Consider the following 60,948-nt stretch of genomic DNA (forward strand, 5'->3'; position numbering starts at 1 on the left):
TTGACACTTTGATGAACACTTTAATAATATGTTTTGATATCTGTGAAATGGAATGTTGTATCGTGTTACTTTTGACTTCACCTGGCTTTCATATGTGAAAAAATGTGGGTTGTGGTTTCACAGGTTTGTGTAAAACATGGTGCATTTGTGCCCTAGTTGATCTGTGTGTGTGTGTGTGTGTGTGTGTGTGTGTGTGTGTGTGTGTGTGTGTGTGTGTGTGTGTGTGTGTGTGTGTGTGTGTGTGTGTGTGTGTGTGTGTGTGTGTGTGTGTGTGTGTGTGTGTGTGTGTGTGTGTGTGTGTGTGTGTGTGTGTGTGTGTGTGTGTGTGTTTTGCAGAGAAAATAACCACGTCAGGAAGTTGGGGATCACAGCCACATTGACAGGAAAACAGTTCAAAATAACACAAAGACGGATGCTAGTAACCACAGCGTAGCGAAGAACACTGGCCATAGTGTGAACAACATAATACACCTCATCTTAATTTATAGATTTCATCTTTGTCTAATCTAGCTAAGTAATACTTATGTAATCCTTGTGTACTACGTAATATTTTCTAGTTGGCTGTCTTTTTCTTATTTGGTTATCAAATGATACAAAAAAAAGTTATAAAAACCTGATGAACCATTACTCATAAAATACCATTACTGTAGTTAAACTGGAAGAATATAAATCCTTACAGTGTTTAACTTAATCGCAAACACTACTGCCTTGAAAAGGGTTTGACTGGTGGTGACAAAAACTGTAACTCTGCACTACCTCTGACAGGAATTACAAAGATCTGATGAAGAAAGTGGAGGTGGGATTTGCAGCACGGTCAATCTCTTCAGAAGTGTTTACAAACAGTCCTCCAAGTCACTTCACTTTCAAACACCAGAGTTAACAGATTGTCTTGGATAGCAGGTGAAACGCTAAAGTCTTACACAGGATCTTGTGAGTCTTTTGCGTATTTGTCATTCTGAATATACAATAATTTATCTTCAAAGCAAAACTCTCTAATATGCAGTCACTGTTGAAGAATACAGTTTTAGATGTTAATATACAGTGGGGAAAAAAAGTATTTAGTCAGCCACCAATTGTGCAAGTTCTCCCACTTAAAAAGATGAGAGAGGCCTGTAATTTTCATCATAGGTACACGTCAACTATGACAGACAAATTGAGATTTTTTTTCTCCAGAAAATCACATTGTAGGATTTTTTATGAATTTATTTGCAAATTATGGTGGAAAATAAGTATTTGGTCACCTACAAACAAGCAAGATTTCTGGCTCTCACAGACCTGTAACTTCTTCTTTAAGAGGCTCCTCTGTCCTCCACTCGTTACCTGTATTAATGGCACCTGTTTGAACTTGTTATCAGTATAAAAGACACCTGTCCACAACCTCAAACAGTCACACTCCAAACTCCACTATGGCCAAGACCAAAGAGCTGTCAAAGGACACCAGAAACAAAATTGTAGACCTGCACCAGGCTGGGAAGTCTGAATCTGCAATAGGTAAGCAGCTTGGTTTGAAGAAATCAACTGTGGGAGCAATGATTAGGAAATGGAAGACATACAAGACCACTGATAATCTCCCTCGATCTGGGGCTCCACGCAAGATCTCACCCCGTGGGGTCAAAATGATCACAAGAACGGTGAGCAAGAATCACAGAACCACACGGGGGGACCTAGTGAATGACCTATAGAGAGCTGGGACCAAAGTAACAAAGCCTACCATCAGTAACACACTACGCCGCCAGGGACTCAAATCCTGCAGTGGCAGACGTGTCCCCCTGCTTAAGCCAGTACATGTACAGGCCCGTCTGAAGTTTGCTAGAGTGCATTTGGATGATCCAGAAGAGGATTGGGAGAATGTCATATGGTCAGATGAAACCAAAATATAACTTTTTGGTAAAAACTCAACTCGTCGTGTTTGGAGGACAAAGAATGCTGAGTTGCATCCAAAGATCACCATACCTACTGTGAAGCATGGAGGTGGAAACATCATGCTTTGGGGCTGTTTTTCTGCAAAGGGACCAGGACAACTGATCCGTGTAAAGGAAAGAATGAATGGGGCCATGTATCGTGAGATTTTGAGTGAAAACCTCCTTCCATCAGCAAGGGCATTGAAGATGAAACGTGGCTGCGTCTTTCAGCATGACAATGATCCCAAACACACCGCCCGGGCAACGAAGGAGTGGCTTCGTAAGAAGCATTTCAAGGTCCTGGAATGGCCTAGCCAGTCTCCAGATCTCAACCCCATAGAAAATCTTTGGAGGGAGTTGAAAGTCTGTGTTGCCCAGCGACAGCCCCAAAACATCACTGCTCTAGAGGAGATCTGCATGGAGGAATGGGCCAAAATACCAGCAACAGTGTGTGAAAACCTTGTGAAGACTTACAGAAAACGTTTAACCTGTGTCATTGCCAACAAAGGGTATATAACAAAGTATTGAGAAACTTTTGTTATTGACCAAATACTTATTTTCCACCATAATTTGCAAATAAATTCATTAAAAATCCTACAATGTGATTTTCTGGATTTTCTTTTCTAATAGTTGACGTGTACCTATGATGAAAATTACAGGCCTCTCTCATCTTTTTAAGTGGGAGAACTTGCACAATTGGTGGCTGACTAAATAGTTTTTTTCCCCACTGTATGTATTGTTAACACATGTATTTCTTCAATATTTCTTAATTTATTTTTGTCCCTTGTGGACAAATCAAGTTTATTGAATTGAATTAGCTTTCACACAGTTTAAGCTCCAGCACACTAGAATTGTCACGTTCTTCATAAACTGTTCAATGGATCTACAACCAACATTTTGCTCAATAGACCATCTGGGTTATTCATCAGGGTTTCTCAAAAGTTTTTTTTTCTCAAACATTGTTTTTTTCTCAACAGGAGAAATGTCTACCAACATCTCTGTGGACACGGTGGATTTAAAAACCTCTGACACCAATCAGACGTGTGACTACTTTGTCTACCAGAGAGCTGCCGTGATCATCTTTCCAATCTTCTACTCTCTGGTGTTCCTCGTCAGTGTCTGTGGCAACAGTCTGGTCCTGTATGTGACATGTCAGAAGAAGCAGAAGGTGAACTCCACGTCTCTCTATATGGTCAACCTGGCTGTAGGCTTTGCTGATGTCCTCTTCACATTGGCGCTGCCAGGGAGAGTCACTACATCAGACAGTTTGACTGGCCCTTTGGGGATCTGCTCTGCAGGCTGGCTACTATGCTGTTCTTCTCTAACACATACGCAGGTAGGTGTGTGTGTGAATTGTATGTGAAAAACTGCTTAACACTAGAACCGCCTGGCCTTTCAGAATATAAGTACCCGCTAGAGAACATTGCCGGGCTTCACTTTAGCATATGCATCAGATTCATATCAACCTGCAAGGTGCACAAAGATGCTTGATAAATAATAAATAGTGCATAAACTATTGTAAAGTATTAATTGCATGAAGAAATATTAATGGACTTATATACTATTTTTTTTAAATAACAACAATAGTTATTTGTTTAGATAGAGTCAAGGATATGTTTTGTATAATTCTACAAAGTCCTAGAAAAAACGTTTCCCTTACAATAAATTCGATTAGTAATAGAATTACAGTAAATAAAACAGTCCTGTAACAGCTTATTTTTACAAAGTAAAACGTAAAAGAATGGTATCAACCTGCAAGGCGCACGTTCAAATTATAAAAATGATCGCCAATGCTGATAAATAGGCATAACACAAACTCATCATTACACTATTGCTGTTCTAAATTAAATCAACCTATTCACCCTCATCATTCAGTTAGGCCTAATTTAAATTTGATTGTGAAGTAACTCGCACAAGTATCGCCCATTCCACCCATTTGTCATTCATTCAGTGAGGAGAGACGCATTAGCACCTGGCAGGGTACCAACGTCCTACAGCATATTATCTTGGCGGATTAAGTTAGGAATAGGTGTGAAAAAGACAGGTAGAAAGGCTCTAAGTACTTTTCTGTTTGTGATTTAAAATTCTGACAAATGATCCAGGGCCCTACTCAAGCATCAGAAGAGTATGTAATCCCATTGTTATTTATTACTTCTAATACTACTATTACTAATTTATTGTATGAGTACAAAACATACATTCTAAAATATCTATTTGAGTAACTGAAGCTCAACATAAGTTAGCGCTAGCTTAGCTAGCTTAGCTTAGAGGCCCACGCGCAAATTGACTTACAATAGAACGCTATGTGTATTATTTCTTGTCACTGAATTATCACTTTAGTCAACATTCTCATAGTTCTAACTATTTATTTTATATATCTGACTGTTTTGAGTCAGATTTGACAATGAATGAATACAAGTGTGTTTTAGTCATGATTTTCTTTTCTCTTTTGTCTTGTTTGTACAGTGAAGATGATTATAGGGGTATGAGCCACAGCAAGAGCATCTGCCTCCTCAGCCACAGCTTCCCCTTCCTCAGGCAGAGCCTCCTCTTCCTCAGCCTGGCCGCTTGTCTAGACAACGCACTTCTGCTCCCCTCCCTCGGCCACGGTCTTCATCGGACACTGAGTCCCCTGTAAAGAGCCCTCAACCCAAAAGAAAAGGAAAAGCTTTCACAAAGTCAGCGCATCCAAGTCAGCGTGGTGGAGGTAGGCCTGCCACTCCAAGAGTCGGGGAGGAAGAAGAGGAAGATGAAGATAGGTGGCATAATAGAGAAGAGAAAAAAGGGTCTACATTTTGTGTGACAACCCACCCAAGGACACCATATCATTGTTTATAGTTTTGGGATGTGTGTAATTTTTGTATTTAAATATGTTGTTTATAGTTTCTAATAAATCTGCTCAGTTTGGAGTCAAACTTTCCCATTGTATGGTTTATTTGAATGGGAACACGTATAGAGGTCTGGGAGAACATGGGAAACAACATCAAAACAGTTGTATTTTGATGGAATGTACACATATAGTGATATGTTAGTGAAATTAAATGCCTTTTGCTGTCTGGTACCTGATAAAAGTCAAATGGCACTGATGGTGCCCAAATCTACCCAAATGTCTCCATTTGGTAATCCGCCTAAACATACTTCAACTAAAACCCCTACAACTTTGGTTTACTTTACTTTATTGACATCAAACTTCACATAAGTACTCATCAGATATTGGGCTATGGTCCCATGGTGTTTAGGGGCTGCAGCTGCATAAGTCCAATAAATTATTCCCTATAAAACCTGAAGTTACTTTCAGGTGGAATCAATACCTCCCAATGTATGCTGTGTTCTAGCTTCATGTAATCTGACACAGTAATACCCACATTAATTATTTCACTTCAAGATACATCTCAAATGTGTTACCTTTCTTTTGCTACCAAGATTATGTTGATACAGTGAGGGAAAAAAACCTCTAAACCTTAATGACTTGGAGAACATCTGCAAAGAGGAGTGGAACAAAATCCCTCCTGAGATGTGTGCAAACCTGGTGACCAACTACAAGAAACGTCTGACCTCTGTGATTGCCAACAAGGGTTTCAGGAGGGATTTTGTCCCACTCCTCTTTGCAGATCTTCTCCAAGTCATTAAGGTTTCGAGGCTGACGTTTGGCAACTCGAACCTTCAGCTCCCTCCACAGATTTTCTATGGGATTAAGGTCTGGAGACTGGCTAGGCCACTCCAGGACCTTAATGTGCTTCTTCTTCAGCCAATCCTTTGTTGCCTTGGCCGTGTGTTTTGGGTCATTGTCATGCTGGAATACCCATCCACGACCCATTTTCAATGCCCTGGCTGAGGGAAGGAGTTTCTCACCCAAGATTTGACGGTACATGGCCCCGTCCATCGTCCCTTTGATGCGGTGAAGTTGTCCTGTCCGCTTAGCAGAAAAACACCCCCAAAGCATAATGTTTCCACCTCCATGTTTGACAGTGGGGATGGTGTTCTTGGGTTCATAGGCAGCATTCCTCCTCCTCCAAACACTGCGAGTTGAGTTGATGCCAAAGAGCTCGATTTTGGTCTCATCTGACCACAACACTTTCACCCAGTTCTCCTCTGAATCATTCAGATGTTCATTGGCAAACTTCAGACGGGCCTGTATATGTTCTTTCTTGAGCAGGGGGATCTTGCGGGCGCTGCAGGATTTCAGTCCTTCACAGCGTAGTGTGTTACCAATTGTTTTCTTGGTGACTATGGTCCCAGCTGCCTTGAGATCATTGACAAGATCCTCCCGTGTAGTTCTGGGCTGATTCCTCACCGTTCTCATGATCATTGCAACTCCACGAGATGAGATCTTGCATGGACCCCCAGGCCGAGAGAGATTGACAGTTATTTTGTGTTTCTTCCATTTGCGAATAATCGTACCAACTGTTGTCACCTTCTCACCAAGCTGCTTGGCGATGGTCTTGTTGCCCATTCCAGCCTTGTGTAGGTCTACAATCTTGTCCCTGACATACTTGGAGAGCTTTTTGGTCTTGGCCATGGTGGAGAGTTTGGAATCTGATTGATTGATTGCTTCTGTGGACAGGTGTCTTTTATACGGGTAACAAACTGAGATTAGGAGGACTCCCTTTAAGAGTGTGCTCCTAATCTCAACTCGTTACCTGTATAAAAGACACCTGGAAGCCATAAATCTTTCTGATTGAGAGGGGGTCAAATACTTATTTCCCTCATTAAAATGCGAATCAATGTATAACATTTATTCTGTCTCTCACTGTTCATATAAACCTACCAATAAAATTATATTCTGATCTTTTCTTTGTCAGTGGGCAAACGTACAAAATCAGCAGGGGATGAAATACTTTTTTCCCTCACTGTACACCTTAGCCAAATACATTTAATCCTAGTAAAAATTCCCTGTCTTAGATCAGTTAGGATCACCACTTTATTTTAAGAATGTGAAATGTCAGAATAATAGTAGAGAGAATTATTTCTTTCAGCTTTAATTTCTTTCATCACATTCCCAGTGGGTCAGAAGTTGACATACACTCAATTAGTATTTGGTAGCATTGCCTTTAAATTGTTTAACTTGGGTCAAACGTTTCAGGTAGCCTTCCAAAAGCTTCCCACAATAAGTTGGGTGAATTTTGGCCCATTCCTCCTGATAGAGCTGGTGTAACTGAGTCAGGTTTGTAGGTCTCCTTGCTCGCACACGCTTTTTCAGTAGCGTTTTTCTCTTCCTTTCCCACCTTCTCTCTGAAATAGCCAACCCTCCTTCTACCCAAGCATTCATGCTATTGTTAGTCCAGTCCACTAGGGACCTGTTTTCATTATATTACGTTAGTAATCAATAACCTATGTGTGTGTGTTTGTATTGTGTTATTATTTAGTTAATTAGTAAATAAATAAATAAGCCAATTTGTGTATTGCTAATTCATCAATAAGGTTAGGGTTCTTGCAGGTTCAAAGATTATGCGACGTTCAGAATGAGACTGATAAGAGTTATCGATATATAACATATATATTCTAAGAGTTTAATTCGGGAGATGGTAACTCATTAAACAACTTCTTCCGTGGTCCCCCAAATTCCTAATGAGTTAATTGTTACATTATTAATTTAATCGAGTGACAATTAAACATAGTTAGGTGATTCGATAAATAACAGTCAATACATTAAAGTAAGTCACGTCACAACACTAATATGATTCCAGTGTGGAAAGGGGAGACTCTCACGAACATGATGGTGTTGCTCTATGACCCCCATAAGTGTCACAGGACTCGTCATACAAATGAATTGAAGTATGGAGGTAGTTTTGTGCCAACAAAAATAAGGGGTTAAAGACAGTATGTGTCCCAAAAATAAATAATATTTCCTGAGCTTTCTTATTACTCCTACATATAGGACAGACACTTCAAACCCTTATGATTAATTTTTTGACTGTCTTTTTTGCCATTTATGAATGTGCTATAGTAGTAAAGACCAAATTCAATTCAAAGTAAATTGCTAAATGAAATGATCCATCGTAAGACCATCTTAAAACAATTCCATATCTTACCTTAGTAGACCAATTTCCTGCAACACTTCAGCTTTTCAAAAGTATGTAACAAAGAACAAAGTGAATCGTATAAGATAAACACACCAAAACGGTTTGAAAGTAATAATCTTAACCATGGTTTTCTTAAAATGTCAGATTTTCCAGAGACTTGCTTAACATACTGCTAAACACACTGTTAAAATGCAGATAAACTGTAAACACACAAAGACATGAAAAGGAGGTAAAATGTAGATACTGAATGAAATGAAATTTCTTTTCCCCCTCACCACACGTACACACACATCTGGAGCGGGTGTGTGTGGGAGTTATGCAGATACACATCTCTCTCTTCACCTTCTCACCCACCTGCCCTACTTCCCCTCACACACACACTTTCCTGCTTACCTTGCGATGGTGTTACATTTCTCTACCTCCAGGAGGTGGTCTGTTTATAGTGCACTGCAACTCTCTTATAGCTCCATCTCTATATTTAGATGTAGAACATTGCCAGAGTGTGCAGAAACAGCGTTCCATTACTTTTCAGAGAAAATCATGGTAAGGAACACCCCACTGGGCACAGATGTCAATTCAACATCTATTCCACATTGGTTCAATGTAATTTCAATGAAATGACGTGGAAACAATGTTGATTCAGGCTGCAGTACTGTATGTTAAGTGTGTGGTTATTTTTGGAAGACATTGGTTGCGTTTCAAATGGCACCATATTCCCTATATAATGCACTACTTTGGACCAGGGCCGTTAGGGCTATGGACAAAAGTATTGCACTATTAAAAACAAAAAGGTGAGAAGTAGGCATTCGTCTGAAATAGGATATTTATATGAGCACAACAATGCCTACTCCACCCATGCTCTACCAAGGTTTTCCAGCATACAGCTTTGACCTACTATAGTAGCTATGTTGGTGTATTGTACTTCAAACAATGTGTATGCAGGTTGCTTAGGATTCAAACCTTCTCAAACAGCCCAATTCATACTCTTCAGTGGAATAATGGACTTTACAGTGTCCTGCTATTAAACTCCCTAGTTCTTGCCAATGACAATTTGCCCCAAACATAACTCTTTGCATTCAAGATGAAGCCCAAGATGGCGTAGCAGTGCGTTCGTGTATTCTGTAGTGTCCTCATGTATATAGACAGTTTTTTTAGTTTTTTTGTATTTTTCGTATATATTTCTCATATGCAACCCGCCTCACCCAATGAGGAATGGATTCTATTATTTCTTTATACCTTTTTATCTAGAACCTCCGGCTGAAACTAGCCAGCTAGCCAGCAAACTAGCTACTTGAAATTAACCAACGTTTGTGGTCTTCACCATTGTCCGTGGCCTGCACTACCTACCAGCCAGCTCAAGCCTGGACAATTATCGTCCAGTCTGCACAGCGCACTATCGACCCAGAGCATATCAGATTTTCTGCCGGAATCGCTAAATCACTGGACCTTAACACCGGATCATCGCAACTAGCTAGCTGCAACCGAATGGCTGTTGTTGTTGTTGGCTAATCACCACTGTCCCGAAGCAAGCACCAGTTAGCCTTGAGCTAGCCTCGAGCCAGGCCCATCTCCCGACTATCTACCTCTCTGTCAACCGGACGGGACCTCCTAGTGTTGACACGGAGCCCAGCCGATCAATCACGACTGGTCTGCCGATGTAATCGTCTGATGTGGTTTCAACGGGCTTCCCGTTGCGATGACCACGAGGATCCATCTGCTAGCCCTGGCCCGCTAGCACACGCAATCAACAACCATGCCTCCTGCTCGCCTGTGCCGTAACAGCCACCAAACTGCTCCCGGGCTCACCTATTGCTGTTCACGGGACCTTATGATCACTCAGCTACACAGCTGATGCCTGCTGCACTGTTCCTTTATATGGTACCCCATCCTGTCTATCTGTTTAGCCTCAGCCCAAACTTTCGTCGCCATTACCAACTGTTGTCTTAGCTCTCTCGAATAACACCTGTGATTGCTTTATGCCTCTCTTCCATGTCAATATGCCTTACCTATTGCTGTTTCGGTTAGTTCTTATTGTACTATTTCACTGTAGAGCCCCCAGTCCCGCTCAACCTGCCTCAGATTGCTCCTTTGTCCCACCCCACATACACGTGGACACCGGCTCAATTGGTGCCTCCAGTAATGCTATCTCTTTCATCGTTACCCAATGCTTAGGTTTACCACCACTGTACTCATATCCTTTCATATCCTTGTCTGTACATAATGCCCTGAATCTATTCTACAACGCCCAGAAAACTGCCCCTTTTATTCTCTGTACCCAACGCACTAGAAGACCAGTTCTTAAAGCCTTTAGCCGTATCCTTATTCTATTCCTCCTCTGTTCCTCCGGTGATGTAAAGGTTAACCCAGGCCCTGTAGCCCCCAGTATCACTCCTACTCCCCAGGCACTATCATTTGTTGACTTTAACTGTAAAAGCCTTGGTTTCTTGCATGTTAACATCAGAAGCCTCCTCCCTAAGTTTGAGTTATTCACTGCGTTAGCACACTCCGCCAACCCTGATGTTCTAGCAGTGTCTGAATCCTGGCTTAGGAAGGCCACCAAAAATTCAGAAATGTCCGTCCCCAACTACAACATTTTCCGTCTAGATAGACTGCCAAAGGAGGCAGAGTTGCAATCTACTGTAGAGCTCTATCATACTATCCAGGTCTGTGCCCAAACAGTTTGAGCTTCTACTTCTAAAATCCACCTTTCCAGAAATAAGTCTCTCACTGTTGCCGCTTGCTACAGACCCCCCTCAGACCCCAGCTGTGCCCTGGACACCATATGTGAATTGATTGCCCCCCATCTATCCTCAGAGTTCGTACTGCTTTGTGACCTAAACTGGGATATGCTTAACAGCCCGGCCGCCCTACAATCTAAACTAGATGCCCTCAATCTCACACAAATGATCAAGGAACCTACCAGGTACAACCCTAAATCCGTAAACATGGGCACCCTCATAGATATCATTCTGACTAATTTACCCTCTAAATACACCTCTGCTGTCTTCAACCAGGATCTCAGCGATCACTGCCTCATTGCCTGCATCCGTAATGGGTCCGCGGTCAAACGACCACCCCTCATCACTGTCAAACGCTCCCTAAAACACTTCAGCGAGCAGGCCTTTTGAATTGAACTTGCCCGGGTATCCTGGATGGAAATTGACCTCATTTCCTCAGTAGAGGATGCCAGGTTGTTCTTTAAAAGTGCTTTCCTCTCAATCTTAAATAAGCATGCCCCATTCAAAAAATGCAGAACTAAGAACAGATATAGCTCCTGGTTCACCCCAGACTTGACTGCCCTTGACCAGCACAAAAACATCCTGTGGCGTACTGCATTAGTATCGAACAGCCCCCGCGATATGCAACTTTTCAGGGAAGTCAGGAACCAATATACACAATCAGTTAGGAAAGCAAAGGCTAGCTTTTTCAAACAGAAATTTGCATCCTGTAGCACTAACTCCAAAAAGTTGTGGTACACTGTAAAGTCCATGGAGAATAAGAGCACCTCCTCCCAGCTGCCCACTGCACTGAGGCTAGGAAACACTGTCACCACCTATAAATCTACGATAATCGGGAATTTCAACAAGCATTTTGCTACGGCTGGCTACCCCTACCTCGGCCACCAGCTCTGCAACCTCTGCTGCAACTTGCCCATGCTCCTTCACCCAAATGCAGATAGCTGATGTTCTGAAAGAGCTGCAAAATCTGGACCTCTACAAATCAGCTCGGCTAGATAATCTGGACCCTCTCTTTCTAAAATTAACTGCCAAAATTGTCACAACCCCTATTACTAACCTGTTCAACCTCTCCTTCGTATCGTCTGAGATCCCCAGAGATTGGAAAGCTGCCGCGGTCATCCCCCTCTTCAAAGGGGGTGACACTCTAGATCCAAACTGTTACAGTCCTATATCCATCCTGCCCTGCCTTTTTAAAGTATTTGAAAGCCAAGTTAAAAAACAGATCACCGACCATTTCGAATCCCACCGTACCTTCTCCGCTATGCAATCCGGTTTCCGAGCTGGTCATGGGTGCACCTCAGCCACGTTCAAGGTCCTAAACCATATTATAACCGTGATCGATAAAAGACAGTCCTGTGCAGCCGTCTTCATCAACCTGGTCAAGGCTTTCGACTCTGTCAATCACCGCATTCTTATTGGCAGACTAAAAAGCCTTGGTTTCTCAAATGACTGCCTCGCCTGGTTCACCAACTACTTCTCAGATAGAGTTCAATGTGTCAAATCGGAGGGCCTGTTGTCTGGACCTCTGGCAGTCTCTATGGGGGTGCCACAGGTTTCTGTTCTCAGACCGACTCTATTCTCTGTGTATATCAATGACGTCGCTCTTGCTGCTGGTGACTCTCAGATCCACCTCTACGCAGACGACACCATTTTGTATACATCTGGCCCTTCATTTGACACTGTGTTAACAAACCTTCAAACGAGCTTCAATGCCATACAACACTCCTTCCATAGCCTCCAATTGCCCTTAAATGCTAGTAAAACTAAATGCATGCTCTTCAATCGAACGCTGCTTGCACCCGCCCGCCTGACTAGAATCACAACTCTCAGCGGGTCTGACTTAGAATATGTGGACAACTACAAATACCTAGGAGTCTGGTTAGACCCTAAACTCTCCTTCCAAAGTTAAATCTAGAATTGGCTTCTTATTTCGCAACAAAGCCTCCTTCACTCATGCTGCCAAACATGCCCTCCTAAAACGGACTATCCTACCGATCCTTGACTAGCCTCCAACACTCTACTCAGCAAATTGGATGTACAGTCGTGGTCAAAAGTTTTGAGAATGACACAAGTATTGGTCTTCACAAAGTTTGCTGCTTCAGTGTTTTTAGATAGTTTTGTCAGATGTTACTATGGTATACTGAAGTATAATTACAAGCATTCAATAAGTGTCAAAGGCTTTTATTGACAATTACATTAAGTTTATGCAAAGATTCAATATTTGCAGTGTTGACCCTTCTTTTTCAAGACCTCTGCAATCCGCCCTGGCATGCTGTCAATTAACTTCTGGGCCACATCCTGACTGATGGCAGCCCATTCTTGCATAGTTAATGATTGGAGTTTGTCAGAATTGGTGGGTTTTTGTTTGTCCACTCGCCTCTTGAGGATTGACCACAAGTTCTCAATGGGATTAAGGTCTGAGAGTTTCCTGGCCATGGACCCAACACTTCGATGTTTTGTTCCCAGAGCCACTTAGTTATCACTTTTGCCTTATGGCAAGGTGCTCCATCATTCTGGAAAAGGCATTGTTCATCACCAAACTGTTCTTGGATGGTTGGGAGAAGTTGCTCTCGGAGGATGTGTTGGTACCATTCTTTATTCATGGCTGTGTTCTTAGGCAGAATTGTTAGTGAGCCCACTCCTTGGCTGAGAAGCAACCCCACACATGAATTGTCTCAGGATGCTTTACTGTTGGCAGTACACAGGACTGATGGTAGCGCTCACCTTGCCTTCTCCGGACAAGCTTTTTCCCGGATGCCCCAAACAATCGGAAAGGGGATTCATCAGAGAAAATGACTTTACCCCAGTCCTCAGCTGTCACGATCGTTCATGAACGGGTCAGACCAAGGCGCAGCGTGATATGCATACATGTTTATTTGACTCGAATAAACAACTACAAAACAAGAAACGAAACGTGAAGTCCAAGGTACACAAACAACATACCCAACACGGAACAAGATCCCACAACCCACTAGTGCCAATAGGCTGCCTAAGTATGGTCCCCAATCAGAGACAACGAGCGACAGCTGCCTCTGATTGGGAACCACACAGGCCAACATAGATCTATACATACTAGAATGTACAACATAGACAAACACAGCAAGGAAAATACACACACTGACTCAACATATAAGCGTCCTCTGAGTCAGGGCGTGACAGTACTCCCCCAAAGGTGCAGACTCCGACCGCACAACATAAACATAACAGGGTAGGGGCCGGGTGGGCATTCCACCTCGGAGGCGGATCCGGCTCAGGGCGTGACGACCACTTACTCTCCGCCTCCCTGTTGCGCCCCTGGTCTGGTCTGGACCTCGGCGCGCTGCTTCCCCTCTCCTTCCTCCCACGAAGTACCAAGCCCTGTCTGGACCCTGGTGTGGGAGACCCCGAACCTGGAGAGGGGCTGACGTCTGGGTCTGGACTGGAGCCGCTGACCGGAGCTGGACCAGGCACCGGTGGAGCGGACTGCACAGGCTCCGGAGTGGAGCCGCTGACCGGATCTGGACTGGACCCCGGTGGTGGGACTGCTCTGGCTCCGGAGTGGAGCAGCTGACCGGAGCTGGATCAGGCACCGGTGGAGCGGATTGCTCTGGCTCCGGAGTGGAGCCGCTGACCGGAGCTGGACTGGACCCCGGTGAAGCGGATTACTCTGGCTCCGGAGTGGAGCAGCTGACCGGAGCTGAACTGGGCACCGGTGGAGCGGACTGCTCTGGCTCCGGAGGTCATCTATAAATCACTGCTAGGCAAATCCCCGCCTTATCTTAGCTCATTGGTCACCATAGCAACACCCACCCGTAGTATGCGCTCCAGCAGGTATATCTCTCTGGTCATCCCCAAAGCCAACACCTCCTTTGGCCGCCATTCCTTCCAGTTCTCTGCTGCCAATGACTGGAACGACCTGCAAAAATCTCTGAAGCTGGAGACTCTTATCTCCCTCACTAACTTTAAGCATCAGTTGTCAGAGCAGCTTACCGATCACTGCACCTGTACACAGCCCATCTGTAATTAGCCCACCCAACTACCTCATTCCCATATTGTTATTTATTTTGCTCATTTGCACCCCAGTATCTCTATTTGCACATCATCTTCTGCACATCTATCACTCCAGTGTTAATACTAAATTATAATTATTTTGCACTATGGCCTATTTATTGCCTTACCTCCATAACTTACTACATTTGCACACACTGTATATTGATTTTCTATTTTTCTATTGTGTTATTGACTGTACGTTTTTGTTTATCCCATATGTAACTCTGTGTTGTTGTTGTTTTTATCGCACTGCTTTGCTTTATCTTGGCCAGGTCGCAGTTGTAAATGAGAACTTGTTCTCACATGGCCTACTTGGTTAAATAAAGGTGAAATAAAAAAAAATAAAAGGACATTCATTTCTTTAACACATTTTTTTGCAGTTTTACTTTAGTGCCTTATTGCAAACAGCATGCATGTTTTGAAATATTAGTATTCTGTACAGGCTTCCTTCTTTTCACTCTGTCAATTAGGTTAGTATTGTGGAGTAACTACAATGTTGTTGATCCATCCTCAGGTTTCTCCTATCACAGCCATTAAACTATGGGGTATTGTGTGACAAAAAAATCTTGATGAATTTAATATATTTTAAATTCAGGCCGTAACACAACAAAATGTGGAAAATAATCAAGGGGTGTGAATACTTTCTGAAGGCACTGTATGGTGAGATGCCGAAGGAAGCTTTGAATAGGTCAGTAGCCTACAGAGTAATATGAAAAGAATGCAATTGCTGAATTTATGTAGATATTCTAACTGTTTTGATAACTTTCTAATTTAGTAACAGGTCCATGTATAATAAACAACCCTTTACATAATACCATAGAAACAGTGTTCTGCTAATATAGCAATGTGCACCTTTCATTGTCATTCCCAGTTGATACAGATACTGTGCCTATCAGCTTTTTGTCTGATGGTAATGGGGCTAAGTTGGCAAACATGTCAGAATGGTCACACCTTCCTGTGTGGTGTTCCCTGATCCTGGTGCAGAATATGCATGGTTTCTCCCTCCCCATATTGACTGATACCAATCAATAAAAAAATATAAAAAAAGGATAATACAAGTAAAAGTTGTGTCTAGTCAAATTTGAAAGCTGAATGCCAGGTCTCTCTCCATTCAAAGACATCAGTATCAAGCCCGTCTGTCAGTCTGGACTCCACATCCTCTTGCAAGTCTCCGTACATATTTCTGTGAACACATACACACAGTGACTGTTCTAAAACCAATGGTAGTTAGGATAGGTAATATCTGACACACAGAAAGGTACTATGTTGAAGTTTAAACAGGTCAGACATTTATGCTATACTGCATTATTAGTAATCACCTCATTGTGGATGTGTTGAGTGCTATGTCTCTCTGCATCTCATGCATCTGTGAACATATACACACGCTCACTGTTCTATTACCAATGGCAGTTAGGGATTGGTGATATTTGACACACAAACATATACTATGTTGAAGTTTGAACAGGTCAGACTAAACCTACCTAATTCTGTTCTCCCCACTGATGACCGTTGGTGAGCAGGCAAGACGTGAGGCTGGAGGTAAGGTCTTTGCCAGAGCCCCATTGATGGGCATAGCAGCGTAGATCAGCTTCTGGCACCTCATCAAAGATACCGGTCGGTCACACACAAACACAAACACAAACACACACACACAGCACTGATTACATGATCAATGCTGGTTATGATTAACCTGGTGGAAGAAACCTGATCGCTCCGTTCACCTTTCTATTTCACTTCAGATACAGTGGAGGCTGCTGAAGGGAGGACAGCTCATAATAATGGCTGGAACGGAGCGAATGGAATGACACATGGAAACCATGTGTTTGATGTATTTTCTACCATTCCACTATTCTGCTCCAGCCATTACCACGAGCCCGTCCTCCCCGATTAAGGTGCCACCAACCGCCTATGTTCAGATATCATAAAATATGAAGTGAAATAGAATGTTGAACACAGCAATCAAGCTCGTTCCAACAGGCTAGGTTATGCCCTGGACATTATATGCATCTAAGAAGTAGAAAATAAGCAACAAATAATGTCAGTTTAAATAAATTATTTTTCACAATTGGGTTATCAAGTAATGAAGTGGGTTAACGTATGTATTTGTAGAAATGATGAGCATGTGGAAGCTGTTGCCGCTGACAGGTGAAGGTTGCTGGCCGGATACATGCCAACATGTGGCTGACTGTTCCATTCATAGGAGTGCTCACAATGAGGGCATGTCTGCATGATGCTGCTGAGGGCCCCCTTGCTGGTCTTCTCTATGATGCATGTTCAGCTGCAAACTGGACTTCTCTTGAACAACTGCAGCAGGCAATCTTATGAGTTGGTGTTGACTGGGAGGGCCTGTGACAGGTTAATATAATGGACAGCCATGTGATAAATTGCATTTTGTTCTAAAGAAAGGACTAAGCTTTTTGCTAATGCACTTCACAACCAAAATGACTCTACTAGTTGTATCTACTTGGCTGGGGAATTAGCCTACTAGTTTATCAAGCCGGGTACTTTTTAATACAACTTTTCAAATATACATAACCAGATACACTGAACAAAAATATAAACGCAACGTAACAATTTAAACAATTTTACTGAGTTACAGTTCATATAAGGAAATCAGTCAATTGAAATACATTCATTAGGCCCCAATCTATGGATTTCACATGACTGGAAATACAAATATGCATCTGTTGGTCACAGATACCTTAAAAAAAAGGTAGGGGAGTAGATCAGAAAACCAGTCGGTATCTGGTGTCACAACCATTAGCCTCATGCAGCACGACACATCCCATCGCATAGAGTTGATCAGGCTGTTGATTGTGGTCTGTGGAATGTTGTCCCACTCCTATTCAATGATTGCTGGATATTGGCGAGAACTGGAACACAGTGTAGCACATGTCGATCCAGAGCATCCCAAACATGATCAATGGGTGACTGATGAGTATGCAGGCAATGGAAGAACTGGAACTTTTTCAGTTTCCAGGAATTGTGCACAGATCCTTGCGACATGAGGCCTTGCATTATTATGCTGAAACATGAGATGATGGCGGCGGATGAATGGATCTCGTCACGCTATCTCTGTGCATTCAAATTGCCATCAATAAAATGCAATTGTGTTTGTTGTCCGTAGCTTATGCCTGCCCACACCATAACCCCACCACCACCATGAGGCACTCTGTTCAAAACGTTGACATCAGCAAACCGCTCACCCACATGATGCCATACACGCTGTCTGCCATCTGCAGTTGAAACCGTGATTCATCGTGAACAGCACACTTCTCCAGCATGCCAGTGGCCATCAAAGGTGAGCATTTGCCCACTGAAGTTGGTTATGACGCCGAACTGCAGTCAGGTCAAGACCCTGGTGAGAATGACGAGCACACAGATGAGCTTCCCTGACACGGTTTCTGACAGTTCGTGCAGAAATTATTCAGTTGTGCAAACCCACAGTTTCATCGGCTGTCTGGGTGGCTGGTCTTAGACGATCCCGCAGGTGAAGAAGCCGGATGTGTAGGTCCTGGGCTGGCGTAGTTACACGTGGTCTGCGGTTGTGAGGCCAGTTGGACGTACTGCCAAAATTCTCTAAAACAACATTGGCAGAAAAATTAACATTAATTTCTCTGGCAACAGCTCTGGTGGACATTCCTGCAGTCTGCATGCCAACTGCACGCTCCCTCAAAACTTGAGACATGTATGGCATTGTGTTGTGTGACAAAACTGCCAATTTTACAGTGGCCTTTTATTGTCCCCAGCACAAGGTGCATCTGTGTAACAATCATGCTGTTTAATCAGCTTCTTGTTATGCCACACCTGTCAATTGGATGGATTATCTTGGCAATGGAGGAATGCTCACTAACTGGGTTGTAAACAAATGTGTGCAAAACATTTGAGAGAAATAAGCTTTTTGTGCGTATGTAAACTTTCTGGGATCTTTTATTTCAGCTCATGAAACATGGGACCAAATCAAATTTTGTTTGCCACATGCGTCGAATACAACAGGTGTAGACCTTACAGTGAAATGCTTACTTACAAGCCCTTAACCAACAATGCAGTTTTTAAGAAAATAAAAAAATGCAATGCAAATAGTCCAGGTAGCCATGATTAGCTGTTCAGGAGTCTTATGGCTTGGGGGTAGAAGCTGTTAAGAAGCCTTTTGGACCTAGACTTGGCGCTCCGGTACCGCTTGCCGTGCGGTAGCAGAGAGAACAGTCTATGACTAATGTGGCTGGATTCTTTGACAATTTTTAGGGCCTTCTTCTGACACTGCCTGGTATAGAGGTCCTGGATGGCAGGAAGCTTGGCCCCAGTGATGTACTGGGCCGTACGCACTGCCCTCTGTAGTGCCTTGCGGTCAGAGGCCGAGCAGTTGCCATACCAGGCAGTGATGCAACCGGTCAGGGTGCTCTTGATGGTGCAGCTGTTAAACTTTGTGAGGATCTGAGGACCCATGCCAAATCTTTTCAGTCTCCTGAGGGGGAATAGGCTTTGTCGTGCCCTCTTCACGACTGTCTTGGTGTGTTTGGACTATGATAGATTGTTGGTGATGTGGACACCAAGGAACTTGAAGCTATCAACCTGTTCCACTACAGCCCCGTCGATGAGAATGGGAACGTGCTCAGCCCTCTTATTTTTCCTGTAGTCCACCATCAGCTCCTTTGTCTTGATCACATTCAGGGAGAGGTTGTTATCCTGGCGCCACACGGCCAGGTCTCTGACCTCCTCCCTATAGGCTGTCTCATCGTTGACGGTGATCAAGCCTACCACTGTTGTGTCTTCAGCAAACTTAATGATAGTGTTGGAGTCGTACCTGGCCATGCAGTCAACACTTTACATGTTGCGTTAATATTTTTGTTCAGTATACAGTGGGGAAAAAAAGTATTTAGTCAGCCACCAATTGTGAAAGTTCTCCCACTTAAAAAGATGAGAGAGGCCTGTAATTTATAAAATATATTTTCATTTGTTTAACACTTTTTTGGTTACTACGTGATTCCATATGTGTTATTTCATAGTTTTGATGTCTTCACTATTATTCCACAATGTAGAAAATAGTAAAAATTAAGAAAAACCCTTGAATAGTAGGTGTGTCAAAACCTTTGACTGGTACTGTACATATTGAAATAAAAGTGCCATCTCAAATGTTCATCCACTTGTATCAATTTTGACTCTCCACTAAACCTTGTTATTACTCCCCCAGATCAAAATAGGCGACATGGCCCGATGGTGCTGCCAATGCTGCTCTCACCACCGATGTACCGAGTTGGGAGGAAGAATGTCCGCTCAACCATCCTCGAGGCCAGAAAGTCATTCAATGACTTGCAGCCTGTACGTATAGATGTGAAATATTAAGTATGTCTTAAACTGTAAACCACAGACAAAGTGGCAGAGATTCAACACCATGCAGATTAACATCCTGCACACAGCGATATACTTACAGTGGGGAAAAAAAGTATTTAGTCAGCCAGCAATTGTGCAAGTTCTCCCACTTAAAAAGATGAGAGAGGCCTGTAATTTTCATCATAGGTACACGTCAACTATGACAGACAAATTGAGGAAAAAAAATCCAGAAAATCACATTGTAGGATTTTTTATGAATTTATTTGCAAATTATGGTGGAAAATAAGTATTTGGTCACCTACAAACAAGCACGTTTTCTGGCTCTCACAGACCTGTAACTTCTTCTTTAAGAGGCTCCTCTGTCCTCCACTCGTTACCTGTATTAATGGCACCTGTTTGAACGGTATAAAAGACACCTGTCCACAACCTCAAACAGTCACACTCCAAACTCCACTATGGCCAAGACCAAAGAGCTGTCAAAGGACACCAGAAACAAAATTGTAGACCTGCACCAGGCTGGGAAGACTGAATCTGCAATAGGTAAGCAACTTGGTTTGAAGAAATCAACTGTGGGAGCAATTATTAGGAAATGGAAGACATACAAGACCACTGATAATCTCCCTCAATCTGGGGCTCCACGCAAGATCTCACCCCGTGGGGTCAAAATGATCACAAGAACGGTGAGCAAAAATCCCAGAACCACACGGGGGGACCTAGTGAATGACCTGCAGAGAGCTGGGATCAAAGTAACAAAGCCTACCATCAGTAACACACTACGCCGCCAGGGACTCAAATCCTGCAGTGCCAGACGTGTCCCCCTGCTTAAGCCAGTACATGTCCAGGCCCGTCTGAAGTTTGCTAGAGTGCATTTGGATGGTCCAGAAGAGGATTGGGAGAATGTCATATGGTCAGATGACACCAAAATATAACTTTTTGGTAAAAACGCAACTCGTCGTGTTTGGAGGACAAAGAATGCTGAGTTGCATCCAAAGAACACCATACCTACTGTGAAGCGTGAAAAACCTCCTTCCATCAGCAAGGGCATTGAAGATGAAACGTGGCTGGGTCTTTCAGCATGACAATGATCCCAAACACACCGCCCGGGCAACGAAGGAGTGGCTTCGTAAGAAGCATTTCAAGTTCCTGAGTGGCCTAGCCAGTCTCCAGATCTCAACCCCATAGAAAATCTTTGGAGGGAGTTGAAAGTCCGTGTTGCCCAGCGACAGCCCCAAAACATCATTGCTCTAGAGGAGATCTGCATGGAGGAATGGGCCAAAATACCAGCAACAGTGTGTGAAAACCTTGTGAAGACTTACAGAAAACATTTGACCTGTGTCATTGCCAACAAAGGGTATATAACAAAGTATTGAGAAACTTTTGTTATTGACCAAATACTTATTTTCCACCATAATTTGCAAATAAATTCATTAAAAATCCTACAATGTGATTTTCTGGATTTTTTTCCATCATTTTGTCTGTCATAGTTGACGTGTACCTATGATGAAAATTACAGGCCTCGCTCATCTTTTTAAGTGGGAGAACTTGCACAATTGGTGGCTGACTAAATACTTTTTTTCCCCACTGTACATAACCAGTAGTCTATGGTCTAGCTACTGGTATACTCACCACGACTTCACTCGGTACCAACAAACTCCAACCACCTATTTCGCATGATAGGGTCATTTGGCAGGGCATGCAAACCATAGTTGGTCAATCCATATAGTGCTTTTCAGTCTCAAATGGCCGTGATCCTTTGAACGTGTTGTGGGCGATGAAACAACCGAGCCCCATTCAATGAAAGGAAGCGAAGTGGGCGGAGGAGCAATTTGCACATGGATCTTGGAAAAGGGGCGCATGATTTGTTGACATAATTGTAATCCAAACACAACCTTAATTTACTCGTTGTGACGTACTTAGGTTCCAAACTCAGTTTTAGACATTTTGAAATTAGAATAAATGTTTCTGACTCATATCGATGCCACATAGGCTGTTTTCAAAGGGATTAGTTGGTTTTAGGGGCAGTTAGTCTTTAAAAGGTGCATTATACAACAGTTCCACATGCAAAGCCTGATTGTTTTTAAACAACCAAAAGTCTGTCATTGGCAGTGCTATTGTAACCTTTAATTCAGCCTCTGAAACAAGGTCTGGGCCTTAATGGCACAAGTGGTGTGCTTGCATAACTGCAAGGGTTGCTGGTTATACCCTGGCCTACTGGCTGTTGCCCCCTAATAGCTAAAATCAGTTTTGAACTAACTATTAAACTATGTGTACAATTTACCATGGATAGTCAGAAGTAATTGTCTGCAGTTTCAGAAGGTGAAAAGCTCAATTGATTGTGACAGTCTTACATTGTAAAACATGACTAAATTCCCATTGAAATTCTAAGTAAATAAAACTGTTTTAAGTAATTGACTTTAAAGGTCATATAACTCTGCCATAGAGAATACACAAAGATATCCTCATGTACACTAGAGTTGCTTCTTTCTTGTGTTTTTTACAGCTGGTTTCCAGCCTAAAGCGTTGCAGAGTTATACATTATACAGTGAGGGAAAAAAGTATTTGATCCCCTGCTGATTTTGTACGTTTGCCCACTGACAAAGACATGATCAGTCTATAATTTTAATGGTAGGTTTATTTGAACAGTGAGAGACTGAATAACAACAAAATAATCCAGAAAAACGCACGTCAAACATGTTACAAAATTGATTTCCATTTTAATAAGGGAAATAATTATTTGACCCCTCTGCAAAACATGACTTAGTACTTGGTGGCAAAACCCTTGTTGGCAATCACAGAGGTCAGACGTTTCTTGTAGTTGGCCACCAGGTTTGCGCACATCTCAGGAGGGATTTTGTTCCACTCCTCTTTGCAGATCTTCTCCAAGTCATTAAGGTTTCGAGGCTGACGTTTGGCAACTCGAACCTTCAGCTCCCTCCACAGATTTTCTATGGGATTAAGGTCTGGAGACTGCTTAGGCCACTCCAGGACCTTAATGTGCTTCTTCTTGAGCCACTCCTTTGTTGCCTTGGCTGTGTGTTTTGGGTCATTGTCATGCTGGAATACCCATCCACGACCCATTTTCAATGCCCTGGCTGAGGGAAGGAGGTTCTCAACCAAGATTTGACGGTACATGGCCCCGTCCATCATCCCTTTGATGCGGTGAAGTTGTCCTGTCCCCTTAGCAGAAAAACACCCCCAAAGCATAACGTTTCGACCTCCATGTTTGACGGTGGGAATGGTGTTCTTGGGGTCATAGGCAGCATTCCTCCTCCTCCAAACACGGCGAGTTGAGTTGATGCCAAAGAGCTCCATTTTGGTCTCATCTGACCACAACACTTTCACCCTGTTCTCCTCTGAATCATTCAGATGTTCATTGGCAAACTTCAGACGGGCCTGTATATGTGCTTTCTTGAGCAGGGGGACCTTGCGGGCGCTGCAGGATTTCAGTCCTTCACGGCGTAGTGTGTAACCAATTGTTTTCTTGGTGACTATGGTCCCAGCTGCCTTGAGATCATTGACAAGATCCTCCCGTGTCGTTCTGGGCTGATTCCTCACGTTCTCATGATCATTGCAACTCCACAAGGTGAGATCTTGCATGAAGCCCCAGGCCGAGGGAGATTGACAGTTATTTTGTGTTTCTTCCATTTGCGAATAATCGCACCAACTGTTGTCACCTTCTCACCAAGCTGCTTGCCGATGGTCTTGTAGCCAATTCCAGTCTTGTGTAGGTCTACAATCTTGTCCCTGACATCCTTGGAGAGCTCTTTGGTCTTGGCCATGGTGGAGAGTTTGGAATCTGATTGATTGATTGCTTCTGTGGACAGGTGTCTTTTATACAGGTAACAAACTGAGATTAGAAGCACTCCCTTTAAGAGTGTGCTCCTAATCTCAGCTTGTTACCTGTATAAAAGACACCTGGGAGCCAGAAATCTTTCTGATTGAGAGGGGTCAAAAACGTATTTCCCTAATTAAAATGCAAATCAATTTATAACATTTTTGACATGCGTTTTTCTGGATTTTTTTCTTGTTATTCTGTCTCTCACTGTTCAAATAAACCTACCATTAAAATTATAGACAGATCATTTCTTTGTCAGTGGGCAAACGTACAAAATCAGCAGGGGATCAAATACTTTTTTCCCTCACTGTATAAGGTCTTGAACCCTTTAAAAATAATTCACTAGTGACATGATTAATCATTTTGCTCACTATTTAATTTCCCTTAATTTAAATTGAGTAACACCAATTTCACTTTTATTTAGAAACACCAAATAATCAATGGAATTAATGGAAGCCTAGTGAAAGTCCACACATCCCCTCTTCACATTTAGATAGATACACTAGATGACCATTTCAGCCACAAGAGCATTAGTGAGGTAGGGTACTGATGTTGGGCGATTAGGCCTGGCTCGCAGTCTGCGTTCCAATTCATCCCAAAGGTGGCCGATGGGGTTGAGGTCAAGGCTCTGTGCAGGCCAGTCAAGTTCTTCCACACCGATCTCGACAAACTATTTCTGGATGGACCTTGCTTTGTGCACGGGGGAATTGTCATGCTGAAACAGGAAAGGGCCTTCCCCAAACTGTTGCCACAAAGTTGGAAGCACAGAATCATCTAGAATGTCATTGTATGCTGTAGCGTTAATATTTCCCTTCACTGGAATTAAGGGGCCTAGCCCGAACCATGAAAAACAGTCCCAGACCATTATTCCTCCTCCACCAAACATTACAGTTGGCACTATGCATTCGGGCAGGTAGCGTTCTCCTGTCATCCGCCAAACCCAGATTTGTCCGTCGGACTGCCAGATGGTGAAGCACGATTAATCACTCCAGAGAACGCGTTTCCACTGCACCAGAGTCCAATGGTGGCTAGCTTTACACCACTCCAGCCTACACTTGGCATTGCGCATGGTGATCTTAGGCTTGTGTGCGGCTGCTCAGCCATGGAAACACATTTCATGAAGCTCCCGACAAACAGTTCTTGTGTTGACTTTGCTTCCAGAGGCAGTTTGGAATTCGGTAGCGTGTGTTGCAACCGAGGACAGACGATTTTTACGCGCTATGTGCTTCAGCAATCGGCGGTCCCATTCTGTGAGCTTGTGTGGCCTACCTCTTCGCGGCTGAGCCGTTGTTGCTCCTAGACGTTTCTACTTCACAAACAGCAGTTGACTGGGGCAGCTCTAGCAGGTAAGAAATTTGACAAACTGACACGTTGGAAAAGTGGCATCCTATGATGGTGCCTTGTTGAATGTCACTGAGCTATTCAGTAAAGCAATTCTACTGCCAATGTTTGTCTATGGAGATTGCATGGCTGTATGCTCGATTTTATACACCTGTCAGCAACGGGTGTGGCTGAAATAGCCAAATTCACTAATTTGAAGGGGTGTCCACATACACTATACATACATAAGTATCTCTAAATCCCTAAAACATATCACTACAACTCTACTCAGTTTACTTGCCCTAATTGAGTTTCCTTGCCCTAACTCAATTTGCTTGTCCTAAGTACTTAAAAAATGTATACAAATAAAGTGTTGCAGTATAAAGGACTTGCATTATGTTTTATCATTGATAAATAACAGTTCAATATAAACAACAACATGTATGATGTGTAAATATTTCTCATATTAAAGTGTTTTTCATGGTTGCAAAGGCGAGGGATGCAATTCAAGAATGATCAATGTGTATGTATGCGTACCTTCTTGTTTGTGTGACTTATTCCACATTTTGTTGTGTTACAGCCTGAATTCACGATTGATTAAATGCATTTTTTTCCAGGTAAGTCTCTAAGAGCTTTCCACACCTGGATTGTGCAACATTTGCACATTATTCTTTTTTAAATTCTTCAAGCTTTGTCAAATTGGTTGTTGATCATTGCTAGAAAACCATTTTCAGGTCTTGCCATAGATTTTCAAGCAGATTTAAGTCAAAACTGAAACCCAGCCACTCAGGAACATTCATTGTATTCTTGGTAAGTGTCACGGTTCAGACAGACGACAAGAGGACCACAATTGCGTCACACCAGAAAGTTTATTTAAACTTAAGGGGAAAGGGATGTAGGGAGTGAGTGAAGGCTCCAGGGGGTTATCCCGTCCGATGTGCTGGGTCTGTGCCTCCCCCCAGTGGCAGCGATGCGTCCGATGACGCCGGTGGTTGGTGGTCCAGAAGTCCTGGGGGGGGGGAGGAAACACAGACACAACGGGGCGGAATGAAACCAGGCAGCAGTACAGTTCAAGGGAGATCCAAAATACGTAGTAGCAAGGCAGAAGGCTGGTCAGAGTTACCGGGATTGAAGAGTAGTCAGGAGTCGTAATGGCAGAAGCAGGTCTGGATCTCCTGAGGCAGAAGAGTATCCAAAAACCAGGCAGGTCCGGGGTCACAAAACCAGGGTGAGCCAGAAGCGCGAGCAAACAGGTTCCGGGTGTGAGCTTTGCAGACGATCTGACACAGGAGAGCTGAAAGACAGGGCTATAAATACTGGGAGAGGTTAGTGGGTAATGCAGCGCAGCTGGCAGAGTAATTAGAGCCGAGTAGAGCAGGGACAGGTGGAGCTAGTTAGGCTGAGTAGAGAGAGAGTGGTGAGCAGAGTGGAAACAACTTAAGGTGGTAACCCAGTGGAGTGAGAGGGCTCATGACAGAACCCCCCCAAGGGACGGCCCCAGAAGTCCCAAGAGCAACACCACGCCGGGCGGGAGGAGGGGAGCCGGAGGAGGGCTAGAACTCCTCCGAACGGTCCGAGCGAACGTCCTCATCCTCGGAGGAAGCCGGAGGGCCGTGGTCGGGAGATGGGACAGGTCCCGAGACAGGATCAGGCACAGGACAGGAAGCCGAGCGGGCAGGACGGTTAGAGACCCCTCTGGGGCGGCCCCTACGGATTGCAGGTTGATCAGGATGCCGTTGGTGAAAGCGGTGATGAGAGTCCTATCCACAATCCGACTAGCTGGCACCCAGGTCCTTTCCTCAGGTCCATAGCCCTCCCAGTCAATGAGGTACTGGAGACCCCTACCCCTCCGTCTGGACCGAAGCAGGCGGCGGACGGTGTAAACCAGACCACCATCGACGAGCCGTGGAGGAGGAGGACAAGGCGCAGCAGGGACCAGCGGACTCCTGGGCACAGGCAGGGGCTGCAGCAATCCCGGCTGGGGGCTGGCAGGACGACTTGTGTTGGTTGCAGATGGGGCAGGCTTGGACGAATTCCCGTACATCCTTCCTCAGAGAGGGCCACCAGAACCTCTGGGCGAGCAGGTTGTAAGTGCGGGTGGAGCCAGGGTGACAAGCTAGGCGGGAGTCATGTCCCCACTGAACGACCTGGGACCTCAGGTCTTGGGGACAAAAAGGCGGTCAGCTGGGCAAGTGCTGGGACCTGGCTGGTTACGGAGAGCCTCCAGCACCTGTTCCTCAACAGCCCAGGTCAGAGCTGCAACGATGCAGGGACTTGGCAGAATCGACACAGGGTCCTTGGAGGGGTCAGGAGCGGAGTTAGTAGGTACTGACCGAGGGGGGCAGTGCGGCGGCAAGCAGGCAGGTTCGGTGGCAGTCCTCTCCCCACTCCCTGATCACCCCGGTCACCCAGTCGAGCTGAGGGTTGTGCCGGGCGGAGCCATGGGTAACCCAGGATGAGGGGTTGGCCTGGAGAGGGGAGCAGGTGAAACTGGATAGTTTCTTGATGGTTTCCGGACAGACCCATCGAGACCGGGGCCGTGACATGAGTGACCGATCCGAGTAAGTGTCCGTCCAGTGCCCGGGCAGGAATAGGAGGTGTCAAACGGAGGTTCTCCAGTCCCAGTTGGCGTGCCAGCTTGATGTCCATTATGTTGGCTTCGGCGCCAGAATCCACCAGAGCAGCCAGGGTGTGAGTTGAGTCAGGGAGGCGGAGGTGAACTTGCAGCAGGGGTTTGCGGTCGGAGGACTGGATGGTCATTGAACTCAACCGGACTCCCCCTATGCCCGGTGAGCTTCGGCCCTTTAAAGGGCAGGTTACCACCCGATGTCCATCACCTCCACAATAGAGGCAGAGGTTTGAGGTGAAGCGTCGCTGGCGCTCTGCAGGAGTGAGAGAGGCTCGCCCAATCTCCATAGGCTCAGACTGATCAAGCTGAACTGGGTGAGTGGCAGTAGATGACAGGAGCCCAGTCGGATCTCTCCGAATGCCGGTAGTAGGTGGACCTTGGCGCCCCCTCTCACGACGACGGGTCTGTATCCCTCTGTCGATCCTGACAGTCAGTGCGATGGCTTCATCAAGAGTGGAAGGCAGTTCATGGGAGACCAACTCGTCCTTGATATAGTCAGCCAAACTATGGAAGAACGCGTCCACCAACGATGGTGTGTTCCAAGAACTTCGTCTAGCCAGGGTTCGGAAGTCGATGGAATGGTCTGCGACTGTACGTCTGCCTTGTCGAATACTGAACAGTTCACGAGACGCCTCTGCGGTTGGTGAATCCAGGTCAAACACCTTCAGCATCTCCTCGACAAACCGGTCGAAGGTTGCACATGCGGGGGGTTTGACGTTCGAACTCTGCTGTTCCCCAGAGTCGAGCTCGGCCCGTCAGGTGAGTGATGGCATACCCAACCTTAGCCCCCTCCGTGGCGAAGGTCCTTGGCTGCAAGGAGAACTGAAGTCGGCAGCTAGTCAGGAATGGCCGGACCTGGGTAGAATCGCCGTTGAACCGCTCGGGGTTTCCAATCTTGGGTTCGGAGCAGCGGCTGCAATGACCGGGGCAGGTAACTCGGGGGCAGGGCTGGTGGGCAGACTGGCTGGGGTCAGGTTGGTGAGGAGTTGAATGATCATGGCGAGTTGTTGTTGCTGCTGCTGGGACTGCTGCTGGTGCTGCTGGAACTGCTGATGCTGTTGGTAGCCGGCCTGAAGCAGAGAGGTGATGTCGCCGCTCATGCGGCCTAGCTCTCTCTCAGTGTGTTCCAGGCGTAGCATGGCAGTGGGTTGCTCAGGTTCTTCGGTTTCCATGTCGGGGGAAGTGTGCGCTGAGTCCATAATGGTCAGATCGTACTGTCACGGTTCAGACAGACGACAAGAGGACCACAATTGCGTCACACCAGAAAGTTTATTTAAACTTAAGGGGAAAGGGATGTAGGGAGTGAGTGAAGGCTCCAGGGGGTTATCCCGTCCGATGTGCTGGGTCTGTGCCTCCCCCCAGTGGCAGCGATGCGTCCGATGACGCCGGTGGTTGGTGGTCCAGAAGTCCTGGGGGGAGGAAACACAGACACAACGGGCGGAATGAAACCAGGCAGCAGTACAGTTCAAGGGAGATCCAAAATACGTAGTAGCAAGGCAGAAGGCTGGTCAGAGTTACCGGGATTGAAGAGTAGTCAGGAGTCGTAATGGCAGAAGCAGGTCTGGATCTCCTGAGGCAGAAGAGTATCCAAAAACCAGGCAGGTCCGGGGTCACAAAACCAGGGTGAGCCAGAAGCGCGAGCAAACAGGTTCCGGGTGTGAGCTTTGCAGACGATCTGACACAGGAGAGCTGAAAGACAGGGCTATAAATACTGGGAGAGGTTAGTGGGTAATGCAGCGCAGCTGGCAGAGTAATTAGAGCCGAGTAGAGCAGGGACAGGTGGAGCTAGTTAGGCTGAGTAGAGAGAGAGTGGTGAGCAGAGTGGAAACAACTTAAGGTGGTAACCCAGTGGAGTGAGAGGGCTCATGACAGTAAGCAACTCCAGTGTAGATTTGGCCTTGTGTTTTAGATTATTGTCCTGCTGAAAGGTAAATTAATCTCCCAGTGTCTGGTGGAAAGCAGACTGAACCAGGATTTCAAGCATACCCATAACATGATGCAGCCACCACTATGGTTGAAATATGGAGAGTGGTACTCAGTAATGTGTTATATTGGATTTGCCCCAAACATAACACTTTGTATTCAGGACCAAAAGATAATTGCCTTGCCACATTTTTTGCAGTATTACTTTAGTGTGTTGTTGCAAACAGGATGCATGTTTTGGAATATTTTGTATTCTGTACAGGCTTCCTTCTTTTCACTCTGTCAATTAGGTTAGTATTGTGGAGTAACTACAATGTTGTTGATCCATCCTCAGTTTTCTCCTATCACAGCCATTAAACTCTGTAACTGTTTTAAAGTCACCATTGGCCTAATGGTGAAATCCCTGAGCTTTTACCTTCCTCTCCGGCAACTGAGTTAGGAAGGACGCCTGTATCTTTGTAGTGACTGGGTGTATTGATACAACATCGAAAGTGTAATTAATAACTTCACCATGCTCAAACGGATATTCAAAGTCTGCTTTTTTTTTTACTCATCTACCAACAGGTGCCCTTCTTTACAAGGCATTGGAAAACCTCTGTGGTCTTTGTGGTTGAATCTTTGTTTGAAAATCACTACTCGACTGAGGGTTAAGCACATTTTTACTCCTGAACTTATTTAGGCTTGCCAAAACAAAGGGGTTGAATACTTAATGATTCAAGACATTTCAGCTTTACATTATTTATTAATTTCAAATAAATTCTCAAAACATAATTACACTTTGACATTATGGGGTATTGTGTGTACGCCAGTGACACAAAAACTCAAATGAATGAATTTTTAACCCTCCCGTTGTCCTAGGGTCAAAATGACCCGCCACTGTGTTGAACCAACTTTATTTAATTTTTATATTTTTTGGATCATTTGTGAGAAGGAGGCAGTGATACTTTCTTTGAAGTCTCACTGCCTCCTTCTCACAAATGATCCCAAAAATATAAAAATTAAATAAAGTTGGTTCAACACAGTGGCGGGTCATTTTGACCCTAGGACAACGGGAGGGTTAATTCAGGCTGTAACACAACAACATGTGGAGAAAGTCAAGTGGTGTGAATACTTTCTGAAAGTACTGTAGGTACGTGTTCGTGAAAGAGATACCAAACTACCAAACCAGAGCTTTACTGCAAAAGCAAAAAAAAGAGCAACGAAAATAAGGAAATGTCAATGATTGTCAAGATATGAAACAGATAGAAGGGGCCATGAACACACACGTGGCTGAAACCACATCCTCTCAAGGGTACACATGCACATGACACACCCTGTTTCCAAGATAACTTACAATTTCCTCAGAGACTTTTAGTACCAACTTACTTCAGTACCTTCAGAAAGTATTCACACCCATCTAATTTTTACTTATTTTGTTGTGTTACAGACTGAATTTAAAATGGATTAAATTGATATTTTTTTGTTACTGGCCTACACACAATACCCCATAATTTCAACATGGAAAAACATGTGGCATAGCAATTATCTTTTTGTCCTGAATACAAATTTGTTTGGGGCAAATCCAATACAACACATTACTGAGTCCCACTTTCCATGTTTTCAAGCATAATGGTGGCTGCATAATGTTATGGGTATGCGTGTAATCGTTAAGAAACGGAATGGAGCAAAGCACAGGCAAAATCCTAGAGGAAAAACCTGGTTCAGTCTGCTTTCCACAAGACACTGGGAAATGAATTTACCTTTCAGCAGGACAATAACCTAAAACACAAGGCCAAATCAACACTGGAGTTGCTTGCCAAGAAGACAGTGAATGTTCCTGAGTGGCCGAGTTACAGTTTTGACTTAAATCTGCTCGAAAATATATGGCAAGACCTGAAAATGGTTGTCTAGCAATGATCAACAAACAATTTGACAGAGCTTAAAGAATTTTGAAAATAATAATGGCAAATGTTGCACAATCCAGGTGTGGAAAGCTGTTACCCAGAAAGACTCGTAGCTGTAATTGCTGTCAAAGCTGATTCTAACATGTAGGCAGTCAGGGGAATATTTATCTAATCAAGATATATTTGTGTTTTATTTTATTATGATTTAAAAAAAACTAATATTATAATTTTTCTCCTACTTTGTCATTAGAGTATTTTGTGCAGATCGTTGACAAGAAAAGACAATTAAATCAATTTTAATCCCACTTTGTAACGCAACAAAATGTGGAAAAAGGCAAGGGGTGTGAATACTTTGACGGCACTGTATGAACAAAAGAGACACCTAATGATTTTGAGGGGGAGCGGATAGCAACATTGAACACTTAGTGATCAGTTATCTATCATATGTAGCTAAATTGACATTCATTATTTATTAATTAATTATTATTAACAAATGAGCAATCTGTTTGTCATTCTAAAAGAGATGCTTAACACAAGTAGTAAATTACTAAACTAAATCTGAGATTAAGTTCCCTGTCTATATTCTGTACAATATTCAAAATAGTCTTAAAAACAGACAAAAATAAAAACATTGACCGTGTCGATATGCGATAGCTTGAGCTTTGTGGGCATCAACAAGTGACAGTTTCACTAACCAAGAAAGGGAGAGAGAAGCAGAGACATGGGGGGTGGAGGGGAGAGAAAGAGGGTGAGAGAGAGAGAGATCCACAAACTCAAATACATTAACAGCAACACAGGATATTATTATGTCACTATGGTTATGAGCGCCAGCCCACCCCTCAATCCTAGTTCTCTATTTGTCACTCTGTGTCACTCTGCTCTAGAATCCTGGGGAATGTGGTCTCTGCTGAACTCTGAGAGGACAATTGTCTCATGCCAAGGAGGAACTATCCTGCTTTACTCTGACACTTTGGAAGAATGCAATTATACAGCTGGTTTTGGTAAGTGCACGTTTGTGGTTTGGTTTCATCAATCGTTGATTGTGTATTCATTATTTCAAGTAAAGCATTTATTTGACTTGACATTTAGGTAGAATTGGGAAAGTAATGGGAAGCGAAATTCTAAACCAAAAAATGTTTGCTAAACAAAAGTTGCAACATTGAGAACTGTAATCTATGGCTAACAATATGTTGTTCTCAGGTTCAATGTACAATTGATTAATCATGATTAGGTTCACATCATCAAAACAACTTAGGCAGCTCATACCCAAGGGCACACGGCAAATAAGTTGAACGCTTGAGACCTGGCTGTTATACCAGGCCAATTTATAACTTAGTAATATATACATTTTTTTTAAGCAGGTGGCTCACTGATACTGAAGCTATACATTCGAAACAAAAAAAAGGGTTCCAGAAGGGTTCTCCGGCTGTCCCCATAGGAGAACCATTTTTGGTTTCAGGTAGAACCCTTTTTGGTTCCAGGTGGAACTCTTTTGGGTTCCATGTAGAACCCTCTGTGGAAAGGGTTCTACGTGGAACCCAAAAGGGTTCCACCTGGAACAAAATAGGTTCTACCTGGAACCAAAAATGCTTCTTCAAAAGGTTATCCTATGTGGACAGCCTTTTAGATTCTAGATAGCACCTTTTGTAACACCTTACTCTAATGCTGTGGCCACCATATAATTACATATAGAGCAGCAAATTATAGGACCTCTATAGTGGCCATACTGTTTTTACCATTTTCTTACTCCAGACAAAAGGCTATAGTACTTGTGCAAATAAAAATATGTGAGGAGAGAGTGAAGTAACACCAGCTTAGCCCAATATGGATCTTTCTCCAGGGAAACGACCCAGGACTTTTATTCAGGAAAATAAACAACAGAATGTGCCAAAGCGCTGGGTATTAATAAAACCAAACCAAAAACCTAGCTCCTCTTTGAGCCTTTCTACACGGGTCTTCCCTCTATGCTGACGAACAGCTAGGCTGTTTACCTGTATCAAACAAAATAAAACAGAATTCCAACAGGATTGTCTTTTTTTTTTTTTTTTTTTTTTTTTTTTGGGGGTAGATCAGCTTAATATTGCAGATAGATTGTAACTTATATCAATGTAATTGTCTGCATCACTTCCAATCCCCCATGTTTTTTATATATATACTCCCCTTTATTACTTTTCAACCCAGCCATCCTTTCCCTACTTGGGGTAAATTAGTGAACAACAATGCCCAGGCCTCTACTTCCAGCCTATACTTACTATCTACACCTTATGGACACAGTCAATTTTACAATAATAATTTTATTTTTTATTTTTTTTTGCTCCTGAACTTCTTCTACTCTCAACCTCTCCGATCATTTTCATGATGTCCATCCGGTTTGCTTCTATATGCCATATCTTTCTAACTGTGCTCTTTCCCAAAAGCTCCCAACATACAACCTATATACTTATTATGGACACAGTATGCTTACATTATTAGTTATCTTGTTATTATTTGTTGTTATTTGTTATTAGTCCCATCCTTCAACTCCATTCAACACCTCCCATCTATCTCTTAACACCATCCATATAGGATTTATATTTGCCATATACAGTGAGGGAAAAAAATATTTGATCCCCTGCTGATTTTGTACGTTTGCCCACTGACAAAGAAATGATCTGTCTATAATTGTAATGGTAGGTTTATTTGAACAGTGAGAGACAGAACAATAACAAAAAAAATCAGAAAAATTCATGTCAAAAATGTTATAAATTGATGTGCATTTTAATGAGGGAAATAAGTATTTGACCACCTCTCAATCAGAAAGATTTCTGGCTCCCAGGTGTCTTTTATAAAGGTAACGAGCTGAGATTAGGAGCACACTCTTAAAGGGAGTGCTCCTAATCTCAGCTTGTTACCTGTATAAAAGACACCTGTCCACAGAAGCAATCAATCAATCAGATTCCATACTCTCCACCATGGCCAAGACCAAAGAGCTCTCCAAGGATGTCAGGGACAAGATTGTAGACCTACACAAGGCTGGAATGGGCTACATGACCATCGCCAAGCAGCTTGGTGAGAAGGTGACAACAGTTGACAACAGCGATTCTTTGCAAATGGAAGAAACACAAAAGAACTGTCAATCTCCCTCGGCCTGGGGCTCCATGCAAGATCTCACCTCGTGGAGTTACAATGATCATGAGAACGGTGAGGAATCAGCCCAGAACTACACGGGAGGATCTTGTCAATGATCTGAAGGTAGCTGGGACCATAGTCACCAAGAAAATGTTGTTGTTGTTATTCTGTCTCTCACTGTTCAAATAAACCTACCATTAAAATTATAGACTGATCGTGTCTTTGTCAGTGGGCAAACGTACAAAATCAGCAGGGGATCAAATACCTTTTTCCCTCACTGTATATTTCAACCGTACTGTGATGTTTTACAAAAGTTCTGAACCTTTCTATTCTCATTGCTTCTACAGATTGTGAATTAAAAATATACATTTTCTAAAAGTGTTATTATATTATTGATCGATTGACTATGACTTTTCAGATCACCCAGTAATGCTATCTGCAAGGTTAGCTCCAGGTAAATATTGCAATCCTTTATCCATTCCTGGACCTGTGTCCAAAAACAAGCTACAAATGGACAGAACCAAAAACAAATGATCTAATGATTTTGTCTCTTCACAGCAAAATCTGCAGAGCTGGGAAGATTGTATCCCCCATATAAATAACATTCTATTGGTAGCAAGAATTTTATATAATAATTTAAATTGAAAGATTCTAATTTTTGAATCCGGTGTCGTTTTGCGTGGCAGTTCATAAACACTATGCCATGGGATCGGTACGTCAAAAATCTCTTCCCAACTATTTTGCAATCTATATGGGACGGCTGTCAATCCTTTGGTCCTTAAGTGAAACTGATATACGTTTTTATTTATCACAGTTTACCAATTATGTTCTTTAATGCAAGGCCGACAGACAAGTTCCTTACTTTCTCCCCCTTCCACTTTCCTCTTCCACTTTTGCGGTAAGGCTGCAATTATTTGGTTGTAATTTTGGGTAGAGCAGACATTTCCATATGTTTTTGTTAGCTGCATGTGCGACATAACTCCACCAGTCCTACCGATGATATCATTTACGAAGATTATACCTTTTTTAAACATTCTGTCAAAAAATAAAGTTTTTTTGTCAATTAGTATATTTGAATTTAACCACACTATTTGTTGCATTATTTGTTCTGTCGTTTCTGGAGGATTAAATTGAAATTGCAACCAACTTTCTATGGCTTGTTTTAGAAATAGTGATATTTGGGAGATGATTTCCTTTCCAAATAACTGAAAATGAGTTGTTGTAATCTGAATAAAGGGGAAAAGGCCATTCTTGAACATTGGGTGAGACAATCTTACTAATTTGCTTGAGAACCAGTTCGGATTTAAGTATAACTTTTGTATGACTGAAGCTTTTAGTGATAGATCTAATGCTTCAATATTTAATAATTTCTGTCCTCCGAATTCATATTCATTATATAAATAGGCCCTTTTAATTTTCTCTGATTTGCCATTCCAAATAAAATGGAATATTTTTTTCTCATATAATTTAAAAAACTGTTCGCTAGGCGTAGGCAAGACCATAAGCAAATAGGTAAACTGGGATAATACTAAAAAGTGAATCAGGGTGATTTTTCCACAAATTGACAAATTGATAGCAAGATCTTATCTATTTTTGCTAACTTTCTATTAAAATTTATTGAAGTGAGATCATTTATTTCCTTTGGGATATGTATTCCGAGTATATCCACATCACCATCAGACCATTTTATTGGTAAACTACATGGTAATGTAACATTTTTATTTTTTAGTGATCCAATACGTATTATAGTACATTTGTCATAATTTGGTTGTAATCCAGAGAGGTTAGAAAATGTATCTAGATCCTCTATGAGGCTGTGGAGGGATTCTAGTTGTGGATTTAAAAGAAAACAGGATTGTCTTTACTGGGGTCAGGTCTACGGCTGAGTAACATCCGGTAAGTTCCTGTCCCGTTGGGTTCGATATCCCTCTCCGCGTTGGAGGGCTCTGCATGTCAGTTCTTGCTGCTCCAGACCAAAAACAGATCTGGCCAAATCCAGGTCAAACAGCCACCACCCAACCTCCAAGCTCATTATATTAATGTGTGTGTAACTAGGCTCTTACCCTTCCGGGCCGCCCTCACTCCTGGCCAGCAGATGTAGCTAACGAGCAGGAATATACCGACCATCACACACCCACACTCTCACTCCATCACACCAGAGATCATAAGGTAAAATAAATATAAAACATTTGTAATTTACAGTACCAGTCAAAAGTTTGGAAACACCTATTCATTCAAGGGTTTTTCTTTATTTTTACTATTTTCTACATTGTTGAATAATAGTGAAGACATCAAAACCATGAAATAACACATATGGAATCATGTACATTTTTACATTTTAGTCATTTAGCAGACGCTCTTATCCAGAGCGACTTACAGTTAGTGAGTGCATACATTTTTTTCATACTATTAACCAAAAAAGTGTTAAACAAATCAAAATATATTTTATATTTGAGATTCTTCAAAGTTGTCCCCCTTCAATTGGTCCTCTGTAGCTCAATTGGTAGAGCATGGCGCTTGTGACGCCTGGGTAGTGGGTTCGATCCCATACGTAAAAAAAAAAAAAATGCACACATAACTGTAAGTCGCTTTGGATAAAAGCGTCTGCTAAATGGCATATCATTATGTCTTCACTATTATTCTACAATGTAGAATAATACAATGTAGAAAATAGTAAAAATAAAGAAAAACCCTTGAATGAGTAGGTGTGTCCAAACTCTTGACTGGTACTGTATATCTACAACCCCCTTATCCAAACGGCTCACTCATATACCTAGCTATTATTAATAGAGCTTATCAAAATGGAGAATGGTGTTATTTCTATCAGAAAACATAAATGTGTTTTTTCACTTGGAACCGACAGGTTGCTCGACTTTATTAATCATTTCATCGCGCATAAAGGTGGTGGTATTATGAGGGAAATAAGTAAAGGTCAAAATCTGTAGACACACCTCCACCACACATTCATTTATTTGATGTACACCCAAAACGAATAGCATGCTATTCTCATGCTTAAGTTCAATGTCAGAATATGTGTAGAGAGAAAGGTGCATAAAAAGGGAATTACGTTACATTTACGCGCACTTAACTCGGGTCGGAATTCCCCCTATCTGCCTAAACCAAGACAGGAGTCTCACACAACAACTCTGAGGCCAACAGTTTTTAAGGATGAATCAAGAGTTAATGAGGTTGAATATGTTTCTCAGCATACTCATCCAAAAACATGCAACAAGGTGATAAAAAGATGCCTGGCTATTTCTCTGCAACTTGTTGCCACTATAGCCTATACAAACAGTCACGAAAATGTAGCCACAAGTGCAGTTACAATGTTGTCTGTTACGTGATACCAGCAATCTAATATCAATGAAGAACACAAGCCAAAATGACACATGATGGCAGGCATATATAATTTAATTTAAAATGTTTCATATTCTGTTTTCAAATAAGCCTAGATTTTACATTTTTGTCATTTAGCAGATGCTCTTATCCAGAGCGACTTACAGTTAGTGAGTACATACATTTTTTTCATACTGGCCCCCCGTGGGAATCTAACCCACAACCCTGGCGTTGCAAGCGCCATGCTCTACCAACTGAGCTACACGGGACCTAGAGCAGACCTATCATTATGGTCTGTTAGATCTATCTTGGCTAGAATTGTTATATTGTAGCCACCCATTCATGTTTACAATTCGAAGTGGTAAGCCTAAACAGTGTAATTCTCTTTTACCAAGAGCATATCAATGGAGGCTGGTGGGAGGAGCTACAGGAGGACGGCTCATTGTAATGGCTGGAATGGAATAAATGGAACGGTATCAAACACGGTGGCCGACAGGTTGCTGGTTCGGGTCCCCGTTTTGACTTATAAAACTTGGGAGATCTGTCGACATGCTCTTGGGCGGGGCGCTTGACCCTGGTTGCTCCTCTGGATCGCTCTGGACGGGAGAAGTTTAGATGACTGAATGTAATGTAAATGTTGAGCGGCTTCACTGCAGGTAGATTGTATGTTTTAATAAATAAATATATTTTTTAATAAGATTTTATTTTTTTAAACACATCAAACATCTGTACAAAAAAAGTATGAAAATATATGCACTCACTACTGTAAGTCGCTCTGGATAAGAGTGTCTGCTAAATGACTAAAATATAAATGTAAATGTAAAATATGGAAACCACTTTTGACTGTTCCGTTCATTCCCTTCCAGCCATTACAATGAGCCCGTCCTCCTATATACAGTGCCTTTGCAAAAGTATTAAGCCCCCTTGGCGTAATTCCTATTTTGTTGCATTACAACCTGTAATTTAAAATGATTTTTATTTGGATTTCATGTAATGGACGTACATAAAATAGTCCAAATTGGTGAAGTGAAATGAAAAAAATAACTTGTTTCAAAAAATTCGAACAAATAAATAACGGAAAAGTGGTGCGTGCATATGTATTCACCCCCTTTGCTATGAAGCCCCTAAATAAGATCTGATGCAACCAATTACCTTCAGAAGTCACATAATTAGTTAAATAAAGTCCACCTGTGTGCATTCTAAGTGTCACATCATTTGTCACATGATCTCAGTATATATACACCTGTTCTGAAAGGCCCCAGAGTCTGCAACACCACTAAGCAAGGGGCACCACCAAGCAAGTGGCACCATGAACACCAAGGAGCTCTCCAAACAGGTCAGGGAAAAGTTGTGGAGAAGTACAGATCCAGGTTGGGTTATAAAAAAATATCAGAAACTTTGAACATCCCACGGAGCACCATTAAATCCATTATTAAAAAATGGAAAGAATATGGGACCACAACAAACCTGCCAAGAGAGGGCCGCCCACCAAAACTTAATCAGACAGGCAACAAAGAGACCAAAGATAACCCTGAAGGAGCAGCAGAGATTGGAGTATCTGTCCACAGCGGAGATTGGAGTATCTGTCCATAGGACCACTTTAAGCCGTACACTCCACAGAGCTGGGCTTTACAGAAGAGTGGCCAGAAAAAAGCCATTGCTTCAATAAAAAAATAAGCAAACACGTTTTTTGTTTGCCAAAAAGCATGTGGGAGACTCCCCAAACATATGGAAGAAGGTACTCTGGTCAGATGAGACTAAAATTGAGCTTTTTGGCCATCAAGGAAACGCTATGTCTGGCGCAAACCCAACACCTCTCATCACCCCGAGAACACCATCCACCACAGTGAAGCATGGTGGTGGCAGCATCATAATGTGGGGATGTTTTTCATCTGCAGGCCTGGGAAACTGGTCAGAATTGAAGGAATGATGGATGGCGCTAAATACAGGGAAATTCTTGAGGGAAACCTGTTTCAGTCTCCCAGAGATTTGAGACTGGGACGGAGGTTCACCTTCCAGCAGCACAATGACTCTAAGCATACTGCTAAAGCAACATTCGAGTGGTTTAAGGGGAAACATTTAAATGTCTTGGAATGGCCTAGTCAAAGCCCAGACCTCAATCCAATTGAGAATCTGTGGTATGACTTAAAGATTGCTGTACACCAGTGGAACCCATCCAACTTGAAGGAGCTGGAGCAGTTTTGCCTTGAAGAATGGGCAAAAATCCCAGTGGCTAGATGTGCCAAGCTTATAGAGAAAAACCCCAAGAGACTTGCAGCTGTAATTGCTGCAAAAGGTGGCTCTACAAAGTATTGACTTTGGGGGGGGTGAATAGTTATGCACACTCAAGTTCTGTTTTTTTTGGTCTTATTTCTTGTTTGTTTCACAATAAAACATATTTTGCATCTTCAAAGTGGTAGGCATGTTGTGTAAATCAAATGATACAAACCCCCCATAAATCCATTTTAATTCCAGGTTGTAAGGCAACAAAATAGGAAAAATGGGGGGTGAATACTTTCACAAGCCACTGTAGCTAACTGACAGTGTATCATTGCTATGCATCATTGCTATTGCTACAGTGTATTATTGCTATGCATAGCCTACATATTGTAAGCAACGGACGTGTGATTTATCAGTGGACTAATCACATGCTAATGTTACATGGCCTAACGTTATCATTTTTTGCTAGCTAGCTCACGTTAACTTACAGTTAACTCTGCTATGCATAGCCTACTGTCAACTTACCACTGGGGAAGGAATTGTCCATTTCAGATGATAAACTGTTCAGTGTCTGGTTTGGACTTTGACTTGCAGCACCAGGCACAGGACTTGTCTCTGACGACGTATCCACAGTTCCAATTGGGTTGCTTGTTGATCATGAGCCAATGATAATGTCAATCATGCCGAAGTATTGACACTTGTCCTTTTCATCCGACGAGCTTCCCAACCTCGTCAGTGCATCACTCACTGAAATATATTGTGAGTGTATTTTGTAAATCTTTGTCCTGTACTGCTCTGCATTCCGTAGCCCTTTCCTGCAGTAAATGACCAAAAGTGCCCTCTTTGGCTTCATGGGTGGAATGTTATTAATGTTTTTCATAATTTCATAATTAATAAAAAACGGTGTTTCAATGTCAATCAATTTTGTTATATTTCAGTATTCTGTGTTGTACAGTGCATTAGGAAAGAATTCAGACCCCTTGACATTTTCCACATTTTGTTACGTTACAGCCTTATTCTAAAATGGAATAAAATAAATAAATGTCGTCATCAATCTACACACAATACCCCATAATGACAAAGGAAAAACAGGTTTATAGAAATGTTTGCTAATTTATATTTTTTAAAAGAAGACAGAAATACCTTATTTACATAAGTATTCAGACCCTTTGCTATGAGACTTGAAATTGAGCTCAGGTGCATCTGGTTTCCATTGATCATCCTTGAGAGGTTTCTACAACTTGATTGTCTACCTGTGATAAATTCAATTGATTGGACATGATTTGGAAAGGTACACAGCTGTCCTATAAGGTCCAACAGTTGACAGTGCATGTCAGAGCAAAAACCAAGCCATGAGGTCAAAGGAATTGTCCGTAGAGCTCAGAGACAGGATTGTGTCGAGGCACAGATCTGGGGAAGGGTACCAACACATTTCTGCAGCATTGAAGGTCCCCAAGAACACAGTAGCCTCCATCATTCTTAAATGGAAGAAGTTTGGAACCACCAAGAGCTCCAGAGTTCTCTGTGGAGATGGGAGAACATTCCAGAAGGACAACCATCTCTGCAGCACTCCGCCAATCAGGCCTTAATGGTAGAGTGGCCAGACGGAAGCCACTCCTTAGTAAAAGGCACATGACAGCCAGCTTCGAGTTTGCCAAAAGGCACCTAAAGACTCTCAGACCATGAGAAACAAGATTCTCTGGTCTGTTGAAACAAAGATTGAACTATTTGGCCTGAATGCCAAGCGTCATGTCTGGAGGAAACCTGGCACCATCCCTACGGTGAAGCATGGTGGTGGCAGCATCATGCTGTGGGAATGTTTTTCAGCGGCAGGGACTGGGAGACTAGTCAAGATCGAGGGAAAGATGAACGGAGCAAAGTACAGAGAGATCCTTGATGAAAACCTGCCCCAGAGCGCTCAGGACCTCAGACTGGGGTTAAGGTTCACCTTCCAACAGGACAACAACCCTAAGCACACAGCCAAGACAACACAGGATTGGCTTCGGGACAAGTCTTTGAATGTCCTTGAAAGGCCCAGCCAGAGCCTGGACTTGAACCCGATCGAAGATCTCTGGAGAGACCTGAAAATAGCTGTGCACCGACGCTTCCCATCCAACCTGACAGAGCTTGAGAGGATCTTCAGAGAAGAATGGGAGAAACTCCACAAATACAGGGTGCCAAGCTTATAGCATCATACCCAGGAAGACTCGAGGCTGTAATTGAGTATTGAGTATAGGGTCTGAATACTTACGTAAATGTCATATTTCCGTTTTTTCTTTGTCATTATGGCGTATTGTGTGTAGATTGATGTGGAAAATAAACAATTTAATCCATTTTAGAATAACCTAACAAAATGTGGAAAAAGTCAAGGGTTTGGAATATTTTCAGAATGCACATAAAGTGTAATATTGGGATGCAAACTCAACTCTATATCTGTCTTATTTCTTTAAGCCCATAACCATGTTTGTGAGGTGTATACTTTTGTTTCAAAGTAGATTTGTTTAAAACTACCAAGAATCACTCTTTGTGACAGATTTAGCCCACTGCAGTAAATGGTTAAATAGCCTTTTGCTCCCATATGTTCACAAATATTCCCATACACCTGTCACGGTTCAGACAGACGACAAGAGGACCACAATTGCGTCACACCAGAAAGTTTATTAAAACTTAAGGGAAAAGGGAAGTAGGGAGTGAGTGAAGGCTCCAGGGGTTATCCCGTCCAATGTGCTGGGTCTGTGCCCCCCCCCCCCAGTGGCAGCGATGCGTCCGATGACGCCGGTGGTTGGTGGTCCAGAAGTCCTGGGGGGGGGGAGGAAACACAGACACAACGGGGCGGATGAAACAAGGCAGAAGTACAGTTCAAGGGAAATCCAAATACGTTGTAGCAAGGCAGAAGGCTGGTCAGAGTTACCGGGGTCGAAGAGTAGTCAGGAGTCGTAATGGCAGAAAGCCGGTCTGGTTTTCCTGGGGCAGAAGAGTATCCAAGAATCAGGCAGGTCCGGGGTCACAAAACAAGGGTGAGCCAGAAGCGCGAGCACACAGGTTCGGGTGTGAGCTTTGCAGACGATCTGACAAAGGAGAGCTGAAAGACAGGACTTTAAATACTGGGAGAGGTTAGTGGGTAATGCAGCGCAGCTGGCAGAGTAATTAGAGCCGAGCAGAGCAGGGACAGGTGGAGCTAGTTAGGCTGAGTAGAGAGAGAGAGATGAGCAGAGTGGAAGATAGTGGAAACACATTAAGGTGGTAACCCGGTGGAGTGAGAGGGCTCATGACAGAACCCCCCAAGGGACGGCCCCAGAAGTCCCAAGAGCAACACCACGCCGGGCGGGAGGAGGGGAGCCGGAGGAGGGCTAGAACTCCTCCGAACGGTCCGAGCGAACGCCCTCATCCTCGGAGGAAGCCGGAGGGCCGTGGTCGGGAGATGGGACAGGTCCCGAGACAGGATCAGGCACAGGACAGGAAGCCGAGCGGGCAGGACGGTTAGGGATCCCTCTGGGGCGGCCCCCTACGGATTGCAGGTTGATCAGGATGCCGTTGGTGGAAGGCGGTGATGAGAGTCCTATCCACAATCCGACTAGCTGGCACCCAGGTCCTTTCCTCAGGTCCATAGCCCTCCCAGTCAATGAGGTACTGGAGACCCCTACCCTCCGTCTGGACCGAAGCAGGCGGCGGACGGTGTAAACCAGACCACCATCGACGAGCTGTGGAGGAGGAGGACAAGGCGCAGCAGGGACCAGCGGACTCTCATGAATGGGCTTAATCCTAGACACATGGAAAGTGGGGTGCACCCTCATGGAATTAGGCAGTTGGAGCCGGACAGCAGTTGGGCTAATCACTCTTATGATAGGGAATGGGCCAATGAACCGAGGTGCCAACTTCTGCGACTCCACCCTGAGTGGCAGGTTCCTTGACGACAACCACACCCTTTGACCAACATGGTAGGTGGGAGCAGGGATTCTCCGACGGTTGGCCCCGCTAGTGTAGCTGGCAACGGATCTGAGAAGTGTGGCTCGGGCCTGTGACCAGGTGCGGCGACATCGACGGGCAAACGCAAGTGCAGATGGGCAAGTAACCTCCCCTTCCTGACTGGCAAATAGAGGAGGCTGGTATCCATAAACACATTGGAAAGGGGACATACCGATGGCAGAGCAGGTCAGAGAATTGTGTGCGTACTCCACCCATGTCAATTGCTGCGACCAGGAGTGGGGGGTTGCGTGAGGTCATGCATCGCAGTGCCTTCTCGAGCTCCTGATTTGCCCGCTCTGACTGCCCATTGGATTGGGGATGGAATCCGGAAGTCAGACTGACTGTGGCTCCCAGCAGGTGACAGAACTCCTTCCAAAAAGCGGAGGAGAATTGTGGACCACGGTCAGAAACTACATCCTTTGGCAGTCCGTGGATCCGGAAGACGTGTTCCAGGACCACCTGGGCGGTCTCCTTGGCGGTTGGGAGCTTGGGGAGGGGAATGAAGTGTGCCATCTTGCTGAATCGGTCAACTATGGTGAGAATGACGGTCTTGCCCCTTGAAGGGGGCAGCCCCGTGACAAAGTCAAGGGCGATGTGAGACCAGGGACGTCTGGGCACAGGCAGGGGCTGCAGCAATCCGGCTGGGGGCTGGCAGGAAGACTTGTGTTGGTTGCAGATGGGGCAGGCTTGGACGAATTCCCGTACATCCTTTCTCAGAGCGGGCCACCAGAACCTCTGGGCGAGCAGGTTGTAAGTGCGGGTGGAGCCAGGGTGACAAGCTAGGCGGGAGTCATGTCCCCACTGAACGACCTGGGACCTTAGGGCTTTCGGGGACAAAAAGGCGGTCAGCTGGGCAAGTGCTGGGACCGGGCTGGTTACGGAGAGCTTCCAGCACCTGTTCCTCAACAGCCCAGGTCAGAGCTGCTACGATGCAGGGACTTGGCAGAATCGACACAGGATCCTTGGAGGGGTTGTCATCCTTCTGGAATTGACGGGAGAGGGCGTCTGGCTTGGTGTTGCGTGATCCAGGCCGGTATGACAGAGTGAAATTAAACCTGGTGAAGAACAGGGCCCAGCGGGACTGCCTGGAGTTCAACCGTTTGGCCGTGCGGATGTACTCCAAGTTCTTATGATCGGTCCAAACGAGAAATGGAATGGTGGACCCCTCCAGCCAGTGACGCCACTCCTCCAAGGCAAGCTTCACAGCCAGCAGCTCTCGGTTCCCTATGTCGTAATTGCACTCAGAGGGGGACAACCGACGTGAGAAAAAGGCACAGGGATGGAGCTTCCTATCCTCCGCAGCCCACTGAGAAATCACAGCACCAACTCCCACATCCGAGGCGTCCACCTCCACAATGAATTGCCGGTCCACGTCAGGCATCTGGAGGATGGGAGCGGAGGTGAACCTTACCTTGAGGGTACTGAAGGCCTTGTCGGCTGCTGGGGTCCAGGTGAAGGGTTGCTTGGTGCTGGTTAGAGCAGTGAGAGGGGCAGCAACGGTACTGTAGTTCCGGATAAACTTTCTATAGAAGTTAGCAAACCCCAGAAACTGTTGCAGCTTCTTTCTGTTCTCCGGAACTGGCCATGAAGTGACTGCTGATACTTTGGCAGGATCCATTTGGATACTTCCCTCTGCCACTATGTACCCCAGGAAGGCCACTGTCTTGACGTGAAACTCACATTTCTCTGCCTTGGCGTAGAGGGAATTCTCCAGAAGACGATGAAGGACTTGCTGGACATGGCGGGTGTGTTCAGACAGGTTTCTGGAGTAGATTAAGATGTCATCCAGGTAAACGAAGACAAACTTGTTTAACATGTCCCGCAGTACATCATTCACTAGAGCCTGGAACACAGCAGGAGCATTGGTGAGGCCAAAAGGCATAACCAGATACTCGTAGTGGCCTGTTGGTGTATTGAATGCGGTCTTCCATTCATCTCCCTCCCGGATCCGCACTAGGTGGTAAGCGTTTCTGAGATCCAACTTGGTAAAAACAGTGGCTCCCTGGAGCAACTCAAAAGCAGAGGTGAGCAGAGGGAGAGGGTAACGGTTTTTCACTGTGATGTCGTTGAGTCCCCTGTAGTCGATGCAGGGGCGAAGAGATCCGTCCCTCTTCCCCACAAAGAAGAAGCCAGCACCAGCCGGAGATGAAGATGAACGGATCAATCCTGTGGACAGAGAGTCATTGATGTAGTCCTCCATGGACCTTCTTTCAGGAGCAGACAACGAATAAAGACGGCCCCTTGGAGGGGCTGTTCCAGGGAGGAGGTCGATGGCACAGTCGTACGGTCGGTGAGGGGGCAGAGATGTGGCTCTTGCTTTGTTAAACACTTCTCTGAGACCATGGTAGCATTCTGGGACATGGGAGAGGTCAGGAGCGGAGTTAGTAGGTACTGGCCGAGGGGGGTAGTGCGGCAGCAAGCAGGCAGGTTCGGTGGCAGTCCTCTCCCCACTCCCTGATCACCCCGGTCACCCAGTCGAGCTGAGGGTTGTGCCGAGCGGAGCCATGGGTAACCCAGGATGAGGGGTTGGCCTGGAGAGGGGAGCAGGTGAAACTGGATAGTTTCTTGATGGTTTCCGGACAGACCCATCAAGACCGGGGGCCGTGACATGAGTGACCGATCCGAGTAAGTGTCCGTCCAGTGCCCGGGCAGGAATAGGAGGTGTCAAACGGAGGTTCTCCAGTCCCAGTTGGCGTGCCAGCTTGATGTCCATTATGTTGGCTTCGGCGCCCGAATCCACCAGGGCAGCCAGGGTGTGAGTTGAGTCAGAGAGGCGGAGGTGAACTTGCAGCAAGGGTTTGCGGTCGGAGGACTGGATGGTCATTGAGCTCAACCGGACTCCCCTATGCCCGGTGAGCTTCGGCTTTTAAAGGGCAGGTTACCACACGATGTCCATCACCTCCACAATAGAGGCAGAGGTTTGAGGTGAAGCGGCGCTGGCGCTCTGCAGGAGTGAGAGAGGCTCGCCCAATCTCCATAGGCTCAGACTGATCAAGCTGGCTTGGGTGAGTGGCAGTAGCTGACAGGAGCCCAGTCGGATCTCTCCGAATGCCGGTAGTGGGTGGACCTTGGCGCCCCCTCTCACGACGACGGGTCTGTATCCTTCTGTCGATCCGGACAGTCAGTGCGATGGCTTCATCAAGAGTGGAAGGCAGTTCATGGGAGACCAACTCGTCCTTGATATAGTCAGCCAAGCTATGGAAGAACGCGTCCACCAACGATGGTGTGTTCCAAGAACTTCGTCTTGCCAGGGTTCGGAAGTCGATGGAATGGTCTGCGACTGTACGTCTGCCTTGTCGAATACTGAACAGTTCACGAGACGCCTCTGCGGTTGGTGAATCCAGGTCAAACACCTTCAGCATCTCCTCAGCAAACAGGTCGAAGGTTGCACATGCGGGGGTTTGACGTTCGAACTCTGCTGTTCCCCAGAGTCGAGCTCGGCCCGTCAGGTGAGTGATGGCATACCCGACCCTAGCCCCTCCGTGGCGAAGGTCCTTGGCTGCAAGGAGAACTGAAGTCGGCAGCTAGTCAGGAATGGCCGGACCTGGGTAGAATCGCCGTTGAACCGCTCGGGGTTTCCAATCTTGGGTTCCGGGGCAGCGGCTGCAATGACCGGGGCAGGTAACTCGGAGGCAGGGCTGGTGGGCAGACTGGCTGGGGTAAGGTTGGTGAGGAGTTGGATGATCCTGGCGAGTTGTTGTTGCTGCTGCTGGGACTGCTGCTGGTGCTGCTGGAACTGCTGATGCTGTTGGTGGCCGACCTGAAGCAGAGAGGTGATGTCGCCGCTCATGCGGCCTAGCTCTCTCTCAGTGTGTTCCAGGCGTAGCATGGCGGTGGGTTGCTCAGGTTCTTCGGTTTCCATGTCGGGGGAAGTGTGCGCTGAGTCCATAATGGTCAGATCGTACTGTCACGGTTCAGACAGACGACAAGAGGACCACAATTGCGTCACACCAGAAAGTTTATTAAAACTTAAGGGAAAAGGGAAGTAGGGAGTGAGTGAAGGCTCCAGGGGTTATCCCGTCCAATGTGCTGGGTCTGTGCCCCCCCCCAGTGGCAGCGATGCGTCCGATGACGCCGGTGGTTGGTGGTCCAGAAGTCCTGGGGGGGGAGGAAACACAGACACAACGGGGCGGATGAAACAAGGCAGAAGTACAGTTCAAGGGAAATCCAAATACGTTGTAGCAAGGCAGAAGGCTGGTCAGAGTTACCGGGGTCGAAGAGTAGTCAGGGAGTCGTAATGGCAGAAAGCCGGTCTGGTTTTCCTGGGGCAGAAGAGTATCCAAGAATCAGGCAGGTCCGGGGTCACAAAACAAGGGTGAGCCAGAAGCGCGAGCACACAGGTTCCGGGTGTGAGCTTTGCAGACGATCTGACAAAGGAGAGCTGAAAGACAGGACTTTAAATACTGGGAGAGGTTAGTGGGTAATGCAGCGCAGCTGGCAGAGTAATTAGAGCCGAGCAGAGCAGGGACAGGTGGAGCTAGTTAGGCTGAGTAGAGAGAGAGAGATGAGCAGAGTGGAAGATAGTGGAAACACATTAAGGTGGTAACCCGGTGGAGTGAGAGGGCTCATGACAACACCACCGTATTTTGTGGGTGTTTGCCAATTCCGTCTTCATACTCTTATTTTCCCAGATCTCCAATAAGGTCTCTGTTTCACAGAAAGTTCATGTTGCCCCTTTGCCCTTACTTGAACTCATTGCGTTGTATCTTAGCTAATTTATCTAATTAAGCTAGTTAATAGTATGTCAAACTAACGTTAGCTGGCTAACAAAAGTTGAATGACCAACGGAAAATAACAAAAATTACTTGGTTGCAACTTTGTATGTTCAAGTTTTTGCACGCGAACATCAGCACAGGGTGTTGCCGGGTCACAATACCTGGTACCCTGGTCCTGGATCTTGGACCCACAGCCTGGGCAGGGTCCAGGATTCGTGAACGCACCCTAAGAGTGTAGGGATGCATAATCCCTAGTGTATGAGTGCCCTATAGGGATGTAGACTTTCTAGTGTGCAAGTGCCTTTCAACACAAATATGTTTCTGTGATGTGACCACTGCATGTGTGTGCAGTGAAAATCCCTAGTATTGTTCGTAGACTTCCGTCATGACGACTGTGGCTGTACCCAAGCCAACTGGGGCATGACTGACTGTTTGTGCTTCGTATAGATTCATGTTAGAAATGTCAAATAAATAAGCTAAATTAAATGGGTCATTTAGCGTGTCCTATATGTGTACCTATACACAGAGTGTACAAAATATTATGAACACCTTCCTAATATTGAGTTGCACCCCCTCCCCCCTTTTGCCCTCAAAACAGCCTCAATTTACTGGGGTCATGGACTCTACAAGGTGTCGAAAGCGTTCCACAGGGATGCTGATCCATGTTGACTCCAATGCTTCCCACAGTTGTGTCAACTAGGCTGGATCTCCTTTGAGTGCTGGACCATTCTTGATACACACGGGAAACTGTTGAGCGTGAAAAACACAGCAGCACTGCAGTTCTTGACAGAAACCGGTGCGCCTGGCACCTACTACCATTCCCCGTTCAAAGGCACTTAAATCTCACCCTCTGAAAGGCACACATACACAATCCTTGTCTCAATTGTCTCAAGGCTTAAAAATCCTTCTTTAACCTGTGTGGATTTAACAAGTGACATCAATAAGTGATCATAGCTTTCACCTGGATTCACCTGGTCAGTCTATTTCATGGGAAGAGCAGGTGTTCTTAAGGATTTGTACACTCAGTGTACATCTATATCCATTCAGTCAATATTGATGTGTACTACTAACTGCAAACATGAACATGTTGACATTGACAAAGCTGCATTTTTCTTATTTTTACAGATACAGCTAGCTTCCCTCTCTACTGGCCCAAAGATGGAGGTGATAAGGACCTTCAACCAGACTCCAACCTCCAGCCATCCAACCCCCACCCGCAATGACTCAGACACGTGCATTACCCTGTACAACCACCGGGAGTACGCCCGAGTCCTCATGCCCCTCTTCTACTGCATCATCTTCTCTGTGGGGTTGCTGGGCAACGCCCTGGCCTTCCACATCATCCGCCCCAATGTGAAGAAGTTGAACTCCACCACACTCTACTCCGCCAACCTGGTCATTTCCGACATCCTGTTCACACTGTCACTACCGTTACGGATAATCTACTACGCCCTGGGCTTCCACTGGCCCCTGGGGGAGATTCTATGTAAGATCGTGGGGCTGATCTTCTACATCAACACTTACGCCGGGGTCAACTTCATGACCTGCCTCAGTGTGGACCGGTTCATTGCTGTCGTCTTGCCGCTCCGATTCGCACGCTTCCGTAAGGTCTCCAATGTTCGGTACATCTGCGTCGGGGTGTGGTTTCTGGTCTTAATACAAACTCTGCCCCTCCTCTCCATGCCCATGACTAATGAGGAACCTGATGGCTTCATCACCTGTATGGAGTATCCCAACTTCGAACCGGTGCCCAACATCTCCTATATCCTGATTGGCGCCGTATTCCTAGGCTACGGAGTCCCCGTGGTGACCATCCTGGTGTGCTACTCCATACTGTGCTGTAAACTCTGCCTTGCCGCCAAGGCCAATCACCTGACGGACAAGTCGGGGCGCAGCCAAAAAGCCATCGGGGTGATCTGCTGCGTCTCCCTGGTGTTCGTGGTCTGTTTCAGCCCCTATCACATCGACCTCCTCCAATACATGATCCGAAAACTGATCTACAAACCAGACTGTGCTGAACTCACAACCTTCCAGATCTCCTTACACTTCACTGTGTGTCTGATGAACCTCAACTCCTGCCTGGATCCGTTCATCTACTTCTTTGCCTGTAAGGGTTACAAGATGAAGGTGCTGAAGATCCTGAAGAGGCAGGTGAGCGTGTCCTTCTCTAGTGCAGTACGGACATCGCCCGAGGGGTCGTCCAGAGACGTCATCGATGGTAATAAGATCCACCTCAACAGCACCAGACACGAAAAGTAAGAGAATGATGAAAGGTGAGCCGACAACCAACCAACAGACTGGTGAGCCAACAACCATCAATCAGATTGGTGTGCCAACAAACAGTAAACAGACCAGCCAACAGACTGGTGTGCCTACGACCAGCAACAAGACCAGTGAGCCAACAACCAGCAGACAGACCGGTGAGCCAACAACCAGTCAACAACCAGTGAGAACGATGAGCCAATGACCAACAGTTCAGCAGCCAACAATCAGTTAGAACGGTGAGCCAGAAACCAGCAAATTGCCAGAGGATCTCTGAGTATAACTGTATAACTGATTAAAAGTTTAAAGAGGCATCTTACACCCTCTGGAAATAGAGCCACTGATTGAGGACAGCCCAGGTAGCAGACTGTTTCTGCATCCAACTAAGTTTTTGCCTCTTGCCAATATAGCGACAAGTTGATCAAAAGCAGAAACACATAAACACATAAGGACATTATTAAACAGCATGGCCACTTGCATGAGAAGATGTCTTAAAATGTACAGGAGAATATTACTTAATGGTTTCAGAGACTCTGACCAAAGAATAGAAAGCTTTGGAACATTACAATGCTGAGGAATGAAGACTATAAAACAATGTTGGTTATATCTTTTGTGTAAACACTTCATTAATTATTCTTCAAATAACCTTATGATTTTTGATGAATGTAAAATATTTCAACACCATGTACTAAATTTAACCATGTTCCTCAATTAATTTCATCAGGATCAATGACATTTTTTACCAAGATGTTCAAATGTGTGAATTAGTTTGTTCACAGTGAGGGTTTCCCTCTGTTTTTGATTAATGTGATTACTGTATGTGACTATCAAACCATTTAATTTTGAATAAATAAGAAATAGAAAGAAAACATCTCTTGTGGTGTTCAAGGTCATGTGGTATTTCTCAGAAAGACACAGTGAATGCCCGTCCATATTGGTAATGTTGACCTGACTACATTGTAGGCCCACAACGCTTGCCCAACACAACGCAGTAACTTTGCTGAGCCCCAAGAGGGCAGTGTTACATAGAATACAGTAGAAAACGGACTTGTAAAGTAGATTGTAAATGTAGATTGATTGTTTTATAACACAAATGTGTCCTTTATTTACTGGATGCTTGTTAATAAAGTAGTTTCTAAATTAGCCTGGGGACATGCCTAAGAAAGTTGAGTGTATGTTTTATTAGTTTGGAATGATCAACCCACATAGACCTACATAAGTCTGTCCACCAAAACATTTACACCTGGTAGACTAACCTGTATTGTTGTTTTCTGAGGGTGCTGTATGGAGTGATATTAGTGCCACCACAAATTGAATCTGAATTGAATCGTTGTGAATTTGTATTCAGAAAAAGAATAATTGAATTCTCTAATATCATTCCATGGTGCTGGGCTCCATGGGAATACGCATATAGCAGGTGATTGAACAGATTGCTTAATGTTCACCAGAATCTATGAGTCTGACTCCAACCTAAAGAAGTGCTGATGGAAACACAGACATGATGCCAACCACATGAAGGCTATCACAGGAAGACAACATCACACATACTGTTGTCACAACAACATAATGCTAAGAACACAACACACCATCTGGTATAGACAGCAGACGGAGGGAAAAAGAGATGTCCAACTATATTTATTTCGAAAGATATACCTCAGAAGCAAAGCATATAAGTGTGGGAAAGTGTTACAGATGGTTCTCTCCATTGTGTCTCAAATCCTCAGTGGCGGAGATGATCTGTGATGATAATGGAAAAGATTAGTCTGCATGGAGAAAACAGGTTAGCTCTCATGACCCTCAAGGCACACACACACACACACACACACACACACACACACACACACACACACACACACACACACACACACACACACACACACACACACACACACACACACACACACACACACACACACACACAAACAAACTTCCTATGCTATGTTTTCATGCCCCGGTCCATCCTTGACCTTGAGTCGTCTCACTCAAGGTGCGCAGCCAGTTTGCATCCATTAAAAAGCTGTGGCTCTGTAAAAACCATCTCCTGGTGTCAGCGTAGTGTATTACCAACCGTTCTTATTTCCTGTTTATATGGCGACTACCTCAACATCCTGTTTTTAATTACTTCTCTCCGGCAGCATATGCTTCTGGCGGCAACCTGCTGCGGATTACTCCCCCAAGAGCTAATGCGCTGTGACAGACCCCACTTTTCCAATCAATAACTGTTCTCCCTAAATCTGCCATCTTCTCCGCCTGCTAAACGCACTACCCATTTCTAATCGCACATCATTTTCTTTAAGAGTTTTTAATTGCAGATTGAAGCTGTATATCTTTCTTGAGTTCCCTGATGAAGAAATGAGAGGCCGCATACACAGCAATAATGTGCAGGAATATAATCTCTATATCTAAGTATAGTTTTTGTCCAGCACCGGTTATCTAAAGTTTGGGAAGTGCGTATCACTTTCTAGTGTTTCTTCCATAGCCAACTACTACCCTCTTAGAAAAAAAGGTGCAATCTAGAACCTAAAACGGTTCTTCGGCTGTCCCCATAGCAGAACCCTTTGAAGAATCATTTTTGGTTCCAGGTAGAATCCTTTTGAGTTCCATGTAAAACCCTTTCCACAAAGGGTTCTACATGAAATGCAAAAGTGTTCTACCTGGAACCAAAAATGGTTCCACCTGGAAACAAAAATGGTTCCACCTGGAAACAAAAAGGGTTTTCATATGAGGACAGCGAAAAACCCTTTTGGAACACTTTTTTCAAAGAGTGTATATCAACAGTGAAAACAATACAACACAGGAAGTGAAGGGGGTTTTACACTATCTCGGTCCTTCTGAAATAACACTGTATTCACTTCCCCCTTTGTGTGTTGAGCTCAACACTCCGAGAGAGAGAGAGAGAGAGAGAGAGAGAGAGAGAGAGAGAGAGAGAGAGAGAGAGAGAGAGAGAGAGAGAGAGAGAGAGAGAGAGAGAGAGAGAGAGAGAGAGAGAGATGGCTGGATGCCAAATCGCATCACAAGTCTCTTGAAGTGTTTGTGAGGCCTCTTTGGTAGAATGCTGAGAGAGAGAGGACATGATCAAAATCAATGAGGTAAGTAGGTGCCCTTTTACTGAGCTCCCAGCACTATCTAGATCTAGCTAATCTCTTCTGAATAAAAGTACTACATTTAGTTTGGAGATTAAATTGTACTTTTTGGGTATGTTTTAAATACATACACAGAACATATTGGTTGATCAAACACACATACGATTATAGGGAGAAGCATCTGTTTCTCGATTTATTTCTCAGTTGTCTCAGATTAAACCACACTGAGTGAAATCTTGATACATAAAAGTATAATTACAATTGAATAATATAACATGCTGTAATATGATATGATTATAGTCGTAATAATCTGATTTTTGGGCCTGCAGACCAGTTATACTAAACTATTCACCCTTGACACCAACTCAATTTACAGATCTATCTTCCAACTGAAAGGGAAGTTAAAGACATGCTCCTGAACTTTGGCAAATAATTAGGGCTCTATTCTAATCAGATCTGCTTTAGCCAACATCCGCATAGCGGTTGTTTTAGCGGAACTGTGTTAGAGCTGTCAAATCCACAAGTGGCTCCCAGCATTATACCTAAAGCGGAGTCACATTAACAGAAATCCTATGCAGCCTTGTTTACAAGTTTGAACACTGGAATGTGAGATGTAATCTACACCTTGATTAGGATGATAGAAATCCTAATTCTTTTGTTTAATGATTCTTCAATTTGTGTGTAATTATTTCTATATGGCCTACACTTTCTCGCTCTGAACTTCTAACGCAAGTGTGGCGGGTGTGGCTACGTAACAACGCGCAAGAGCAGCTGCTCACCGATTTGACGGCTCCAACACAGTTCCACCTCCGACACGCCAAAATATCTGCTATGCTGGTGTCTACTATCGCCGGTTAACGCTTGATACGCTTTGGGCTGGATGTGTCTATGTGTAGTTTATACATGCATAATCTATCTACTTTCAGAACTACTGGTTAAAAAGTATACAAAAGTACTGGATAATCTCTTTAAGTGAGAGAGGGTTACTAACCCATTTACCATAAATGGTCACCAAAGGTTTTACAGTCAAGATAATCAAAAGACTCCCATCAAGTACTGTACTTTCACTTCTCTATCTCTTATACCCTATTCTCCTTTTCTGCTCTGATTCAAAACCCTGATTTCCTTTCTCTCGTAAGCTTGTAAAAAAAAATCTACAGGAACAGGGCTCAATGTCACATGGATGTCTGTCTCTATGCTCTGTATCTGTTACTGTAAGACATATACACATGCTTACAGTAAGACAATTGTACACTAAAACTTTCACCTTCCTCTTCATCTACTGTTGATACTGCAGGTGCACAGCTGGGTCATTCTACAAATAGAGTGCCTTTTAGGTAGTGTAATTTTGTCAAAAATAACTATTTATTTCAACTAATTTTAACATTTTGTCATAAAGAGCACATGTTCAACTTCATAACAAACATGTTTTCCCATCTCAAGAGGTTACATTAAGAAAAAGGACTATAAAAGTGACAGGGTTGATTCTAACAGGGTTGACGATTTCATCTTAAAATCAGCTATTACTCCCATTGTGATTGGGGAAATGGAAGCTTATTGTCTGCAATATGGAGGGGAAATTGAATGCAAGCTTAACAACAATATTTTAACTTGATAAAACATTTCTAGCCTATCTATCTACAGTGGGGGGGAAAAGTATTTAGTCAGCCACCAATTGTGCAAGTTCTCCCACTTAAAAAGATGAGAGAGGCCTGTAATTTTCATCATAGGTACACGTCAACTATGACAGACAAAATGAGAAAAGAAATTCCAGAAAATCACATTGTAGGATTTTTTATGAATTTATTTGCAAATTATGGTGGAAAATAAATATTTGGTCAATAACAAAAGTTTCTCAATACTTTGTTATATACCCTTTGTTGGCAATAACACAGGTCAAACGTTTTCTGTAAGTCTTCACAAGGTTTTCACACACTGTTGCTGGTATTTTGGCCCATTCCTCCATGCAGATCTCCTCTAGAGCAGTGATGTTTTGGGGCTGTCGCTGGGCAACACAGACTTTCAACTCCCTACAAAGATTTTCTATGGGGTTGAGATCTGGAGACTGGCTAGGCCACTCCAGGACCTTGAAATGCTTCTTACGAAGCCACTCCTTCGTTGCCTGGGCGGTGTGTTTGGGATCATTGTCATGCTGAAAGACCCAGCCACGTTTCATCTTCAATGCCCTTGCTGATGGAAGGAGGTTTTCACTCAAAATCTCACGATACATGGCCCCATTCATTCTTTACACGGATCAGTCGTCCTGGTCCCTTTGCAGAAAAACAGCCCCAAAGCATGATGTTTCCACCCCCATGCTTCACAGTAGGTATGGTGTTCTTTGGATGCAACTCAGCATTCTTTGTCCTCCAAACACGACGAGTTGAGTTTTTACCAAAAAGTTCTATTTTGGTTTCATCTGACCATATGACATTCTCTCAATCCTCTTCTGGATCATCCAAATGCACTCTAGCAAACTTCAGACGGGCCTGGACATGTACTGGCTTAAGCAGGGGGACACGTCTGGCACTGCAGGATTTGAGTCCCTGGCGGCGTAGTGTGTTACTGATGGTAGGCTTTGTTACTTTGGTTCCAGCTCTCTGCAGGTCATTCACTAGGTCCCCCCGTGTGATTCTGGGATTTTTGCTCATCGTTCTTGTGATCATTTTGACCCCACGGGGTGAGATCTTGCGTGGAGCCCCAGATCGAGGGAGATTATCAGTGGTCTTGTATGTCTTCCATTTCCTAATAACTGCTCCCACAGTTGATTTCTTCAAACCAAGCTGCTTACCTATTGCAGATTCAGTCTTCCCAGCCTGGTGCAGGTCTACAATTTTGTTTCTGGTGTCCTTTGACAGCTCTTTGGTCTTGGCCATAGTGGAGTTTGGAGTGTGACTGTTTGAGGTTGTGGACAGGTGTCTTTTATACTGATAACAAGTTCAATCAGGTGCCATTAATACAGGTAACGAGTGGAGGACAGAGGAGCCTCTTAAAGAAGAAGTTACAGGTCTGTGAGAGCCAGAAAACGTGCGTGTTTGTAGGTGACCAAATACTTATTTTCCACCATAATTTGCAAATAAATTCATAAAAAATCCTACAATGTGATTTTCTGGAGAAAAAAAATCTCAATTTGTCTGTCATAGTTGACGTGTACCTATGATGAAAATTACAGGCCTCTCTCATCTTTTTAAGTGGGAGAACTTGCACAATTGGTGGCTGACTAAATACTTTTTTCCCCCCACTGTATGGGTAACATGGTTGATGTGTTATGCACAACATGCTCAGTTTTCCACCACAAAACACCAGGGTCGGATTACCGAACGGGCAAGCGAGGCACGTGCCCCGGGGCCCCAAATGCAGTACCCCGGCCCTGACTAGAACCAGCACATCTGCTTTTACACTATGATTTGACCAGGCCTATTCAATGTTCTTTTGTAAAAGAACAATTAAGGAATCATTTTACCATATTAAAACGAGAGTTCAGTTCATGTTACAGGGTTGACCTTAAACCTGAGGGACAAATATAAATGAATAACTAATTACATTAAATACATCTTTATAAATTACTTTTCCATAGAAACAAAATAACTAGGGCTTTAAAATAATGTTGAAAACTGGGTTAAAATATTCCCAGAAGTTGGTAAAACATGAAGTGGGACATTCCAAAATTGGGATTATTATAGAAAACAAGTATTTATGTTAATGAAAACACACTGCTATTGGAATTTTTTATGTAGTAATAGTTTTGTTAGAGTGAAGATGTATGTGATCCAACTGTTTGAGTGTTTTATCAAAATTGACACACAATGTCTGAGGGACATAAAATGAACTCTATTCGTGGAATGATCCAGCTATTTTAAAGAAACATTCAAATGATCTAACAGCAGGGACTGTGAATAACAGATACACATTAAGAATTCCGCCTTTCACTGTGCATCCTGTCAACTACCCTTATATTTTGACTGCTCTGATCGCTCATTTTTATGTTTCTTTACATACATAATGTTTCTGCAGACAGTATGTCAATAAGTCAGCAGACATATCATACGATCATTGCCACGTTAATGTGGCTTATGTGGTCTAGTGGTTTGTGCGACAGAGCATGGCACACACATACCAGAGATACCATGGGTTTGAATCTGCCCCACTGCCCTTCTGAATCCCAATCCCAACCTTTCCTGTCTTCTCTTGGTGTCCTATTTGTTAACTAAAACTGTAAATAAATATTATGTGTTAATGTTCATCCATTTACTCTTCATGTGCTCTTTTTCAGCAGTACCATTTCACAAGGTAGTTAGATGCATCATGGGAGTGGATCAGAACGTATCTACAGTAGTGGACCTGAACACATCTAACATAACCATGGAGTACAGCTCAGTCCGCTCAGTGGAACAAGTCCCTACAGAATACCGCATCACAGGCCTGGTCTTCTATTGTGTCATCTTCACCATCGGCATAGTGGTCAACGTCACCGCATTATGGGTATTTGCCTTGACCACCAAGAGGAGGAACTCCGTCTCGGTCTACATGATCAACGTGGCCATAGTGGATCTCGTCTTTATCGTCCTTCTCCCCTTCCGGATGGTTTACTACGGCCAGGACCAATGGCCGTTCGGAGACATCTTCTGTCGGGTCAGCGCGGCTCTGACTGTCTTCTACCCATGCATGGCCCTGTGGCTCTTTGCCCTGATCAGCACTGACCGCTACGTGGCCATCATCCAGCCCAAACACAGCAAGGAGCTCAAGAACATCCCCAAAGCCCTGGTAGCATGCATCGGGGTGTGGATCATGACCCTGGGTAGCACTGTCCCCTTGATCTTCCCAGACCACGACCCGGATCGCGCCTCCAACTTCACCACCTGCATCAAGATGCGTGACATCATCCACCTGCGAACGGACAACCCCGTCCACTTCGCGCGCCTGGTCTTCTTCTTCCTGGTGCCCATCTGTATTATGATTGGTTGCTACGTGGTCATCGTGGATAACCTCGTCCACGGACGGACTTCCAAGCTCAAGCCCAAGGTCAAGCAGAAGTCCATCAGGATCATCATCACGCTCATCGTCCAGGTGCTGGTGTGTTTCGTGCCCTTCCATGTTTGTTTGGTGGTTCTGTTGCTGGAAGGTGGGAATGGTTCGGATTACAGCACGTGGGGGGCCTTTACAACGTTCCTGATGAACCTGAGTACAGTTCTGGACATTATTCTTTACTACATTGTCTCCAAGCAGTTCCAAGATAGAGTGATCAGTGTGATTCTGTACAGGAACTACCTGCGCAGCGTGCGGAGGAAGAGCAGACGCACACACACAGGAAGTGTGAAGTCAATCAGTAACTTGACCAGTGCCATGATCTGAAGGTGGAAACCAAACTCAACTGTGCAAAAGAAGGTGACCCAGGGACTTACACATGCTTACCTGGCAGACAGTGGCGGTTGGTGACATTTAAGATGTCACCAACCGCAAAACACCAGTCTCAACGTCAACAGTGAAGAGGCGACTCCGGGATGCTGACCTTATAGGCAGAGTTGCAAAGAAAAAGCCATATCTCAGACTGGCCAATAAAAAGAAAAGGTTAAGATGGGCAGTCTGAGATATGGCTTTTTCTTTGCAACTCTGCCTAGAAGGTCATTCCATAAAAAATCAGCCATTTCCAGCTACAATAGCCATTTACAACATTAACAATGTCTACACTGTATTTCTGATCAATTTGATGTTATTTTAAATGGACAAAAAAAATGCTTTTCTTACGAAAACAAGGATATTTCTAAGTGACCCCAAACTTTTGAACGGTAATGTACATGTTGTATTACCATATCATTTCTGTATGTTCTCTATAGTTATGTACTTGAAAATGTATCAATTGACCAATTTGGCACATTTGGGCAGACTTGATACAAAATAGTCGCACACTGCTGCCATCTCCTGGCCAAAATCTAAATTGCGCCTAAACTGCAATATTATATTGTGGCCTTGCATTTCAAAGATGATGGACCAAAAAATAAAGAGAAGAAAACGCATGTTTTTTGTTTGTATTATCTTTTACCAAATCTAATGTGTTATATTCTCCAACATTAATTTCACATTTCCACAATCGTCAAAGTGTTTCCTTTCAAATGGTATCAAGAATATGCATATCCTTGCTTCAGGTCCTGAGCTACAGGCAGTTAGATTTGGGTATGTCATTTTAGGCGAAAATTGAAAAAAAGGGTCAGATCCTTAAGAGGTTAACAATCATGCATGTTTTGTGTGTTTTCTTCTAAGAAGTAGGCAATAATCATATAAGATTGACGTATAACATTTCTATAAATCCTTTCCAAGTGTGTGTTCGCTCTGGGCTTCATGTTCAACTCATAAAAAAAAGGATTTGAATTCACACTCTCACTGTACGGGAGCATTGTTTTAACATAAACATCTGGGAATAGTCAGGACTAATTGAATTACCCCTGAGACTACTATACAGCAAATGTACACTACCGGTCAAAAATTTTACAACACCTACTCATTCAAGGGTTTTTCTTAATTTTTACTATTTTCTACATTGTAGAATAATAGTGAAGACATCAAAACTATGAAATAACACATATGGAATCATGTAGTACCCAAAGAAGTGTTAAACAGATGAAAATATATGTTATATTTCAGATTCTTCAAA

At 44.0% G+C, this 60,948-nt stretch overlaps 2 protein-coding genes across 4 annotated transcripts; both read left to right on the top strand.

Annotated features, from left to right (window-relative positions):
* Nucleotides 1–32,358: 32,358 nt before the first annotated feature.
* Nucleotides 32,359–52,259, top strand: LOC121551166 (G-protein coupled receptor 183). Of its 2 annotated transcripts, none has more exons than XM_041863715.1 (2): nucleotides 32,359–32,613; nucleotides 50,083–52,259. In XM_041863715.1, exon 2 carries the CDS (start codon nucleotides 50,116–50,118, stop codon nucleotides 51,214–51,216), a length of 1,101 nt encoding a protein of 366 aa, XP_041719649.1. In that variant the 5' UTR covers nucleotides 32,359–32,613; nucleotides 50,083–50,115; the 3' UTR covers nucleotides 51,217–52,259. The 2 variants fall into 2 exon arrangements, with proteins under 2 accessions (XP_041719649.1, XP_041719655.1); XM_041863721.1 differs by lacking the exon at nucleotides 32,359–32,613 and adding an exon at nucleotides 35,139–35,174.
* Nucleotides 52,260–54,219: 1,960 nt separating this feature from the next.
* On the top strand, nucleotides 54,220–59,737 carry LOC121555827 (N-arachidonyl glycine receptor). Of its 2 annotated transcripts, none has more exons than XM_041869677.1 (2): nucleotides 54,220–54,308; nucleotides 58,573–59,737. In XM_041869677.1, exon 2 carries the CDS (start codon nucleotides 58,605–58,607, stop codon nucleotides 59,649–59,651), a length of 1,047 nt encoding a protein of 348 aa, XP_041725611.1. In that variant the 5' UTR covers nucleotides 54,220–54,308; nucleotides 58,573–58,604; the 3' UTR covers nucleotides 59,652–59,737. The 2 variants fall into 2 exon arrangements, with proteins under 2 accessions (XP_041725611.1, XP_041725616.1); XM_041869682.1 differs by having other exon boundaries at nucleotides 54,277–54,308; nucleotides 58,576–59,737.
* Nucleotides 59,738–60,948: the final 1,211 nt, after the last annotated feature.

The sequence above is a fragment of the Coregonus clupeaformis genome, chromosome 40, assembly GCF_020615455.1.
Source record: "Coregonus clupeaformis isolate EN_2021a chromosome 40, ASM2061545v1, whole genome shotgun sequence".
NCBI classification, from domain to species: Eukaryota; Metazoa; Chordata; class Actinopteri; order Salmoniformes; family Salmonidae; genus Coregonus; species Coregonus clupeaformis.

Bases quoted from the DNA above. Each gene is read 5' to 3' on its own strand.
- LOC121551166 (XM_041863715.1), top strand. From the start codon at position 50,116: ATGGAGGTGATAAGGACCTTCAACCAGACTCCAACCTCCAGCCATCCA.
- LOC121555827 (XM_041869677.1), top strand. From the start codon at position 58,605: ATGGGAGTGGATCAGAACGTATCTACAGTAGTGGACCTGAACACATCT.